Source organism: Solanum lycopersicum, chromosome 2 (assembly GCF_036512215.1).
Source record: "Solanum lycopersicum chromosome 2, SLM_r2.1".
Taxonomy (NCBI): Eukaryota; Viridiplantae; Streptophyta; class Magnoliopsida; order Solanales; family Solanaceae; genus Solanum; species Solanum lycopersicum.
In genome coordinates this window covers 52,817,378-52,889,466 of record NC_090801.1, presented here as the reverse complement: position 1 = coordinate 52,889,466, position 72,089 = coordinate 52,817,378, and the positions used below count along the sequence as shown (strand labels likewise).

The following is a 72,089-nucleotide window of genomic DNA, read 5'->3' as shown; positions in this document are numbered from 1 at the left end:
ATAAATACTATTTGAACAAAAATCCAAAGACTCAATGAAATCATCACTAAAATTCAGAAGCTTAACTATCAAAACTCTAACCATGCTATACGTAAATTGAGACAGAGAAATATCACACGAGAGATATTATTTATCCGATCCACATCCAAAAGAGTAACAAGAGCTTCCCAATATTAGGGTTCTAAGTTGGCTCACTTAATTAATGGACTATTAAGCTTATCAAATACTCGTAAATTTCATTTTATAATATTTGTATATTTATTCTCCTAGAAATTAACAGAATACTATAAAGTAAAGAATCGGGTCTTGGTCTCAATTAATTATTTTTTATATTTTAAGTGGTCCATAAACATTCACGGCTAGTTTGTATTTTATATTTTTAAGGACCAACATTAACTAGCTGCCAAGGCAAATTTGGGTAGAATTCTGACAATAATTGGCGGCCTTTGACTACAGATTGTACACAAAAAGAACACGTATACACTAAAAATAAATAAATAACAAAACATATATTTATTTAAGGGGAAAAAAATAGTGTTCCAACAAAGTTTCTCATATATTTGCTCGAAAAATAATACTACATTATTTCGAAACAAGTATATCATGTATGTAACAATTAACAAGACGAAATTTTCCCATGCTATTATTTATGGGGTCAAATAACCAAGTTCGAAGGTAAAAGTTTATATATGCATTGAATAAATCGTTGTTTTTGTAGTACACTTGGACCGGGCTACTAAAAGTGGGCTTGTGAAGAAAAGTTAAGGGCTTGACTCTAGGTGGTCCATAAAAATTCAGGGCTATATTTATTTATTTGTAATTTAAAACAGAGAACAAGGAGTAAATGCCAATTGGCAAAGGTAAATTTAGGTTAGATTTCTGAGAATTTTATGGCTTTGACTAAAAAAAAAAAATAGACAAGAAACACACGTATATATGGAAAAATAGATAACAAAAACACAAATCCTAGTGGAGGTCCCTGACAAGAGAGAGGACTCCCATGATTCGTCATTGTAAATGTCAGATATTGGAGATGATAGCACGTTTATGAATTCAAATGGGGTCGGAAAGTGTATAGTGTACACAGATTATATCTCTATTTCAGAGATATAGAGTTATTTTCGTGGACGCTCATAAAATATGTGTGGGAAATAAAAATATATTGAATAATAATGTTAACAAGATAAAATGATAATTAAACTATAAGAAACAATAGAATTAAAGTACAAGAAATTACATTAGTCGGATAGCGAGACAATGCACGGTGCAAGTAGCACATTTGAAAGAAAAGGTTACTTAATATGTAATACATATTTTGTAAACTAGATATAGCTCGAATACATTGAATATAAACAAAGAAAGCGGGATTGGATGAATAAAAAAAAAGGGACACGCCGCTGCCGGGGATCGAACCCGGGTCACCCGCGTGACAGGCGGGAATACTTACCACTATACTACAACGACTTGTTGTTTCAATGTTGCAATAACAGATAATTACTTTATATAAAAACAATATACAAAATATTGTAATCTAATTCTTGTAAGTTGGATTGAAGAGAGCTAGTACTTTTCCAGAAAGATGCATTTAAAAAATATCACAAAAAGTAGTTCAGAGTATTTACTTTTACAAGACAGAGGATACATTGTGTATATAATACTCTCTCGACTCGATTTATAAGATAATGCTAAATATATTACTTTTGATGCTAATTAATTTTTTTTTCTAATCAACATATGAATTAGATTCAAAATAATTATACAACATACGATTCACATTACAATTCAACAAAAGTCTTTTAGATAGTATTTACAAACGTTCAAAAGATATTTTTTTAAAAATCGAACTATATATTCGTCGTTTCAATGTCTAAAACTGTACAAGATTTTATAAAATTAATCTACAAAAAATTTGATATTGATAATGAAACTTCCATATATATAGTTGTTTACATCTCATCTTTCATCGTGCTGAATTGAAATCAGCAATTTATTACTTTCAAGCACTAAAACAAATTTAACTAAAGATAGAAAGCTTGTTTTTTTTTTAATTACAATACGTTTTTTGAGGTTACATTAACTAATAATGAAATGACTGTAAAAGATAAGATAAAAGAAGAGAGAAAATTAAGTAATTTTATTTTATATTTATCAATTTTCTCTCTATCTTTTTTTTCTTTTCTTTTTTCAGTTTTATAAAAATTCTACTTCTATGTTGGTGAAATGTTAGACCACTATTATATAGGAGCAATTTTGGTGCCTAAATTGTATAGTTAAATATTTTGTACCTAAGCATTATAATTTAAGCACCCAAAATACTCCTATACAATATTAATTTAATTTTTCACCAATATAGCAATAAAACTTTTGCAAAACAGATTTATAAAAAGGAAAAGAAAAATTGATAAATCACAATTTTGTTTTTTTAATTAGATTTAATTTCTTAAATTTCTCCACTATACAATTTAAGCACCCAAATTACTCCTCTACAATATTAATTTAATCTTTCACCAACATAGCAATGAAAATTTTACAAAACGGAATAAAATTTAAAAAAAGGAAAAGGAAAATTGGTAAATCATAATTTAGTTATTTAATTAGATTTAATTTCTTAAATTTCTCCATTTTTGTTATTTATCTTGCACAAATATCATAACCACTAGTTAATGTTTATCTCCCGTAATCTTAAAAGAATGTAACCAAAAACAACTTATTTATCTCCTCGTTTTAATTCAGCATAACGAAAGATGAAATGTAATTGGTATGTATCAATTTTTTCAATGAGTTCCAAATTTTTAGATTATTTTATAAAAAAAAATTATGTAGTTACAATCATTGTAACAACAAAAATATAGTCCTATATAAAAAGAACCGTTTTGATGTTTGAAAATAATATTTTTGAAAAAATTGTTGAATTTTTAAGTAGATCGATATCGTTAACATTGAAAAATATTGTATCTAAAAATCGATTTTGAATCTTAATATGTATGTTCATCTGTAGTAGTGTTATTTGTTTAATTGTTGTATAATCTTTATATGATGGTATTGTTCATATAACAAAAAAAAAAAAAGTAACGACAAATATAGAATGAATTTTATAAAATATTTTGATTAAAGCATGAAAAGTATTGATAATAAATTAATGGTTATTACATAGTGCATCTAATAGTTTAAATAATATATATATTAGAACGATCTTGTTAAATCAACACATGAACATTATGTAACTAGGTATCTTACACAAATGATTTGGTATTATTTTGGTTAGCTTGTTAATTAGTATTGTTTATTTATTCTGTGGTGCAAAAGTTTGTGTAAATCATATTAGATAATATTAAATTGTAGTGTAGACAAAATTGTGATCACATTAACTATACACACTTAGCTACCATATTCTCAATATTTCCCTATAAAAAATACAAAAATTCCTAATTTTCCAACAAAATCAAACACCAAAATATATAATTGTTCAAGAGCCCCCAAATCACGTTTTCCACTTCAAAATGTACTCCTCCAACTTCTCCCCATATTCATTTCAATTATCACTTTTTTCCCAATTTTAATTTCAAACGACTTTTCTCTACATTCAACCAATGTCACAGCTTTCAGTAGGCAAATTCTTTTTTAAAAATAGGGATGAATACATAAGTAGCTCATCAATCTATGGTTGAAACTTCAATCTCAGAGATATATTTATACTATATTAAGGTACTATTACCCTCTTAACTTATCTTTAAATAATTTCTACCCTTTTAGGCCTACGTGACACTAGTTCGAAAAAAATGTCAACATATGCTGGATCCACAAGATAGTGTCAAGTAGGACGAAAAGGGGTAGAAAATAAATTTAGGGGTAATAGGAATTTAGTATAGTATAAGTGTGTCTTTGTGATTTCGGACATAGATTGATGAGGTACTTGTGCATTATCCCTTAAAAATAAAGAAAATCACCAAGTTTTGCTTTAGATGATGCATGTACTCCTTTTTAGCTTTTGTCTTCTTTGAACTTTGATTTGTTATTGTTAGAGGATCTTGCAATCTTTTAGACCTATTTTCTGTTCAGTTTAAATCTTCATAATCAAACTGGGAAGAATGTGATAACTGAAATGAATTTGCAGAAAATTTTGTATTTTTTTTGAAAATGTATGAAAATATTGAGAATATGATAACTAAGTATGTGTACTCTAGTAATTTTTGTGAAGTAGCTATTAAAATGTTTGAATGGCAATGACAGAAATAAATTTAAAGTATTGGGTTAAGGCAATCGAGGAAAATAAAATAATTATTTTGGCAATTAGAGAAACATATATTAGAGGTTTTTGCATTGAGTGTAATGGAATATTTTGGTAACTTGTAAAGATAATCTTTTCTTATTTATATATTGTAACTTGTAAGCATTGTCCTAAATATTCACAGTTTTTTGACATCTTAGATACATTTGGTTTAAGTGGAGAAAGAAAAAAAAAGTGCAAAAAGAACTAACATGTCTCCTCTTTTTGAGTGTTTGGAGCATATCTTACTCAATAACACTTTCTATAGGCTTAAAATGTGAATTATGATTTGTAGGAATAGGTGACACAGGCCCTGGGCAATCGAATGTGTATAGGAGTAGAAAAAATAGGTAGAGACTTTGAGGGAGATGCCAAATTTTGTACCAACGGATAAATAACAAAAATCTCACCTTTAAGTTCTCTTGTTATCATTATTCCCTATTAGTTTTATATATTTTCAAAATTCCTCATTTTCACGCATCAGATTAGTGTATCAACGCATCAAATTAATGTATCTTGCGCATCAAATTAGTGTATCATGTATAAATTGTACAACATATTTGTGTATCATGTATAAAATGTAATGTATCTTACTTAACGATTTATATGTCTCGCGCATTAGATTAATGTATCAGCACTTATATTATTGTATCAGTTTGAGGGATTTTTGTAATTATAAACTTATAACGAACAAATGATAACTTTGCCATAAAAGTATATGATTTCTGTCCTTTGCCCAATTAAATATTCCTTGTAAATTACATTATGTAATTCAATTTGATACCATAATTACTTAATAAATTACTTAATATATATTCTCGAAAAACAATTAATTATTGTTACAATCAAAACAAAATATGAGTCTAAAAGATAAAATAAAATAACAAATTATTTTGTCACAAACAAATAAAATATGATTTTTTGGCGCATGATGATTTGAACATGTCATCTTGTTATGGCTCGCTCGACGAGCTGTATTGCAAGTAACTTTAGATCTTTTGAATTTAACATCAGCAAATCACTTTCAGGGTTTAAGTCTTCCTACAGTTCTTTTTTAACCAAGCGACATAAACTTAGACTCAGAAACATAACTTGATATATATCATGTACTCTGAGATGTTCAAACATGGATCACATATACATCTTTAAAATTCTTCGAGTTATTAAAAGAGAGCAATATCTGTTTTCTGACGTCTTCCATACCTAAGAACTGTCATTTAATGCCCGCACGGTATTTCACCATTTTGAAATAGCCCAATACTATAATTATTGGTTCTTATACACGTGATATAGCACTTTGATCCATCGACAACAGTAGGAGTGTACAAACCGATTCATTAAGTCAAACCGAACTGATAAATCAAATCAAACCAAAAGAAAATCGATTTGTGGTTTGGTTTGATTGGTTTGATGATTGAAAAAAAACGACCACTCTTGGTTTGGTTTTGTATTAGAAAAAGAAGAATCAAATCGAACTCAACCAAACCAACACATATATATGTGTGTGTATATATATATATATATATTTATATATATTATTTATAGATAAAAAATATTATTTACATGTAATCTACTTTGATGATATATTTTTAGTTAGATATTGATTTTCAATTTTATATATTTTATTTCAAATTTGGATTTGTAAGATTTTGTATATATACATATATATAATTTATTTTATTTATAGCTAAAAAATATTATTTATAATAATATTTTCTCTCTCTCTCTCTCTCTATATATATATATAACTAAAAAATATTATTTATAATCTACTTTGTTAATATATTTTAAGTTAGTTTATAGTTTTCAATGTTTATCTATTTTATTTTAAATTTGAACTTGTAAAAATTGTGAATGTTTTATTTCAGTTTGCATCTAGCTTTTAATCTTATTAGTTTAGCATAATGAGCATTGATATTTCAAAAAAAAAAATTGTAATCATGTGAATTTAACAGTCTTTTCAAAAATTGCTATTTACTTAACATTTTTAAAAGTTTAGTTTATCACACACGTAAGTGAAAATATTTATCCGCTTTTTCAAATGCGGTATAATTGTAAAAAATCGAAAAAACCAATAAATCAAAAAAACTCAAAAGAACCGACTAAAACCGAAATCGAAAAAACCGACTTTATATGGTTTGATTTATTTTTTAGCTTCGATAAACCGACATAATTAGTTTAGATTTTTTAAAATAAAAAGTCAATTCAAACCGATTTATGTACACCCCTTAGACAACAACATGCAAATAAATTGTTGATGATATTATCTAACACACAAAAATAATTGGGTTTAAATGCAAATATTTCTATGTATATATTTTATTTTGTTTTTAAAAGAAATTCCTATATATCTATGAGGAGAAGTACTTGACAAAAAATTCTGAATGAGTCAAATTTTGACTACAAGTAAAATGTGGTTAATACAAGTCAAATCTCCAATTTCATAATTTCCATAAAAGCATATGGAGTCAGTCCATGACTCCCTCTAACTCTAAGCAAGGATCAAAATCTGGTTTGTATCCCTCATCTTTCATGAGCTTAGTTAACTTCCACAACTCGTCGCGTATATGTATGATTTGTGGATGCAACTGATCTCCAACAACAAATACATGAAACTGACTCTTCAGCTCAATCCAGCTACATCCAGGCTCCTTGCTTACCCCGCGGAGATTCATCAACCTTCTCACGCGTTCAACGTCCTCCAATCTTCCTAGAGATGAATAAATATTAGAGAGTAGCACATAAGCAGATGACTCTTGTGAACCTAATTCCATTAACTTCTCTCCAGCGTATGCGCCTAGTTCATAGTTTCTATAGTTCCTGCAAGCACTTAGCAAGATACGCCACAAACACAGACCATGGTCAACATGACTTGCTGCTGACTCGATAAATTCTTTTGCTTTGTAGAGTTCTCCAGCACGACCGAGCATATCTACCATACAGGCGAAATGCTCTAGCCTTGGCTCTATCCCGAACTCATCAGACATCATTCTGAAAATACTCCACCCTCTCTTTACCAAACCCATGTGACTACAAGCTGAAAGAATGTTTACAAAAGTAACATAATCTGGTCTTGTTCCCTCATGAAGCATTTCCTCAAAAAGTTCAAGGGCTTCAGTCCCGCAGCCGTTCTGAGAAAGACCTGACATCATTGAGTTCCATGACACTAAGTCTCTAGCAGGCATTCGCCTAAAGACTAGATTACCGTCATGGAGGCTTCCGGATTTTGCGTACATAGTTGACAGAGCACTTCCAATTGGAACTTCAAGACTAAAACCATGCTTGACTATATGAGCATGAATCTGCTTTCCCTGTTCCAATGCAGCAAGACTCGAACAGGCTTTTAACACGCTCGCCATTGTCAACTCATTGGGCATAACACCCTCCATCAGCATTCTACAATACATACCCTTAGCACTTTCATTATCCCCATTCTTTACATATCCCGCAATCATGGAAGTCCATAAGACTATATCGGGTTCTTTCAAATACTCAAAACCTCTTCTTGCATCACTTATGTTACCACATTTAGCATACATGTCCACTAATGCAGTCAGAATATACATTTGAGGCTCAAATCCTAACTTCACTAGATATCCATGAACCTGTTTTCCTTCTCTAAGCGCATCAAAATCACTACAAGCATTAAGCACCCCAACCAGAGTGTACTCACTGGGAATCATCCCACGGTAATGCATCTCAGAGAACAACTTCAACGCCTTCTCACAATCCCCATTCTGTGCGTAACCAGTAATTAACGCAGACCATGTTATAGAATTCTTTTCAGAAGAGAGCTCGAACGCCCTACACGCATCATCTAATCTCCCACACTTAGCATACATAGTCACAGTCGCATTAGCAACAGAAACAGCCGATAAAAATCCATTCTTCAGAGAAAGACAATGAATTTGCTTTCCAACATAAACAAACTCAGGCAATGCAATAGCACTAAGAACACTAGTAAAGACAAACTCATTCACATCTTCCCCTCTCTTCAATAGCATCACACTAAACACTCCCACAGCCTCCTTAACCATCCTCTGCAACGCATACCCAGATATCATCGTAGTACAAGAAACAGAATTTCTCTCAGGCATTTCATCAAACATGTTGCGGGCATCACCAAGATGATGACCAGCCTTACAATACACATTCAACAAAGAACTACCCACAAATACATCGGAAAGATAACCGAGTTTAAACGCAAGACAATGTGCTTGCTTCCCAGTAAAGGAATCCCCCAAAGTCGAAAGAGAGGTAAAAATGCCAGCAAAGGTGTGAGGATTTGGGAGGGTGTTTTCTTGTCTCATTAGCTTGAAGAGATTGAGGGCAGAAAGAGAAGAATCTCGACGACCCAATTGAGAATAGCCATTGATGAGAGAGTTCCATGAAACAACGTCTTTGGTCTGTATTTCTTGGAAAGCGAGATGGGCGTCCGATAAACGGTGGCACTTGGCGTACAAGTTGACAATGCTGTTGGCTATGTAAATGCAAGAAGATGAAGAACCAGTTTTAATGAGATGAGAATGAAGAGATTGACCTTTTGGAAGGTTTTTGCACCGAGTGTAATGGAGTATTTTGGTGAAAAGGGAAGAAGATGATTCAAGTGCTATAGATATTGAACCATTGCTCATATCTAGAGTGGTAGAGTTCAAAATTTTAAGTATTTGATCTTACATGATTTATGTGATTTTATATGAATGAGATGAGATTTTTAACCTTTTGTTTTTTTAGTTTTACGTCTAATTATAAATAATTAGAGTTTGAAATTGACTTATTTTATAAGAATTGAGTCAGCATTGGCGAAAAGGAGAAGCTTCGTGATCCATGATCGTGTAGGTCAAGTGGCTCGAGATACTGCAATCAACGAAGGAGGGTACCTCTTAACATTTCACCGTTCAAATTATTTTTCTCTATCTTAAAGCGTCTATTAAATGAGTAATGTACTCATTATGTTTATCATAATCGTATGATACATCACTTTTATTTTGAAGAGGCCTATGATAATTTGAAATAAACTGAAATTGAAATCTTTAATTATCTTCATTGAATAATTAAGTTTTTGTATCTTAGTATTCTTTGAATAGTTAGTTTGGGCAGTATAAAAACATTATTTTATCAAAAAAATATGTTATTTCAAGTAGTTGATATAGAAAATTTCATAATACTTATAATTCAATATACAAAATAAATATTATGGAAATTGAACTTCAAAGTCTAGCCGTCTACGGCGATAATTTGAGTATGTCTATTGACTTTATGTTGCAACTCTCAAGTTTAGATAACCAAGAAAAAAGGAAACTAATGTTGAGTATTTGACAAATGAATATTTTACTTGTTTTAAACACAATTCATCTTATGCCCTAGTACCGTCCAAGGCAAATTTTAAGGAATATTACGTTTTTATATAATTTAAGATTAAAAAAATTATAATTTAAATTAATTACAAAAAATCTTCTTTTTCCTTCTTTCTTTTTCTTGTGCAAATAGTATTATTGATATATATCCCCAATCAATATAAATATGGTTTATAGTTATGTAGCTTATATAGTATAACTTATGTATCGTTTGTTATGTATCGAATAAAAATATATTATATTTCCAAATTCTAAAAAATTCAAAATTATTATAATTTGAATAACTTTGTAAATAGCGCCAAAAACTGATTCACCCTTACCGATGTATTGAAGGCCCAAGACCTGTTTTTCCACAAACATTACATATTTCTTGCTTGCAAGGGTCTACTAATTGACCCACCAAAATAATATAATGTTCAATAAATCCTTGGAGCTTGATTAAACTAATTTGTCTCTGTTAAATTTCATCAAGCTTAAATTGCTTCATTTTCCTCCGGTAGATTTGATGCTCACTATTATGTACTCATTATTTCTCATTTGATATTTGAAGTTTATTATATTGAAATTCAGACGAAATTTAAATCGGATACTGCGAGCCAATTTGAAAGTGACGCTCTCAATAGAATTTTTTCTATACCAACAGTTTAAATTTAAAATTTCTATTTAAGGGTGAAATATTTCTACAGATGCACAACAACCAATGTCTCCTCATTTCAATTTCATGCTCACTAATTATTTTATTTATTTATTATTTTCACGTTGCAAGACTCATTTCTTCTCATTAAACAAAATTTCTTGATAGTGAATTATATTTAACGCAAAGGTCCGCTACTTTAAAACTTTCGATCTTCAGAATCCTTCAACAGAGTAGTCGGCTAATATACATTTTTTTGTTGATTAGACAAATACTTTAGTAATATTCTTGAATTCATGACATTTAATCATAGAGAAATTTTAAAAATGACTTATATCATTATCAGATTTTAATTTTCAACAACTGGAATAAATTGATGTCAAATAATATGCTGTGATACCGACTCATAATATTATTATTCGTCTCTTTACTTTATTTTTAATCAATACTTGTTTCTCACTTAATTCTATTTTTAATTGCTTTCTAGTTATCAATGTCTTGATCATTCCATTTTTGTTGTTAATACAACAAAAAAAAAAAGGTGTTTGATTTTATAAATGATCACTTAATTTTCAGTAAACTATCTTTTTAACGAAAAGATAATTTAATTTGGGTAATGCTAAATAGTCAGAAAATTTAATCAAAAATTAAAAAAAATTATAAGATCCTTTTTTAAAAATAAAGGACGTCATTCTTTTTTAAATGGAAGAAGTACAATTTTCCCTTTGTTAAATGAGGCAATTATTATATGAATTATTAACATTATTCTATAAGTTTTAAGTTAGACAAAATTACGTATAATTTTTTTTGGTTTAAAAACACATAAAAAGGTCAATCTAGATCAATTAACTTTATTCAACACACTTTTACTATTAATTTATTTTTTAACAAAGTACTATTGTAACTTAACATAACGTAAAAAAGGATTTAAAAAATAATAATATGAATTTTAGCCGGAAAAAAATGTAACAAGACAAACGACTTTTTCATGATTTCTTCTATTTGATTGAGGTTAAGGAGAATAAATAATGTAGTTTTTTTTTTCTAAAAAAAAAAGATACATTTATCATAAACAACTAATGTTTTCTATAAAAAACTAACACATAATTAATTTTTGGTAAAAAATTGAGCCAGCACTGCCGAAAAGGTGAGGCTTCGTGGTCTATGATCGTGTAAGTCGCAATCGCGAGTTGGGTTATCAATCAACGAAGAAGGGTACCTCGCAGACCTTATAACATTTCGCAAATCAAGATTTTACATTTTGAATTATTTTTCTCTATATAATATCTTAAAACGTCTATTAAAGAAGTAATGTACTCATTGTGTTTATCATAATCATATGATGCATCACTTTTATTTGAAGAGGGGTATGATAATTTAAAATAAACTGAAATTGAAATCTTTAATTAATTTCATTGAATAATTAAGTTTTTGTATCTTAGTATTCTTTGTAATGCTGAATAGTTAGTTTGGGCAGTATAAAAACATTATTTTATCAAGAAAAGTATGCTATTTCAAGTAGTTGTTCATAGATATTTCAAAATATTTATGATTGAATATACAAAATAAATATTATGAAAATTGAACTCCAAAGTCTAACCATCTACAACTAGAGTACGCTGATAGATTGAGTATGTCTATTGACTTTATGTTGAAACTTAAAAGTTTTAGATACCAAGAAAAAAGGAAACTAAGTTGAGTATTTGACAAATGAGATTTGTATTTTAATTGTTTTAAACATAATTCATCTTATGGCCCTAGTACCAAGGTCCAAGGCAAATTTTAAAGAAAATTACGTAATTATATGATTTAAGATAAAAAAAAAATTATAATTTGAATTAATTATAAAAATCTCTTTTTCCTTCTTTCTCTTTCTTAACATACAATTACATCACTATACTTCTATCATATACGATATAACTTAATTTGTGAATAATATATTTTGTGCAGATGTTATTATTGTTATATAACCCCAATTAATATTAACATGGTTTATATGTATTATTTGTTATGTATCGGACAAAAAAATAATATATCCCTAAATTTTTAAAAATTCAAAATTATTATAACTTAAATAACTTTGTAAATAGCGCAAAAAATTGATTCACCCTTATGGATGTATAAAAGGACCAAGACCTGTTTTTCCAAAAACATTATATGTTTCTTGCTTGCAAGGGTCAGGATTACCTCTACTAATTGACCCAACGAAATAATATAATGTTCAATAAATCCTTGGAGCTTGATTAAACTAATATGTCCCTGTTAAATATTACCAAGCTTAAATTGCTTCATTATCCTTCTATCAGTTTAATGCTCACATTTATTTATTCATTTGGTGTTCGACTTCTATATTCGAGCTTTGATTAAATTTGAATCGGATATTGCAAGCCAATTCAAGGGTGACATTCTCAATAGAATTTTCTCTATATTGAAAACTTGAATCCAAAATTTATAATTAAGAGTGAAACACTTCTATCAGTGCACAACGATCAATATCTCCTCATTAAATAAAATTTGTTGATGGTGAATTATATTTGAACGGCAAAAGTCGGTTACTCTAAAACACAATCTCAGAATTCTTCAGCAGAATAGTCGGCTAATATATGTTTTTTAATTGATTAGACAAATACTTTAGTGAAATTTTTGAATTTGTGAAATAAGTTGCTGTCAAATAATATGCTGTGATACCGACTCTTAATATTATTATTCGTCCCTTTACTTAATTTTTAATCAATACTTGTTTCTCACTTAATTCTATTTTTAATTGCTTTATAGATATCAATGTCTTGTTCATTTCATTTTTGTTGTTAATATAACATAAAAAAGATGTTGATTTTATAAATGATCGCTTAATTTTTCAGTAAACTATTTTTTGTAACAAAAAGATAAACTTAATTTAAGTAATACTAAATGGCGAGAGAATTAGGTCAAAAATTTTTTTTTAAAAAATTATAATATCTTTTTTATTTATAAATTAACTAATCCTTTTTTTAATTTTTAATTAAAAGGTAAAAATGTTCGAAAAATTAAAATAACATATTCATTTTACCTGGCTAAATTTTAACCAAATTTTCTGACCAAAAATTTTTTTCCACTTAAATATTATATAAATATCACGAAAATCCTTTAGATATCGTTAAAAGATGAACTAAGCTAGTTGCTACACAATACTAATTAATTTCCTGAAGCTTCCACTAACAAGGCAAATTCTTAATTATTTTTTTTTTACTCCAACTCTTGTGCTAATTAATTTTCCACTTTGTTGGAGGGAATACAAAGAAAAACTAATTATAATAATTAATGGGGACACAAATAGTAAACTAATATTTGGTAGCATCCAAGAGCCATTAATATATTAGAGAAAATTTTTTATTATCTCATTATGTCAATTAAAATAAAAAAAAAACGGACTGGACTCTGCGTCATCCCCCTACCGACCCTTCTCTAATAATCTACATTATTTAATTCTCTTCCCAATTCTATTGCTTTTGTCAAATAATTATGTGTCAACCTCATCCTCTCCATATTTACTCTCTCTATATTAAAATTCGATTAAATTTAAATATACATAGAGAACTCTCAATATTAAAAGTAACATGTTTTATGATAAAATCAATTTTATATGTGATAAAGATTCACTGATTAAAGATAAAGAAATATTTATTACTCGATCGTTGTGATTCTCCAACTCCTTTTTGCATTATCCTAAAGTTGCTGCGTGGCATCATTAATTACTATATATATCTTTTCTATTTATTTTGTTTATATATATTATTATATAGATACATACAAATAAATAATTAATTCCTTTGGACTTGGCTCCTATGGTTGGGGTTGTTAGAGTGTCTCCATTCCACGTTTTTCTTTCTTTAAGCTTTGGGATCAAGCAATGGGATATGCTTGTTGACATAGTAAAGGGTAACTTATGTGCATCGAGGTTTATATCAATTCAATATATGCAAGTTACGTATTTAGATTTACTCAATCAATTAATTTATGTATATTTTACTTTATTAAATTATATAATAATGAATTTTGATATAAATACTCGGTGCGAGTAAGTTTTTTCCATAAAGCAAAAAGGTAAAACATGTATATTTTTTTCTAATAAATAATAATAATATAATATTATATATAATGGCGAGAGGTTAAAGAGAAAAAGGAAGGAAAAGAGAAGGTTAACAAGAGTTTGAGGATAACCAAGGCAGGTCGCAACCAATTTTCAAAAAGGTGATTTTACCTTTCTAATTTATGACACTTCAATGGGTCAAAGGGGTAACCGTCGGACACGAATTCAAAAAGTTTATGATTTTTATATGATAATTTTAATTAATTTTGATATAATATGAGTAAAAATCGTTCAATTCACATAAATTCATAAGGTCATAAATTAAATTGGTGTTATTTAAAATTGTGATAGCGTAACTTGTTGAACATAGTAGAGGCCTAGGTCATATTTCCTCCTCACTTTCTAGTAATATTCAAAACATAATACTTATAGTCAAGTTTTTATGTTAGGAGTATGAGGTATGAAATGTATATTTGAATTCATTATTTATCAAATTATCATTATATCAGAATTGATGTTGAGATATTGAATTTTATTAAGTTGGTCAATATATTCACCTTTTCAAAATCAAGTGTCAGTTGTTTATGTAATTCAATAAACTATTTATAATTTTTATCATATATATCTCAATCAAATTTAATTACTAAGATTTAAGAAGCTATAATTAGAATTGTCAGATGAGATTATTATGTTCAATTTTATTACCATTCCTTTATTTACGTAAACAACAAGGAAAATAATTGACTTCTATGATCAACAAACGGCTAATCGTTCACGTTTCTATAGTAGCTAGAATTTATCTTATAACATGTGTATTACACAGATTATTAAACATTAATTTCATAGTTAGCATTTACTAAGTATTCTATTGTCAGTGTGTAAAAACAAAACAAAATAAATAAACACCCACCACTCAATATTTTTAATATATGTGGCAAAACGTTCGCGTTTCCTTGTAATCAAATTAATTTTATAATCGTTGAGAAAAATAATTAATCATTTACTTTACCATAATTCACTGATAATTCAATGTATATATATCATAATTCATAATTATCAGCATTTAGTATTCTCTATATTCATTATGTAAATGGAAAAGGCACAAAAGATAATTACAAAAAAGAACCCAAAATTATTCGTCCACCTAGGATATATGTGGCGCAAGGTTCAAGTTTAATTTTCCACGTGGTAACTAAATTAATCGTTTACCCTAATTCTCAGTTAATTATCTCGTATTCGGAGTGCAAACATTATGATCTGTTTCTAATTAATTGTCTACTTTTCCTTTTTTAAGTAGTCCCTAATTTACATGTCAATTTTGACAAAAGACAGTTTTTTTTTCTATTATACCCTCAATTAATTATTTTGAAAAAAAAGAAGAAGAATAATTTCTTGAAAATCTTAAGATTTGAATTTATACACATCATAATTAGTAGAGTAAAATGGTAAATTCACTGTGTCAATAACTATTTTCTAATTAAATGTATCAATTCAAAAGTTTTCAAGTAATTAGGAACAAAGTGAGTAACAGAAAAGGCGTGATTATAATTAAACAAACTATAAAATGTAAACAATTTAGTGTAATGTTATCTTCGTTAGTTAAAAAGCACAATGTTTAATAAGCCATCAAATATTAGGTTTGTTTCATTTGATGATGATACATACAAATTAAAGGAGTGTGTAATCAATTTATCTATCTAGTTAGTTTCTAAGAACATACAAAATCTTTTTTTTCTTTTTTAAAATACAAGTTGAAGATCTAATAATAAGAAATTTACTAACAAATTTAAGAGTACATCGATTATTCTTTCATCGCAAAAATGAATCCCTTCATTTTCATTTTAACTTTTAGCAATTTGTCCAACTTGGATATATGTGGCGACACGTTTGTGTTTCCTAGAAATTGGGCCTCATAGTCAAGTCACCACCTACACCCACTGCCATTTCTCTTTCTATATTTTGGCAATGAGATAAAACATATGTGTGCATGTTGACCTAAAACAAAGCAAAAAAGGTCAAGAGGTTAAAGAGGAAAGAAACAGAAGGTTACCAAGAGTTTGACAATATATAACCAAGGAAGGTTGCAACCATTTTCAAAGGTGATTTTGCCTTTCACTTATGGCTCTTCATTGGGCTAAAGGGTACACCCTTAAGTTAAATGTCTTTGAAATATCGAATGATGAATTCGTTATATTAATAATTGTTTTCTTAATAAATGTATTAAATCAAAATTCTGACAAATAAAAACAAATGAAGGGAGTAATTATGATTTATATATGAATAAAAAATCGCTCGATCTACACGTATAACTCACAAATGCACAAACTAAATTTATCTATGTTGAGTTTCTAGTGAAGGTCATATTTCCTCCTCACTTTCTAGTAGTATTCAAAAGATAAAATCCAGTCAAAAATTCGTCCTATTTTAACTTAGGCATAACCTATTTAAAGTTAAAGAGGATGAATTCTGATATTGTTTTATCGAGTTGATGATTGCATTCATTTTTTTTATAGCTGACTTTCAACCTTTTAAAGTGATTCAATAATGAATAATTATACATGATTTTTATAATATATATCTCGATCAAATTCAGTTATTAAGATTTAAGAAACTATAACTAAAATTTTCCTATAAAATCAGGTCGTAATGAACTTAACGATTACTTCGTTACGTTTTATTACCATTTCTTTATTTATATAAAAATAAAAAATAGAAAAGATTAAATTCTACGATCAATAAACGTTTAATCTTCCACCTAGATATATGGGCGAAACGTTCACGTTTGTAGTAGCTAGCAAGAATTTATCTTTTACATGTATTCCACATATAATTCAAACGTTTTCAGTTTTATAATCAGCATTTACTAAGTATTTTTTATTAATTTGTGTAAAAACAAAACATAATTAAATAAATTCAATACCCACCATCAATATTTTACCAATTTGACCACTTAAAAATATAGAGTATGTGGCAAAACGTTCACGTTTACCAGAGTATATGATTCAATGTAAATAAATATGCATTTACTATTTAAACTCCGCCGTTATCGTTCAAGTTGTTGGGTAGTTCAACGCCAATACTTTTACAATATTAGAAGAAGAAAAAAATAACAATTTAAAATTTCAGCCTCCCAAAAAAACAAGTATAATATTAATTGAAAAAATTTTAAACATGGAGTAATACATTTTAATTGAATAAAAATAAATATCCATTGTTTAATCGATATTTTTATTGTTTGCCAGTTGGGATATATGTGGCTACACGTTTGTGTTTCCTAGAAATTGGGCTTTATAGTCAAATCACGACTCCCTCTCTTTGTATTTTGGCTATCTAAACACGTCAGCACAAAACTCTTATCCTATACACCACACACAATGGACTAATTCTTATATTGCTTCCCTCCCTAACCAACACGTGTAAAGCATTATTAATTACTCTCTCCGTTTAAAAGAGTATAATCTAATTTGAATTGGAATATGTTTAAGAAAAAAAAAACTTTTTAATCTTGGGGTTATAAATTAAAATTATATCAAAATGTCCTTTAATCTTGTGGCCTTAAACATGCCACGTGAAAAATTAAAATTAAAATATTGCCAAAAAGAAAATACGTTTTTCTTTTTTAAACAGACTAAAAAAAATAAAATCATTCTTTTTGAAACAAAGAGAGTACTTAGGTTCTCTTTGGGATGATAAATGACCTACTTAACTCAGTGGTTAGAGTACTGCTTTCATACGGCGGGAGTCATTGGTTCAAATCCAATAGTAGGTAAAACGACGAACGTCCAAACAAATTAAAATGTATAAAATACACCATAAATAATCCCCTAACACCCAACCCCAACCCGTGACTAATTTTCTAACCGGACACTTGTACGCTCACTATAGTTACACTTTAAGAATATCTAATATCACATGAACTATTTAAAGAAATTAAAAATTATATTAATTAAATGTACATGAAAAAAATAATTTGTATTTCTTAATTTTGAATTATAATCCCTAAATTTGATCTCTAAAATAAAAACAACATAAAGTGAAGTGATCCTTTATGATGTTGCCTCCTATTGTGGGGATATTCTTTTTCTACTGCGGATATACTCAACTTCTCCCAGTGAAAATTCAAAATTTTCATATTTATATACTAAATTTTGTTTTTACATTATTTTTTGGAGATAATTGTATCAGTATTAGTTTTAATGCTTTTTTAAGGAGATAATCCAAATACTTTCTTTTTTTACAAAAATAAAATAAATATAAATTATTTATTTTAAAAATAATAATTAAATTAATTAAGATAAACATGACAAATAAAATAGATCGGAGTGTGTAATTACCACGTCAGTATTGAAAATATTTAACATAAGAGTTGGCTGTCATTTCGTCACATAGAACGGACCTATAAATAGTTCCATCGCATGGTTTTCTTTTTTCATTATCTTTGAACAATACAAACCCTAACCAAAATCTACCATTTATTTCTCTCTCTTTCGTTATTATCAATGGCGTTCAAAAAAACTCTAGCTCAGCGTCTTTCCAATGTATACAAAACCACCGGTTTTTCCATTTCTGCTTCTCGTATATCTTCATCATCCATGTCACCCAGAAAGCTGGTACCTCCTCATCCTGATGACAAAATCGCTCCGGATCCCGGAAATAATGGAATTATCCGGCGATTCATCCATCGTCGACTCATTGGCACATCGCCGGCCACCTCTCCGGATCTCCGGTCACTACCTACCGGAGAAAGTCTCATCGAGAAAATCCGTGAAATGGATGTTAACAAAAGCAGGATCAAACTCGATGGATTCCTGCCGCCGCTAGAGATGCGGCCTGAACCGGAACCGGAGGTGACGACGGAGGGGAACTTGACGGTGGCGGATGCGAAGAAGCTGTTCAAAGTATCACAATTGGAGATGGTGAAACTGAGGCTAAAGCAAACTGAAAAGAATTGTGTTTCGTACCCGGAATTTGTTCAGATCTGCTCTGGAATTAGTTCGAGTAATGATTCAGGCATCGAATTGGCGAAGATTCTAGATGATTCTGGAACTGTGCTTGTTCTGGGAAACGTTGTGTTCCTCAGGCCTGATCAGGTTGGTTTTCTTTCACTTCTTTTTTCTTTCTTCTTTTATCAATTAATCTATATCTGTTTCTTTTGACAGATACGCATTAAGATAAATTAATATGTGACAATTCGTTGGTAATTAGCACTATTAATATTCAACTTAATTCATAAAACTTGCATTATCGAAAACTGATAGTAGCATTTTCGTGTTTTTTCTCCAGACAGGAAAATGAAACAAAGTCTCTCCCAGATCTCTAAAACGAGATGGTGACTTTTATAATGGAGTGGACCAATTCGGATCATTTTCAAAGACCCAAAATTTCCTTGAGATAGTTCACCAAAATTCTTTGGAGGATGATATTAAATACGAATAAAGTATCAAAAATACCTTTAAACTATGAGTTGAGTTGGGTTAGGACGAGAGGAGTATGAAAAGGGGGGAAAAGAAATAGTTGTTATCTATTCATAGTTTCCCCTTTCAAATTGGGCACTAGTTTTTCTAATGCTTGACGTTAGAGAACTCCTTTAGGAAAATAATGAAATTAGTTTGGTGAGGATTAGTTTGCGTAGTCCTAGAGAAGTCCCATATGTCAATTATAGAGTACAATTTAGGGGGGCGCTATAAAACCATAGCTAGGCCTATCTATAGTTGCAAAAATATTTTTATGGAAACATATGTGAGCTATATGTTTATTCGAAGCAGTGTCAAATGACGAGTATTATCAAGTGGAGTGTTCGTTTTACCCAAACGTTTTGTTTACAGGTAGTGAAAACTCTACAAAGCCTACTGCCAATCCCCGCGACGACGATCCCAAAGGATCCACAAATGATGGAGGAGTTCAACAAGATGGAAGAGGAAAAAACAGCCATTGACAGAAAAGCAGAGTCATTGGTGCGTAGAGAACTATGGGCTGGGCTGGGCTACTTTGTGATTCAAACAGCAGCATTCATGAGATTGACATTTTGGGAACTATCCTGGGATGTCATGGAACCAATTTGCTTCTATGTTACATCATTTTACTGCATGGCTGGTTATACTTTCTTCCTAAGGACTGCGAAAGAGCCTTCTTTCGAAGGATTTTATCAGAGCCGGTTCGTTGCTAAGCAAAAACGACTCATGAAGGTTCGGAATTTTGATCTTGAAAGGTATAACGAGCTCAAAAGAGCTTGTTATCCTCAATCAACGATGGTGCATCCTGTAAAAACTTTAACAATTTGTTAGCTAACAGAATTTATTTTTTTAGGAATACTTTAACAAACTGCCCCCTTTTCTTTAAATTACTTCTTACCAATTCCAATTTTACTTTATTGGTAATCTTTTAACAATTAATTTCTAGTTTTACAATTAATAAAATTGAGATTTTCTTTTTGGGTTTGGGGGGAGGGAGAATGGGGGTTGAACTTGTTATTGTAAATTTTTTTAAGAAAAAATTATAATTAAATAGTTGGAGCGGATAATAAATAATTAAAATAGATATTTTATTATTTTTTACAAAATAGTTTAAAATAAAATTTATTTAAATTGATTGAGTGACTTTATAATTAAAATATAAATAATTGCGTGACTTTTTAAGTTAAACATCAATAGTTTAATGACTTTTGAGTTATGAAATAAAGTTGAATGACTTTCTAAATAAACAACTCAAAGTTGAGTGACCATATAAAATATTAACTCCATATTTTACCCGCTAAATCTTGTTGAGTGACCTTTTGGGTGTTGTGATTTTTTTGTTATAAATAAAATAAAGTTGATTGTATCAAAGATAATTTGGAATAATTGAGTGACCATTTAAGTAATGCATTTCAAAATGCAACGATTTCAAATAAATGCACAATAACTACATGTATTCTTTTAAAACTAAAAATTGTAACCACTAACTACCTTGATTAATAAAGAATCTATTAACATTGTTAAAAAGTTTTACATCAATTGGAGGGCTAGGCAGGGCAGGGCAGGGCGAATGTGCTCATTATAAGTTCAATCAAATTCAATAATTTTAAATTTATGATAAATAAATTCATTAAATATATATAAATTACTAATTTCAAATTCAATGACTTAAAAGTGTTACAATTTTAAATTTTAGCTCCGCTTGTTATCGATAGATATTTTGCTGTATGAGCAGGGGAAGGTGCTTTCTATGCCAGACACGTTCACGTTTCTCATAATTTAAAAAAAAAAAAAAACTTCTTTAATAGGCATTTTGGATAATATTTTAACATAATTAGTTAGCCAAAAATAATATCTAAAATATTTGAAAGTCTACTAATTATGTTTAGATTAATAGTGTATATTATTCGGATTAAATCGAAAATCAAACGTAACGTTTAGGGGCGAAAGTGAAATTTGGCCCTTGTGCGGACCATTACATGCAACTTCAGCTGTTACGACGATTTTGCTGACAAAATCATAATTCAATATTGTACTACCAAAACTATTTTGACCCAAATGATATGGAAAATAGCTGGAAATGACTTCCAATTAATAGCTGTTTTTCTTTAAAAAAAAAAACTGCAATATATATAATACTTTTACTATTTTTATTTATATATCGTCTTAACTACAAATAGACGTTTTTTAATATTTATCATTTTACAAGCTTAATGCATAAATAACACCTTGTGAATTATTCCTTTTGTCCCTATTTAATTATTCACTTTATAAAAGATACATATATTAAGATAACAACAATTAATATAGTAAAGTTGCAATCTTACCCTTATTAAATATGGTTTCAAAAAGAATGAATTAAAACTGTGAAATTTTCAAGAAGTTTAAATTAGGGTATAATAGGGAAAAAAATTGTCCTTTCTTGATTTGTCAAAATGGACAAGTAAATACTTGTTCATGCTTTCTTTTTTTTAGAATCAAACGATAAGAATTTTGACTAACATTTTATAGTATTTTTTTCTCATTTTTTTATATGTAAAATAAGTAGTACTTTTTTGTATAGTTTTTGAATATTTAAATTTTTTGTTTAAAATATCGAATTAATGTAATCTAATTTGACTTTGAAAATCAGTTAAATTGACTTTCGAAAAATGCAATAAAACAAATAAAAGTGGATGGAGTACTTAATAGAATGTATTGAAAAATGTAATATAGAAATAAATATAATTAATTAGTAATAAGGATAAATTAGGAATTAAAGGTAAAATTATTCACTGCTTTCATAAAGTGAACAACTATTATTGGACAGAGGAAATATTAAAGACCGTGATTTTAGTAAGGAAAGGGCATCTGATCTCTCTTTTATGGGCTCTTTCCCTCGTATCTGACCTATCCGAGTTAGCCCTCCCAAGCGGACAAAGAGGTGGATCATCTGATCTTGAAATAGGTCATCTATCCCGATCTTTTATTTGTTCATTTCGTCAGGTATCTGAATCATACGATTCTGAAGATTCTGCTTTTCACATTCATTCTTAGAATCCCGAGGCGGGGAAAATTACATAAAGAAAGGAGACTTATTTCAAAGTGGTTCAGGTAGCTCAGCTGGACTGAAAATCCTTGTGTGGTTCAAAAGATAGAGAGTTGATGAGGAGGCTTTTCTAAGAAAAAAGGCATGATTCTTTCAATTCCGCAGAGGAAATATTAAAGACCATGATTTTAGTAAGGGTGACGTGTTTATTTGTCCATTATTCAAAAATAGTTATCCAAAATACTTGCTTAGATTAGAAAATAAAGAGATAAATTTCAAAAGATAATATAGTAAAAAAACTATTATTTGGTAGAGAGAACATTTATCAATCAACTTACATAATAAATGTCTACGCCTTTCGTTCATCTTTTACTTGTCATATTAGATGACACACTAACAAAGAAAATAATATTAGTACTAATTAATATGACTATTTTTACCACACTATTATACTTATTGATGTTTAATTGAGGTCTTGAAATATAACTAAGAAAATAGGTAATTAATATTAAGGATAAAACATAAAAATAAAATTAGCCTTTTTGATATGTTAAAAGTAACAAATAAAATAATAATAAATAAGTAAAAGCAAATTAAATTAAAATTTACAATAATTATCATTAATATATATATATATATACGCACACTAATTAGTATCAATCTATCCATATCTATAACTTAAAAGTGGGTGAGAAACTAAATAAGAGAATGCAAAATTTTTCAATATTCTTATATCAAATCAATAAAACATAATAATACGTGTAGTTAACTTTTATTTTTATTTAATTAAATTACCTAAATAAAATAAATCAAATATATTTAACAAAAATATTAAGTACAAATAAATATTTATTAAGAGGATAATAATACAGAGGGAAGCAGCAAAGAGGTACAGTTTATGGTCAACGGGTGTTTGGTTACAACAAAATATTTCAGTACGTACATATATAATTTTTCATTCTTACGCGTTTAGTTGACATTTTTATTTGAAAACAATAAAATAATTTCTATCGCTGTATTAGTATTTGTTGTATATCAAATTTAATATTAGGTATCTTGATTTTTTGCTACATGGGAAGGAGTTAGTTACGGTTGCACTTTTTATACATGATTAAAATTATCTTTTGTATATGTGAGATGTTAAATCGAATCCCTTCGACTACTTTATGCATTACTTCTCTGTATTACCGCCTTCATTGATTTTGGGTCTACAAATTTATATATTAAAGACTTAAGCAATCACATTCTTAAAAATTACACCATTATTCCCAGCTTAATTTTATGCTTAGAACGCCATTGAATATCAATTAATTAGAGCCAAGAATCAAGGGATGATGTTTTATTCCAAGGTTATTATTTTTTGTTTCTAATAATACAACATCTTACGTTAATTAAATAACAATTATACTCCCTACAAAATTAATCTTTTATAGCGTCAATGCTTGTTGATCACATTTACACCATTTATGTATAATTAAATAACAACTATACTCCCTAAAAAATAATTAGAGCCAAGAATCAGGGGATGATGTTTTATTCGAAAGTTATTATTTTTTTGTTTCTAATAATACAACAGTCTTACGTTAATTAAATAACAATGTATACTCCGTAGAAATTATTTTTTTATAGCGTCAATGCTTGTTGATCACATTTACATCATTTGTGTATACAATGTATTTGATTATGTATCCATGTTGACATACAATAAATTAGTTTAGAGTACATGCATTATAGAGTTAATCAAATATTTTAAGCACCTTTCATGTGAAGAAGCCCTACTTCTTTGAACATTAATACCTACCACAAGCTTTTGTAGCAAAAACTATATCTAGATTGATTGCTAAAACTAATAGTTTAAATTATTAAATTCTCAAATAGTAATGGTTGTATTTTTGGAGAAAAATTAGGAGTAAAATAATGAACAGTACAAGACAATAAGAGAATAAGAGGTGAAAGAAATGACTCTATTAAGATATTTTATTTTTTATTTTTTATTGATCTCCTGCATAATCGAATAGGATTTATCCCCCATAGCTATAGTTTGATAATTACAATTCATAGCTACATGTCATAGTGATGACAGAGGCGAGCGAGACTAGGAGAGAGAGGAGAGAGGCTAGAGAGAGCAAAAAGTGGAAGAAAGGTGAATTGTATATATATATATATATATATATATTGGTTAGATAATTGTACATTATACATATGTATTTGTATATATGACAAATGAGATTGGGAGAGAGAGTAGAGAGGCGAGCGTTATTGGGAGAGGGAGGAGAGAGGCGAGCGAGAGAGAGCGGAGAGTGGGCAGAGGTGAATTGTATATGTATATTGATTAGATAATTGTATATTATACATATGCTTTTGTATAAAAAGTAAGCGAGATTGGGAGAGGGAGAAGAGAGGCGAGCAAGAGAGGGCAGAGAGTGGGAGAGAAGTCAATTGTATATGTATATTGATTAGATAATTGTATATTATACATATGTATTTGTATATTCCGACGAATTATACATATACAAATGTGGTTAATTATACAAATTCGAAGTCACCCACATAATTAATGTATAATGTTAGCCGTGAGTGGTAGCAAACTATAGGTACAATGAATAATTAAATAGTATAAGTTTGTTCAATCGCATAATTTTCCCAAGAAGAAGAATAACTTACTCGAGTTTACACCTAATTAATGCAATTTTCCTTTAATAAAGTAAAATACATGTTAATTAATTAAGGTTAAGTAAAATAAATTATAAATTTAAACACAGACATGCATGTATTGAATGATATAAACATCTATTGCGGATAAATTTTACCGGATTATATAACTATAAAACATTTTTAATGGGCATCGTAAAGATTCTGCCTCCCCCATTAAATAACTTTTTGGTCTCCATTCCGTTTTAAAAGTATAACAGAAATAATCCATTAAATAAAAATTAATTGAGAAAAATGTGATTTTGGTGTCGATCATTCATATAATTATAATTTTAACTAGAGAACTTAACTGTGCTATGCGTGATCGTAAAAGAATCAATATTTCCTCTCTAATCAATTTTAGTTAAATTAACATATATTTAAATTATATTATGGAGAGTATTTTAAAATGATGAGAGAAAATAACACTTTATAAATTTAATATTTTTAAAATAAGAATAATGTATTCTTTATCAAAATAAATTATATATTTCGTAAAAAAAATATATTTTATTTTACCTTCTTAGTAATAATCGATGTTGAAATCATCCAATAAATAGTTTTACAAAAATTTTAATCCTTTTATCTCCTCCCCGATTAAGTAAGAACACAAAATTTTTTAATTGAAAAATCAGAATATACATGTTAGTAGAATAAAAATTAAAATAAAAAAGGAAAACATTTTAAAAAAAAAAAAATATAAGAAAAAAATTAACTGATCAGTTTTTCTTTTACCTTCTTAACAAATAATGATGTTAGAATCATCAAGTATAATAGTTTAAAATTCATTTTCAAATTTGTCACTTTCTTCCCAGTTAGGTAAGAACATGTTTCCTTATGTATTTCATGTTTTTTTAATTGTGAGTTGTGATCAAATATAAATTTATGATAAGAAAATTTTGTTAAAGTGTAAAAATTATAAGTAAAAATATTATTTGGTATTATAAATTTGAAATGACATTTAAAAGGTATAAATATGTGAATGTCACTATAAGAAATTGGATCGGCTTATATTGTCGTAAAAGACGGGAAAGTCGCCACTAATATAATTAGTAACAACATAAGGACCATAGAGAAATACTTCCATAATTTAAAAGTTATTTATGACCCTCAAGAAATTCCTACGAGAAAATGATATCGTGATAATTAAGAATGATAATTCAAGTATTGAACTTTTGTAATCTGTATCCAAATATTTTCTAAATGGAAATAAAAGTTCCACTGTCCATTGTCAATATTAAGCAAAGTGATAATAAATGTGAAAACTTTTATAAAGTTCATCAATTTTTAGTGAAACAAGTATATTCTTTGACAATGGCACATCTATAACATGAGTTTTGCCAACATATAAGTTTTTAACTTGCTCACAAAGTAAACTTGTCTATAAAAGATCAAAACCACAAAATAAATTTGTAGGTATTGTAATATCAAAAAACTAACAAAATCTACTTTTAAGTAAAACATAAAAAGTATTAATAAACAATCAGCCGGTTTGACTTAAAAAGCTATAAAATTATAATACATCAAACCTAAGGCATTAAGGATTAAAAAAAAAAAGGGAAAGAGCCATTTTTTCTTTGAAATAGATTAAAAAAAATATAAGACAAACAAATTAAAAGAAAACATATAAGTTACTATATAAGGTAAAAATTTGTGGTACAATAAAACAAAACAATAACAAATAAGTGAAATATACAAAAATCTATTGAATATGTCCTCCTTATTTATTGTGTAAACAGATGAATTGTGTCCACTCTAAAAAGTGATAGAACTTCCTGCATCAAATATATTCACAAATAAGTAACAGTTGCACCACCAATAAAATGGAGTCTGGAGCCTGAAGGGTATAAAATATTAACAAAAAATTCAAAACGGTATATGAATTTTTATTTTAACCAAACAGGCAAAATCGCTAGAAAAGCAACGATTTTGCTCACTGGAAAAAGCAAAATCGCGGCAATAGCAGCGATTTGCAAAATTTGATTTTAAATTTTTTTTTAAGAAATAACTGCATTGGCAGCGATTTCCAAAATATTTTTTTTTAATGATTTTTTAATAAATCGCTGCTTAGTTGCAGCGATTTGTCACCAATTTTTATTTAATTTTTTTAAATCAATTTTTTTTTAAAATCTTGATTACTACTTATTTTAAAAAATCATTTAAAAAAAATTATTTTGGAATAAGTAGTAAAAAAATTTAAAAATTAAAATTTCTAAAAAAAATTAAAAATTTTAAAAATATTTTTTTAAAAAAATAATAAAATTTAAAGAAATCGCTGCTTAGGCAACAATTTATTAAAAAATCATTAAAAAGTTTTTATTTTGAGAATCGTTGTCAAGGCAACGATTTCTTTAAAAAAAAAATTTTTTTGGTAAAAAAACAAATTTTGCAAATCGTTGCTATTGCAGTGATTCTACTTTTTTTGGCGAGCGAAATCGCTGTTCTTTCAGCGATTTTGTCCTTTTGGTTAAAATAAAAATTCATATACCGTTTTGAATTTTTTTTTTTAACATTTTATACTCATTAGGCTCCGGACTCCAATAAAATGACCTAATAAAGCATGTACTAAGAACACCTAAAATTTTATCATAATTTGGTGGATGCCTTTACACTTACTTAGATAATATGTTCTATCATCCGTTCATGTTCCTAATTAAACCTCTAATAGGATCATCAAATTCAAAACAGTCATACCTTACAAATTTTTGTAGCAATCTTTTTGAAGCAATTTCCCCACATAATTTAACATCACTTGAATTCAATCCTCTAATAATATATTTGTAATAGTTGGAAAGATATGTGGTGATCATTTGAAATGACCATCTATAGACATATTCAGACGTAGCAATGTAGAAAAATCATGAAATTACAAATCAAAATGAAATTCATACAATGAAAATACATGTAATAAACAATGATATGAACTATATAAATACATATACATAATCCCTTAAAAAAAATTGAAAAGAAAAAAAATACTTATATATAGTACTCCATTCGTTCAGAAATATTTGTCATTTTGCACTTATTAAAAGTCAATTTGATTAATTTTCAAACGTAAATTAGATCACATTAATTCGATATTTTAAATAAAAAAATTAGATATTCTAAAACTATATGAAAAGTAGTATAAATTACAATATTTTCATATTAATATGATAAAAAGATACATCTTAAAATGTTAGTTAAAGTTTTTATAATTTGACTTTAAAAATAATTTCCATGACAAACAATATCGAACGGAGAAATACGTGAAATGCCAACTAGAATTATCAAAATAATTGAAAGATTGTGGAAGCAGCGAAAAGTAAATAGTATAATTAGTGACGATAGGCGTTTTGGAAAAAGAAGAATTTATGGATTCGGTTACAATTTATTTAATAATATAATTTATGTAGAAATAATTAGTAAAAAATAAAAAAAAAAAAGATGAGGAGAAAAGGAAAATTAAAATGCTGGCTTTTTAGATATGCCACATCAGCTGGCCAATGTTTCTCCTTCATATATATATATATATATATTTCATCAATTAGTAGAATTATGAACTTTTGGATCGTGTTGATACGTAAATCAATGGATTTTAGGCTTATGAATCGAAAATCTGTTCAATTGGGTCTATTCACACACCAATCCATTGTACCTCATACAGAAAGCCCATAATTCCCCTACTCCCTATAGGTCCAGTTTATTATATTTACTATACAAAACCACAATTTAAAATAATTACAATGCATAATTATAATTTATATTATAGATAGAATTTCAACACAAATTTCTCTTTGCTCTCTTCTTCTTTCACTCGCCTTTTTCTGCCCTCTTTTGCCCGCTTCTCTCTACACCATTCTATCTCTTCCCTCTCTAGATCGCCTCTCTCATATCGATAAATACACACGACAGAAGATATATACATATATATACCAATGGTATGTTTCAATGATACAAAACGAATGATAAAAATTTCAAGGCAACAAATAATACAAATTTAAATACAAACACACAAGATAACAAATACCCTCTTTGTTCATAATTAATTGTCTATTTTTTCTTTTTTAGTTGTTCCTGATTACTTTTTGATTTTGACAAATCAAGAAAAGACATTTTTCTTACCTATTATACTCTCAATTAATTACTTTGAAAAAAAATATAGAAGTTCTTGAGATTCTCAAGTTTATAATTCATCTACTTCATAATTAATAAAAATAAAATGATAAACTCACTATGTCTGTTTTCTTTATAGATGTGTCAAATCAAAAGTGGATAAGTAACCAGTGATAGAGGGGTGCAAATTAAATGCCAAACACATATGGTAAAACATAAATACAAATACACAAGGCAATACATGAATATATATGTGCAGACTTGTTATGAAATACACAACATATTCAACATGTATTTAACCCCTCCCTCGCTCTCTTCTCTCCATCCTCTCACAATCTCACTCGTTAACTATAGATGTTCGATACATATTTGTATTCGTAATATAATCATATGCATCAATACAATATGTGTACAACCTCTCTTTAGCCCCTTTTTTCTAGCTCTCTCCTCCTTCTACCATGTAGCCGTGAATACTAATTAAACAAGATTATAATCTCTAATAAGGCCAAATTATAATCATTTTTAAAAATTCTTTTGCCATAAGTACTAAATATTTTTCTTTACATAACAAACTAGGTGATATATCAATATGAAATGAGATGTACACATATTTATTAATTTTGAAAAGCATTTTAGACCCAACAATTGTTGCGTTTTAAGTGGACTTGATAATATTATGAGGCCCAAACACAAGAAGAAGCTCAAGTTAGATCCGAAAGCCCCTGGGAGCTTCCTAGGACAGCAATATCCTAAATTTTCTCCGTTGAATCGAAGATTTTGAATTCCAAACTGTGTAGAAAGCCCTAGAATCTTCCATGGGGTCAACTATTTTGTAACATAAATTACCAGAAATCAGCAGAATGATTACAGTTTGAAGTCATCATCATTCCTTCCTCCGCCAAATCTGTAAGTTTTATAATTTTTCACTGTTAATCAATCATTTTTATCTTATTCTTCAATTAATTGGCGTTGATTATATGTGAATTTTGTGTAATTCTTAATTTTTGATATGTATCTTGTTGATCTGATCGGATTTTATGGAAATTGCGAGTATAGGAACATTTGCTTTTTCTCAGTTTATCAGATTGACATAAGATTATAGAAAAAATTTGATAAATCACTATCTATAATTCTTCTTTACATTATGGAACATGGATTATAATTGAAAAATTAAAATTTTAGATTTCATTGCTTGAGGGGGTTTCATCGATTGGGTTTGTGCGCCTATTTCCAATGTTTCTCTCCCTCTTGTACCTATTTCATCCATGATTTACCTTTCATTGTTGTTGTTGTTGTTGTTTTCATTTAGAAAAATCTAAGAATGAATTGCCTAGGCTGTAGACTTTTTGAAAGTGGCATACCAAGGGTGTGGCCTAGTGGTCTGAAGTAGATGAGATTCATGAGGTCTCAGATCACATTTCAAACAAAGATAAAAGCGCTAGGTGATTCTTTCCATCTGTTTTAGCCTGGGTGAGATAGTAATATAGAGTTAGTTATTTGGTACGTGTTGGTGGTGGAAGGTGAGTCGAGATGTGTGAAAGCTAATCTAGACACCAAGGTCCTAAAAAAATAAGTTTTTGAAAGTGAGATAGTGTTTTTTCTTATTTTTGAAAAGGCATGTTATAGTTGTAATACTTCATTTTAATTAAAATAGAAAAAAATATGATATTTCTATGAATCAAATTACTCGAGTGGCAAAAGGTGGAGGATTTATGGCTTAGGTTACAGGTTCAAGCCCCACACCATGCAATGCGAAGTCCAGTATTTAAGTGGAGAAGGGTAGAGGGGCGGGCCCATTATCCGCCGAGTTTAGAAGGTTGTGACTGGTCCAAAGGACGGGCGGGCCACGGGCAAATTTCTCGGTTATCAAAAAAAAGATAAACTCAAGCAAAAGAAAAAGTTCTCATTTGTTTGTTAAATGTTTTTAAAGCGATACATAGCTAGTTTTAATATAATGGAGGTGGCATCACAACTCAATCACAGATAATGGAATCATCAAAGATGTGACCTTTTCGAAATATGTTTATAACTCACTAGAGGCGTGGGTCTGTCCAACAGATTTCTCGAGTGTCCAGGTTTGTTTATGGAATGGAAACAATGTTGGGGTCTAGCTTACTGAAAAACCTATCCTCGCAAAGTTGAATATTTTGAGCAAATGACTTTGGTTCAGCTTTGTAATGTTAATGTGCTATTCGTTCTGTTTATCTGGATCTTGCTATCACATTCCTAGTGCCTTTGGACTAAATTTTGTTTTTAATATGTTGCAATTAACAGGTGAAGTACATTATTTCCGTGTGCTGATAGAGACATTGAGTGAAATATGCAGAACTCAACTTCCACAACCTTTGAGAATTCGTCTTCCTCAGGGAATGGCAGCAATGATGCTGGTGATTTTGAATGCAACATCTGCTTTGAATTGGCACAAGATCCTATTGTGACCCTTTGTGGTCACCTCTACTGTTGGCCATGTCTGTATAGATGGCTAAGGCTTCACTCACAATCCCATGAATGCCCTGTTTGTAAGGCCCTAATACAAGAGCAAAAGCTTGTTCCTCTTTATGGAAGAGGAAGGACTTCAACTGATCCCAGATCAAAACCGGTACCTGGGGTCGAAATTCCTAGAAGGCCAGCAGGGCAAAGACCTGAAACGGCGCCTCCACCAGAATCAAATACTTTTCCTAATCCCGGGTTTGGTCTTATGGGAGGATTGTTTCCAGGAGCAACTGCAAGTTTTGGTAACTTCACAATGTCCGCTGGTTTCGGTGGATTATTCCCATCACTGCTCAGTTTTCAGTTTAATGGATTCCAAGGTCCAGCTGCATTTGGTGCAGCTCCAAATTACGCATTTGGGTATCCTCCTGCATATCATGGGGTGAATGTTCACAATGCCGCTGCGCACCCATCCCAAGGACAAGCAGATAACAATCTGAAGTTTATGTTCTTGCTTGTTGGATTTCTTGTATTCCTATATCTGTTTGGTTACTGAATGAACTTTCTCCTTCCTATGCCCGAATACTGAATTGTTGTAATCATTCTTAATGGTTGTAAATATGTCGAATTTTTGCACTTTAAAGTTGCAACACAAAGATGAACTAATGTGATTAGTGGAGTCTGCGTTGCAACGCCAGAATTGTGATTCTTGATTGTTCATTAAAGTTGGTGTTTCCATCCCAAGTTTGCTGAGAAAATGAGTTAAAATGGTGATTAGTGTGACGAAAATTTTTGCTTGTTCTCTTTTGTGCATCTTTTCTACATTCATGTTGATTGGATGTGATTTGACAATTGTCTTTGAAAGATGAAAAAAGACAAAAAGTAGTTTGTGCTTAATTACCTGTTTCAATTTGCTAGATAGGGAGCATGTCCCCATTACGATTGTTGAGTGTCTAGGACTTTAGTCTGTACTGTTAACAAAACCCCAGCAGAATTCCAGAGTTTATGATGCAAAAATAAATGATATTAGAAGGAAGCTGATATGTGGATGGTGCTAATTTTATTTTCTTCTTATTGCTTTCACTTTTGTTCCTTTGTTGACTTGACTCGAATGAACAACTTAGAATCGTTTGATTTGCAAACAAAGGTATTTGAAAATTATTAATTTCTAATAATTTATGTCATCTCTTAAGCGAATTATACCTTTAGTAGAATGAAATATAACATTAATTCCAATTTTTTTAAAAAATATTTTATTTTTATCTCATAAATAAATCGATCACCACACTATTTGTTAAAAAGCTACTAGTGTAACTTAAAAGCACAAACATGTGAAGGGCACATGCAATTTCAATCATTTGTTCATCATCATTAATTGGCCCTATATATATTTACGCAACTCAAACAAAGGGACTAATAATTTTCACATGTGAATATACCTTTTTTATGATTAAGTAGCTAATAACATGGATCTAACTTACTGGGAAAAAAAAGTGCTTCCATTAATTAATATATGAGAATTTCATCTTTCTTATCAGTCAATCCCTTCAATTAAAATGTGATATTTTCCCTCAAAGTTTGATTTAAATGGTCATTAACAATATATAAAAGTCATATACAAATAAAAGCGGAAAAATATAACGGAGTAGGACATTAAAATTAATCACAATTAATATTTAGATAAGATATCAACCACAACCCTACACTTAGCTAGGATATATTAATATTTATCATTTACTCCCTTGTTCGTATAATATACTATCTAATAATTGAATTCGAGCCGCAAAGAGTTGATGTTCAAAGGTGAAGTCAGAATTTAAAGTTTATGAGTTTGAAGGAACATACATATACAGAGAATATCATATGCCAAAATGTGAGGGAAAAAAAATTAAAATTAAAGAGTATTAAAGACTAAACCTGATGAATCGATCTTTTTATATGAACTTAGACGATTAACGTCTCATAAACTAACTTTTAAATTTAAATTATACTCAAAATCTATCTTTACTGATCGAAACACAAACATGTGGTTAGATATAGTCATACATAGATGTATACAAAAGGATAGCAATATAAAATTTCATTTTTATCAAGGATCTAACATCAAAAAAATCTAGTTCTACATATGGTTGATACGTTAATAGGGGGCAACATTTAATCAAAAGTGTTTTGTCACATGGTATGAAAAAGAGATAATAATACGGCCGACCTTATTAATGACTTACTTTTTTTCATGACTAAATAATTTCTACTTTCTAGTCATCTTTCTATATATGATGAAAAAAAGTTAAATATCATAATAAGAAATTGACCTTTTAACTAGATGTTTGGTTGTGTGGATCCCATTGAGAAATAAATCACAAACTCAGTGAAAAAAATGGTGGAAGTGATGTGTTTTTATTCACCTGCCGTAACAACTATATAACTAATAAAGTCTGATGAAATCTCAATTTCACGTAACGTTAAGCGCGCAGCTTTTTCTTTATACAATTGACATTTATCAAAAATATACTTACAATGATTTATTCAATGCTCGTTACAAAATATTCATCTGAAGGGCAGAAATTGTGATAGAAGTTATAGTGCAGGACCGGCTCTATGCATTAAAAAATAAGGCCTTCGCCTTAGGCTTTCAAATTTCGGAGGCCTCAAATTTTTATCAAGAATAAGTTACGTGTTAAAATATGATAAAAAGTATATTTTATTTTAAAATAAATTATTTTATCCACTTTAACATTTTTTGTACTTTTTAAAAATGAGAATTAACACTGAAAGGTGTTACAAAGTAAAAAAACAAATTCTTTTTGTTTTTTTTTTTAAATTTAAGTTTTAAGCATTACTCTAAGCATATTAAAATGAGATTATACCAAGTCATCAGCTTTTTGAGTCAATTCTATGGTTCTAACTCTTATCTTTATTTAATATTTATCAACTTATTACGTGCTCATTATGTTAGCAATATATATAATAATTGTCTCACTTAAAGATGTTTTTCACTGTTGAGTTTGATAAAATCTTACCTAAAACTAGTAGCTGAAAAAAAATATATTAAGTACTAATAATTTTCATCTTAATAGTGTAATTTTTTTAAAATAAATACGTAAATGAAATATATTTATATTTTCGACCGCGAATTAAAATTTCGCTTTAGACCCCCAATTACATTGAACCGCCACTATTATATCGTCTACATTATTTTGAGAATTCAAAAAAAAAATTATCATAAAATTTCAAATTCAAAATTTATCTACTTTATTTCATATTCTGAATTCGACTTTTGATGTTGTGTCAGCTACCGTGAACGTTGATGTGGTAGCTAAAACAAGATTGATAGGAGTATTTGCTTATCTCTAAAGACAAGTACATGTAAAGGGATCCGCTAGAAATACGTGTCTCCTAATTTTATTTTTTTACTATATAATTTCATTTCTACTCGTGGTTTAACTATATGTTTTAATGTTAAGGATTTAATCGAAAATAATTACAGATTTTAAGGCCTTTAATTTCTCATGTATTTTTTTCAATTTTTTTTTGTCTTAAACCTACAACAAACAAAGCTCATTATTGACTATTAAGTTTTATGTACATAATGCATAATAAATACTTTACTTGATTACATTATTTATAATTTAATTTATACGTAAGTTTCAATGATAAACAATATTAGTCCTATTAAAATGATAGATTGATAAAGAAAATGATAATTGCCAAGTTATCACCGGTTAAAATACATTATCACATCACTGTATTTAATTAACTAATTAAACCATTATTATAGTGTTCCGGTCCTTTTACTTACTTGCGTTTAAGATCTTATCGGTTGTAAACAATAAATTTTTTATGTTAATAGCTACTGATTGGTGTTATATAGGAGTGTATCTTTGACAAAAATTCTATGTTAATGCAATTAGCTAGGATTTTTTAAATTTCGTAGCTGGCGTGAGCTTCTGATATATTTTAGATTTTTCATCTGGTGTTCAGAGTCCGAGTAAATTCAGATTTGAACCGAACTTGTGATATAATACTCCTATATATAAGGAAACTAGTGTGGCATCAATTTTAATTGTATAGCTGCCTCCATAATGCCAAAATTTGAAAGTTTCCATTCCAGGCCCCTCCTTTTAATTTCTCTTTTATGGACGATCTCATTTTCTACACACGATATTGGCGCTATCAACACAAAAAACTTTGATTTCAAAGAAGCCCCAAAATTCTACAATTCCCCAACTTGTCCTTCTCTTCACAACTCCTCCACCGACACAACTATTACAGAAATTTGCTTTCAAAATGCAGTCAATGTAGCCATGACTCTTGATGCTGCTTATCTTCGAGGTTCAATGGCTGCAATTCTTTCTGTTCTTCAACATTCGTCTTGCCCTGAAAATGTTATTTTTCACTTCATCGCTTCGTCTTCTGCTAACATTCATTATTTGAATCTCAAACTAGCTACTTCTTTTCCTTATCTACATTTCACAATCTATCCATTCCGAGATTCACCTGTTGCTGGGTTGATATCTACTTCTATTCGCGCTGCTTTGGATTGTCCTCTAAATTATGCTCGCAATTATCTTGCTGATCTCCTTCCTCGATGTATCCAAAAGGTTCGCTTTCTTTTCTCCAAACTTTGTTTTTACTCTTTTTTTAATTTGAGATTGTCGTAGAAATCATTAAACTTCACATTCAAAATAACGTGGTGATGCAAACACATAGGTTGTGTACCTGGATTCAGATCTTGTTCTTGTAGATGACATTACGAAGCTAGCAGCAACACCGTTAGGTGAAGAAGCAGTTCTAGCAGCACCAGAATATTGCAATGCAAATTTCACAACGTATTTCACCCCTACTTTTTGGTCAAACCCTTCACTTTCGTTGACTTTCGCGAATCGAAAACCTTGTTATTTCAACACAGGTGTTATGGTAATTGATCTGGAAAGATGGAGAAACGGAGATTATACTACAAAGATTGTAGAATGGATGGAGCTTCAAAAAAGAATGAGAATTTATGAATTAGGTTCATTACCACCTTTTTTACTTGTTTTTGCTGGAAATATTGCCCCAGTTGATCATAAATGGAACCAACATGGTCTTGGAGGTGATAATTTTCGAGGACTTTGTAGAGATTTGCACCCTGGTCCGGTTAGTTTACTGCATTGGAGTGGAAAAGGCAAACCATGGGTCCGGCTCGATGCGAGCCGGCCTTGCCCATTAGATGCCCTTTGGGCACCTTATGATCTGTTGCAAACACCTTATGTTCTTGAATCTTGAAAAGGTATTGTGATTTCTCGATTGGTTTAATTATAAATTTAACTTATATATATATATTGATAATATTTTAATTGTATCGTATATTTGTATTTGTAGAAATTGAAGCACAAGAGAGTGTAGAGATCTGTGTACTAAGTTCATAAGGAGATCCTCCTCGATTGTGTTGTGTAACATGTACAGTAAGATTTTGTTTTCATGTATAAGGTAAGGCTGTTTTTTTTTTTTTTGTATATTATTGGAGTATACAGTTCCAACTTTTTACTGTGCACTACTACTTGTTAAAGGATTATTTTGCAAGATATATTAGAGAAAATAATGTATGTATTAGTGGTGGTATTAGTAATACTAAGAAGAATTATTAATAGATGGATAAGTGTGGTTAAAAGACATAACTGTTGTTAATACATGAAATCAAACATAGCTAATACCCTGTTATATTTTCATAAAAATTTGCCCTATTTAGATTTAATTTCTATTAACATGAGTTTATCTGATGAGCACCTTTAATTAATTTGTCTAATCTCTTTTTTTTTTTCAAATAATGAAACTTTTTTTTCTATATACGCTTCAGTCTATCCTAATGAAACCTAAAGTTTCGCTCCCTCGCTTTCTTCTTCTGATAGACAAGCTTGCGCATCTTCTCTTTGACACTCATTCTTGACTTGGAAAGTGCTCTCTCTCTTATGTGTCAGCGAAGTAAGGATAAGAGCAATTGATCAATGTTAAAAAAATTAATTTATCTAAGAAAATTATACACTTATCATCATAAAAATGAAATTGATAATCTAAAAAAGAAAAAGAGATGATTATCCTGACGTGGTTTCATATCATACGCTAAAATTACTCTAGAAGGAGGAACGAAATATTAATATATATTTTAAATTCTAAAATAACAATTTTCATTGTGAATAATATGTGAATTATGAACTTAAATTATTATATATTTAATATACATACGTAATTAAAATTATTAAATTCGATCGAATAAGTAATTCAAACTTAGTGTCGGTAGAGTTTCTTACAACATGGAGAAAACATGTAGCATAGCAAAGACACGCATCTCTCAGTCTCTATTGTAGGAAGACAACAAAAGGAGACCAATTAAGTGGCACTTGGGTCCTACTAATTAATTAAATAAATTTACTCCCACTTTTTCTTAGCCTAAGATTACGTTAATTTGATCGTGATACAATATATATACATTTTTCTACTTAATTATTAATGTAATGAAGTGAATAATGATGATTTTATAACAATATGAATTGATCACGTAATATTTAATACTATTTGGTTAGTTATATGTCATAAGAACTAATTGACACAAACTTTTTTATTTCTCGTAGCGATACTCCATAATTGAGGTAACCATTTTCAAAAGAGGAGAGAAACTTAAGTCTTCTATATTCCCTTTACCTTTTGACTATGAGTGGATTTGTTATCGTCAATGATCCATCATAAATAAAAGTGGAGGTCAAAATAGACTCTATGCAATTTGAATATGAATTAATAAAATTTGAATATTCTGAATATAAAATGATTTTAAAAAGAGAAGCTAGCAATTAAATGGTCCAACTTCTCTTATATGCCACATCTTTGAAAGATATTATTCACTACATTTAAGGTCTTTTTTCATATGTCATATTTGTATATTTATTAAAATATTTAATCAATAAAATAATTATAACGATCGACACCGATACAGAAAAATTATGCAAATGATAAACATCCTCCATACATATTTTATCATGATCAAAATCAAAATGGAAATTAAAAAAAGAAAAACCTCATTTGACTAATTTTTATCCAATGATCTATGTTTACTTTGACACTAATCTTTTTTATGAATAAATAAAAGAATAAACGAGTTTGATCTCAGATTTTTTCATATATTATAATCACTCATCCAACTAACTTAGTCAATCCTTGCAAGTACATATATTGTAAGTCAAATTAATTCGTTGGGTTATTTATTCATGACTATAGAACTTTGCAATTCTTGAAGCCAGTGTATGCATGGTTACCAGCACTTGATATTTTAGAGTATGTATAATACATAAATTATAAATATATGAGTTCATTCATACATGTTTTATCTAATCATGGTTAATTATTGAAACATATGCTCAATTTAATTCGTAACCACCAAGATTAAGGGTGTGCAGTATTTGGGTTAAATCGAAAAATCAAATCAAATCATATCGAATTTTAATTTGGATTTTTTTTTTGTGTGTGTGTGTTTAGAATTAAGTTGGAGTTAACCACTTTTATTCCTGTTTAGTTATTTTCATTATGATGTAGTTTATTTTCTTATGTTTGGACATTTATAATTGATATACTTTTCGTATTGTGTTTTACATTTTTTATTGTGATTTATATTAAAAAGTATATTTAAGAAATTCAATATTATATATAAATATATATATATATATATATAAAATTATTTTTAAATTACAAATATAACTTTGTTATATTTCTAATTATTGACATAATTAATTAACCATCCAAATACAGGTCAAATTGCACTCCATTTATTTCAAAATTGAGAAAAACATCCAAATACAAGAATTTACAATAGCAACTGCTTTAGCTGCAAGAGAAAATACAAGGAAAAACTGGAAACAGTAACTCAAATTTGCAATATATTCTGGAGATCAGATTAGTTATCGTTCATGTGGCTTTTACAATCCAGAATATGTTACAAATTTGAGATGAAGTGACAAAAGTTCTTGAACTATATTTAAGCTCCATCTTTTAACTCAACGTGCTATTACCGGACTAACAATCTGGACAATCTCCTCAGCTTCACCTGAAGTCCAAGACGGTCCATACATTTCAAAAGATGATTGAGCAAGAAAACAGAGGTTGAAGACGATATCTGTCATCTTAGGCCTCTCTGCTGATTGCTCCGATGTGCACGCTGTCGCCAAGGCAGCCAAGTTTAGAGCATCATCAACAGGGTAAAAGCTCAACTTTGGATCCATCCACCTTCTAAACTTCTCCTCTCTGTTATCTTCAACTTCCAAGATTCTACTAATTTCTTTCCACATGATCAGAGTCTCGTCATTATAATCTTTTGATTCCGTTGCTTTCTTCCCCGAAAGCAACTCCAACAGCACAATCCCAAAAGCAAACACATCAACTTTCAGCATCAATGAGTTGGTGGCATGTCTGGCTGTAGAGAAACCCGCAATTTTAGCTTTAAACCTTGAATCAAGAAGTATATTACAGGTTTGGATGTCCCCGTGAACTATACTAGGTTGAGTATGTTCATGCAGGTATTGCAGAGCATTTGCAACATCCAAGGCTATGTGTAATCTTTGTCTCCAATCAAGTGATGTCACTATGACAGAGGCAGCAGAAGATGATGATGATCCGGGAAACAAACATTCATCCAGTGAGCCATTTTCAGCATATTCATAAACTAAGAAGGAATTCCCAAGATCATCTGATGAAACGCCCATCAGTTTCACTAGATTTGCGTGATGTAGTTTTTGAAGTATTGTCAATTCCTCCGAGGCTTGTTTTCTTTTCTTGACAGCTACAACTTGATCGTTCATTGTGGCCTTGTACACTGATCCTCCTATCCTGTATCTCTCACTGAGGTCGACGGTCGCCTCCATGATGATCTTCAGGTCATATATTATTGGCTTTCCAATGTAGCCAGAAACTCCAGGAAGAAGCTTATCTTGAATGTTCTTATGGTCCATAATTTCACCTTCGGAGGCTTTCTTGGTATGAAAGAGATCAGAAGTTTCAAGAGTAGAAGAGTTATGAGCTAAGTTAGACCTCCTCTTCTCTTCTAGATGACGCATGTATACCATCAAGCAAAATGAAAAAACTGCAAGCAACCCCATAATACCTAAAACAGTAATCACTATCCATCCATGCTTGGATTTTCTACTGCTTGCAGAAGAGGGGTAAGATTGCAGAATTATAGGAAGTTTTACTGGTATTAAGACAGGAGAACATATTGCAGCAGTGAAATTTCTGTAATTGTTGGCAGCCAGAATGTCAGCTGCAGATGCTCCAAACATATTGCTTACAGGCAACACGTCATCCCAAGGCTGCCAAACATAAGTGACCAGGTACTGAAGTCCCTTTTCGAGATCAGAATGTGTGGGGCATTTACAAAACAAAGGAAAAACAGCTTCTGCTCCAATTGTCAAGTTGGTTGGATCTAGTGTTGGATTCATATCTTGCACCACATGATAATTAGTAAGGTTCTCAAATGCTCTTATTGAAACTGAATAAAAGCTGTCACCTTTTCTGATCTGATAGGTGACATTGGAGAAATAATGAGAACTATTGCAGTAGCATTTAACAGGTACGAGTAAAAGCTGGTCAGGGAATAGCTCAGTATCCTCTGAGGCTAGACCTGTGGCCGTAGCTACACTTAAACGACTGACTTCAAGAAGATCAGAGATACTTCCGACATCTAAATGATTTGGTGGACGGGCACGATATGAAATAAAAGTATCACAAGAAAAGGAAGAGTTAAACGAACATGAAAAGTCTGTATCTGTGCTAGATGGTTGAGCAGTTACGTTGGAGGACGAAAGTATGAGAAAGAGGAAAAAGTTGTAAAACAAGGACACAAGAGGAACTACCATCGATGCAAAGCTTAGATAACAAGACAACAGCTAGTAAGTTATATCTGTTAGCATGAGCAAGAGTAAATTTAGGAATTTAATGTGAAAGCTACAAAAATTCTAAAAGTTTGGAAGGATAGGAAAAAAAGAATATCTAGGAGGTCTTGTCTGTAGCTTTGTCTGTGAGATACCCTCTTGTTTTCTCTGCCTACTCTAAATAATATAAGCAGCTGTCTCTGTCTTTATGCAACAATGCTTTATAAAATATTCTCAATAAGCAAAAGGAAATCATTTGTATATATAATCCTTACTTTCTCTTGACTATGACATTCCCTTTCAGTTCTTTCCTAGGGAAGCTCCAGCAAATAGATTAATACTAGAACCAAATCTAGACGGCATGGATTCCTTCTTCCTACAAAAATTCATAAAGTAAACAGCAGAGAATAAAAAAGTAGAGATACCGGTGAATTCTCAGAGGTGATTGTCAATGTTATATGTTTAACACATGCAAGCGAGCTTATGTCACTCTCTTATCTTAGGAGAAAGAGACCTAATAAATTAGGAAAAAATAACAATTGTCAGTTTCATAGAGACAATCCTGGCAAACTTGGGCATGCAGAACAACATTTTTCAGGGGATAAATTCCAGAAATAAGTCATCTTCTAGGGTCTGATGACCAGAAAATATTTTCCAAGGAGAACATTTTTCACTTGAGAAGGAAAATGACTACCCTCACCTTCGCAATTATCTCAACTATGAAACTTCATATCATTGATTTAACAAACATTTAAATGTTATTTATCAATCTTCAATGTTCAAAAATATAATCAAAACAATTTCATTATGCTAATATAATTATGAATATTTTATTTTAACAAATCAGAAAATATTTTCCTCTCTCCACCCAACATCAGAAACCTATCCAGGAAAATGAATCTGTCAAACCAAACACACCCTCGGTGTTGCTAGTTTTATTCTCTTTCAAGACCAAGTGAAGTGCTCTCCTTACAACTGAAACAAACAGAGTTGCTTAGTTTTTCCATGATAACAATTTTAAGGATTTCTGAAAACCTATCTTATGTGGAAATTAAGTCAAAGCCTAAGAAAAACCTTGATCACATTGCAAAAACTTTAGTTTTAAGTCTTAAGAGGCAGAAAATTGAACATCCAATCATGTGTGGACATTGGTCCTGGGATGAACAAGCAAAAATCATGAGCAGGTGAACAAGCACCAGTCCCACCCTCCCACAAAACATAAATCATGAGTATATCTTGTTTACAAAGTGCACAGATACCACCACCTCATATCAGTAAAACAGCTGCATTGCTGACAACTACGACATTTACTCCGATGCCAAGTAAAAGTCAGTTACTCATTTGCAATTTTAAGCAACAATATTACAAAGATGAACACTTCCATTTCTGATCAACATAATCAAAATGCTATGGACATGTAACCAGACCTCCTTGATGAGAGTTAAGTTGATGATGTTGACCTGAAATATGGAGGCGGCCATTTGCTAATTTGCAGTAAGTCTCTTTCTCGATATCCTGATCATACACTGTTGGAACTGGAAAAGCATTACACTGTTGGAACGGCCATACACTGTTGGAACTGGAAAAGCATTACAGCTCGATATCCTGATCAGTGACAAAGTCCTTCAACTACAAGTTGACTGGAAATTATTGTAATAAATGTTACAGACTCTTAAAGTTGACGATGTTGACCTGATGTATGGAGGAGGCCGTTTGCAGTAAGTCTCTTTCTCGGATGTATTCTTTATCACACTGTTGGAACTGGAAAAGCATTACAGCTCTATAACCCAATCAATGACATAGTCTTTCAACTACAAGTTGACTGGAAACTATTGGAATAAATGTTACAGATTCTTGAAAGATCAGTAGAGCTCACTGTAAACATATGTCCAGGTGAAGCAAGGGGAAGAGCATCACTTATTTCCTCAGTTCTCTCTTCTACAGAAGCAGCTTCTAGGAGCTTGCCTTCTTTCCAGAGACTCTTGACAAGCAATTGTTTGGTATGAGCATCAGGCAACAACCCAGAGTTCCCCATGTCTTCAAAAACCCTGAGTGCAAGAGCAGCTCTTTCACATTTGCAATAAGCATGTATGAGAACTTTATACATATAAGCATCAGGCTCTATACCGCTCTGCCTGGCCATCCCAAAAAGCCTCTGTACAGTTTTTATATCTCCATGAAGAGCAAAATGGTTCATTAGTCCAGAATATGTTTGTGAATCTGGAACAATTCCTAGTAAACTCATTTCATCAAGAATATCTAAGGCGTCCGAATTCATTTTACATTTTATCAATGTCCTAAGCAGAGATGAGTACAGAAGCAACTGACTGCTTTTAGATACTGGACCACAGATCGTTTTAATGCTTTTGAAAACCCTAAGGGCGGGGTCACCATAACGAGAAACCCCATAAAAATCAATAATTAACCGTATCGTGCTGAATGACAATCGAATGCCCTCTCTTTCAACCTTAGACAAAAGTTGATCAACCAAGTCGACACATCCTTGGCGAGCTAATTTGGTTATCATTCTTGAAATTGTGTATATATCATGAATGAATCCTGGCTGACAAGAAACCCAGTAGAAGAACTGCCAAGCTGTTTCTGCTGACTTGAAGCTCCTGATCATCTTGCACACCAACCTAGTCGTCCAAACTAAATTTGCATCCTCCAGTGCTGTCACCTCCTCAGCACCCCAGTTCTGCAAAGCATTAGCTAAAGAAGCTGGATCCAACCATGGTTTCAGGTGAGGTTGATCCACAGCATTAGTATTGTTACCATCAATCTCTTCATCTTCGTCATCACTGTCGTCTTCACTACTGTCCTTAGAGTAACCAATCATCTTAATCCTCCCATCCGGTAACATGTCCCTTAGCAATTCATTCGTCTCAGCATCATAACCAGCACTCTGCATCTGCTGCAGTGACCAAAGCATAGCTCGTACAGGCAATATTCCATCACTCCTCATCTGATCAAGCAAGACTTTGACAACATCTAGCTGATTGGCAATAGTAAATGCTTCCACTAGTACAGAATACTGCTTTAATGTACGTTTGATCCTAACATGAGGCAACATATGGAAAAGCTCAATGGCTGAATCCAAGTTCCTAGTTTTAACAAGATGCTCAATCATAATAGTGTATGTCCTACAATTAGGAAGTGCCCCTTCTTCAATCATCCTACGGAATAACCTCACAGCATCACTATCCTTACCCACCTGAACGTATAATCCCATTACAATGTTGTAAGACTCAGTACATGGATGCTTTTGAAGGGTTGTCCTCCACTCGTCCCACACACGGACAACATCGTTAAACTCTCTACTAATGGCATACCATCGCATCTGATCCATGTAACTAACACGTGCCGCATTGATGAACTTTCCCGAGTTAATGGCATTGATAAGTGCTTGGAGTTTAGCAGTCTCCCGCGCCTTAGCAAGAATCTTGGCTAACGCATAAAGGGTGTTATGGGTATGCGAGAAATGTGGAATCTTTTTAAGACATTCAATCAAATGGAGAGCTGATTCAGGAGAAGGAGCTGATTGAAGTGCCTTAGTGACTACAAAAGAGTCCAAAGAAGGATTCTCGAGATAGGTGACAAGATTATCTGAAGAATTAGATCGAAGAGCGAGTCTTATTGAATCGATAAGCCTCGCTCTGTGGAAGTACAAAGCTACCTTGTTCACATTTTGGGTTACCAAGAAACGGCGAATATGCAGAGATACATAATAAAATGTGCTGTTTATCTTGTGAAATCGATTTAAGTACATATAAACTTACAGGTAGACAACAACCAACAAGAAGTTAAGGGACTTTAGCAGAGTAGGAGTCAAAACTTCATGTGATAAAAATATCAAATAGTTGGTGTGCAGTCAAAATTTCATGCGAACAAAATATCAAACAGCTGCTGTGCGTGGACAACACTTCAGGAATATGCAGAAATAAATTACTTGCCTAGATCAAGAAAGAGGAAGATAATGGAACTAAGCTCATCATTTAGGGCCAATTTACAAAAATTCAAGGCTTTGTGAACTTGGCTCCACTTCTTTTGAATTATCGAGCTTATGTTGTAGCCTTCAGGGGCTTAATACTTCTTATTTTGTTTTGAGTTTCAACACCCTAAATTTAAAAAGTTAAAAGAAAAAATAATTAAAATAAAAACATGTACAATATATCAAAATGTCTTTAAATTTGTAGTTTTAAAGAAAAAAATTTCAAAATAATCTCTTATTCTTAGTTCACCACGTCACGTACAATAGTACAAACTGAATAATCGACAGGCAAGAGAGAAGATAATGGTGAACAAGAAAGTTTCCAGCTTGCTTCGACTACGTCCTTGCCCTTTGTACATGCCACACATAGTTCTTATCGAATGATTCGACGAAGCGAGAGGAAACTCTAGTGGAGGCCCGCTGCGATACTGACGTACAAACTGTTTGAATAGGCCCCTATTGCAGGTCAGCAAGCGGATAACGTGCATCCCTTCTCGCTCAAATTGACGTTCAGTCATAATCCAACACATGGTAGCTTCACACACTGATTTTTTAATGAAGCTCGAGTGAATCTTAGATACATACGAAACATTGTACCCCTTGGATATAATGTATTTCGGCTATTCGATACATGGACATGCTTGTTGTGGGTGCTTGTAAAGAAAAACTACTTTTTTATTCGCTTGCATGTGCACCTCTACTCATGCGTGTCTGCATAAATTACACCTAATTTGATTCTCATGTATCCGAAATACGTGTATATAAGTGTGTCATATATTTGGTGATAAAATGAATGTGGTACATAAGTTATTTTGAAAATTTAAACAAAGATATATAATTAAACCATAAGTTAGTGAGACTTGTATTAATATATTTTAATACAATGGACAAAATAATATTAGGATATGTAATTTTTTGTACTAAATATACATTCTTATTTCCCCTCGACGCCGAGGACACCCCCGAAGAGAGGGGTATTTTGTTTGATTGATTATCTTGTATTTCTAATAAGTTGTCAAACTGAAATTAGTAATTATTACGTATTAAAAAGATATTAGATTTAAATTATTGTGATTCAATCACTTATATTCAATCTTATTATATATAATTTAACTTAATTACATAATTTACATTAATTTCACATGACCCCATGTTTATGCTTATTTTATGAATATAAACTATACTTGTGACTTATGATTATGAATCTGTGTATGTTTTAAGGAAGTGGTGACTTATGACTAAATGATGTTCTTAACATAAAGTGTTAATGATTTGTGCAAGGTTTTCAAAATCATGCTTTAGATGCTCATGTAGGTAAGTGCCTTAAGAAGTGAAGTTTTGAAATCACGATTTTCAAATGAGCAATTCTAATATAAACTTATGATTGGTTTAGTTGTATTAATTGTTCTTTTTTCAAGACTATGATATGAATATAACTTTGTCTAATCTGTTGAAATTTTACTTAGCATCGAAATGATTTTGAAATAGAAGCCCTACTTCTAGTAGATGTTTGATTTTCAAAAGCGATTCCTTTGTCACTAACTACGTGCCTCATAAAATTGTTTTAAAAATACATAGACAGTGAATCCACCTAAGCTTATATGTATGGTCCTGACCTTGACAAAGTAGGTCATCTCTTTTTGGTATGATAAAAATGTCAAATTTCATATTAAAGAACTATGTTTTCTTTAATGATTTTAATGACTTCCTAAAAGACTATGATCAACGTTTATGTTATGATTTTTAGAATATTCATGTTTTGACCTTAAATTCAATTATTTAAGTTTCAGTATCTATCAATTGCATGTTATACTATTTGGTCGTGTAGAAATCGGTGTGATCAAGCCTAGTATGGTTGTGACCTTCAGCCTGGTTTGACAACTAAAATCAAGTTCATAGAGACGAACTACGGAGCTCTCCAGTGTCATAAGGTCTTGAAGTAGTTTGAGTTTGTCTTATTAAATATTATTTCCACATTATTTAAATTGTTGAATGGTTAATAATAGAATGGGGTTGGGGATGGTAGGTGCCCTCATGACCTAATGCGATTTTGTATCGTGACAAATACAGATTTAATAAAATTTTTAAAGTATTATTTTAGCATAATATAAAATGTGTGTTGTAATTATTCATCCCTGTATGCTTCCTCTCCTTCACCTAAAAATTGATTCTAAAGTTAAAACTGCTTAGAACTTCTTATTTAAATCTTGAATTGACCCTTCACATATTTTGGTTGAATTTTCAATTTTTACACCTTTTGAAATGTCATCTTCCTTGATAAAATTTGTTGAAGCTTCAACTTTCAAGATCACTTTTTTCTCCATCTTTTTTTTTAAAAATTTATTTATTGAGATTTTTTTTTAGAATCAGATTTTATAGAGCAATGTAAGCGTGAGAGTAAATAATCAATACACAAATTAGTTACAATAAATAATAATCACTTATTGATTTTCGCAGGTTGATTAAATATCTATATTTCAAACTAATTAACTATCAAGACTGTAATAGAAATAATATTATAATAATTTAAACATTGATTTTTACGAAACGTTATGATAAAAATGACATATAAAAAACCCCGAAGCAAGTACTAAATTTTTGACATAAATTTGAATCTTGGTTTTGATTGGTTTATGAACGTTGAGTACGTAAGTTGTTCACTTTGGCAAATATGAGGATGCTCTTTGCTCGGAAGAATACTCTAGGGACGTAGTTTAAATTGGGATCATAATTAAAGGGGCTTTTTAGCTAAAAACTCTAATCTTCTTCGCGGCCACTTCCAATTCGTACTGTAACGAAGCCCTAAATTCTGAAGCGCGAAGGTAATAGACTTTCAATGGCAAAGCTCATTATTCATCTCAGTTGAATAAGAAAAGCTTATGAAACCCTAAAAACAAACTTCCAAAAGTTGAACGAATAAAAATTTCGCAGTTTATTCAATCTATTTGAAATCAATTTTTTTTCTTTTGCTTTTTCTATTTTGGAAGTCTACCCTTTCGTCTCCTAGCTTGAAATTCATGTATTTGTTACGTTAAGTTGTTTCCAGTTTAGCGTTTTTAGCATAGGAAGAACTGAAGAAGCAACTGTCAAATTCATCAACTCAGGGTATGTGTATCTTCTTATAAATGATGCATTTAAAGCTGTTATTTTGTGCATTACATAAGTTACACATTTGAAAAAAAACTTTTTTTTTTATAACTGGGGAAGTTTTCATTGAATGTCTATCTCCTCTGTTTTTTAATGTAGATTGAGGGCTTTTGCATTGTCTTTGAATGGCTGGAAGAATGGAAGAAGCAACAATACCAAAGTTCGGGAATAACCTCGTTTACGAGGCTAAACTGAAGGAGCTTCTTCGTAACTTAACCTCCACAGATTTCCAACTCTGTTCCGATGCTTCAAAAGAGTTCATCAAACTTCTCAAGTCCGACTCTGGACATGAATTTCTCAGCTTATACATCCAGAATTCATCCAAGTGTATGGAACTCGAACAAGCTTGGGAGCTTCGAAAAAGCAAAACTGGACTTTACGTTGTTTTAAATTTGATTTCTGGAATTTTCAACCATTCCTATGGGAAAAATAGGGTGGATAAAGATCCAAAAGTTGTTGTAATAGTTAACGCATTAGATAAGTTCGCAAAATTGATTGTGGAAAAGAAAATGAACGATTTGTATAAAGAATTGAATAGTAAAGAAGCAAAGCGTCAACGAGCTGCGCTTTCTCTGTTGGCTTCTATAGCTAGGCGTAGTTCATGGATGGCATGGGAAGTCGCCAAGAGTTTTGATTTCAAAATACCTATATTTGGGAGACTAGCTGAGTGGAAGGCAAAGAAAATTGAAGGGAAAAAGAAGCATTATTCGACGAGGAAGGCTTTTGTGGGTTTTGCTGTATCATTTTTGGAGGTTGGGAATGCCAGGTTGCTGAGAGGCGTGTTGCAGCAGAAGGATATGTATTCTGGGGTGCTTCGTGGGTTGGGAAATGATGATGATGATACCGTGGTTTATGTGTTATCCACTTTGCGTGATAGGGTTCTTGTCCCGGATTCACTGGTGCCCACTGGGCTTAGAAGTGTGCTCTTTGGGAGTGTAACTCTGGAGCAGCTTGCTAGCATTTCGGGACGAGATGGTGGTGGATTGGCTGCAGAATTAGCTCATGAAGTGTTACATATGGTATGTACTGATCCTTCGAATGGATTGATGCCAGATTTGAAGAGGGTATCTAAACCATTGAGAGGAAACCCAAAAAGATTATTGGGCCTTATGAAGAAGTTAAAAGCTGGAGAGATTGAGAATCACAGAAACCTGCTTTTGGCAATTGCTAAGGGGAAGCCATCTTTTGGTTCAGCTTATTTGGATGAGTTCCCATATAGTCTTGAAGACCCTTCATCGCGTAACTGGTTAGATAATATTGCTTATTTGAGTTTATTTTTTGAATATTAGTATCGGTGTTATTATTGTTTGTTTATTGTGACTCAATTATTTGCAGGTTTGCTTCAGTTTCTTTGGCAGCAAATGTGCTCTCCTCTGTTGGTGATGGACTTGTCTTTGGGTTTCTTGATTCTCAAAACCAGGAGCCGCCAACTCTTAACAGCCCAGAGGTGCAAAATATCATGAAGTGCATTGGACCCCGATCCTTCTCTCGACTGGTGATTAATAAAGGTTTACTTCATTTGGATCCTCTAGTGAAACATGGAACTTTGAAGTTTGTGTTGGAGGTTCTGAAACTGTTGGAGTTACTAATTAGTGCTTTAAACAGTGTCATGTCTTCCCAAGGTCAAATGATCCACAAATGGGAGTCCCTCAAGCAAGATATCTGGAATGCAGTTCGGATTTTGCTCCCTGATCCTCAAGTTCTGTTCTCATTGCTCTCTTCACTGAACGAATTTTACAAAGGTCATGAGCAACGCTCAAAAAGACCTGCAGATTCTGAAATAGGAGATAAGCTGAGTATTAGGAAGAAGCTGAAAATTGACGCTGCAAATGAGGATACCGATATCGTTGTAGGGGGGGTTAGTTACTCCCCTGATGCAGCTCTGTCCCTGGATGGTGAATCAATCATAAATGTAGATGACATGGATGATTTGAAAGATGACACTTATTTTGTAAAGCTTATAACAGAACTCTGGAGTTTGCATTCTTCTCCCTTGCCAGATTCTACTATAGAAGACACAGAAGTGCTATTCTATGCCAAGTTGCTTAATGTCTTAACAATATATTATGTGAGTTCCATGTTCTTGGATCCTAGTTGTGCTGACTTATGGAAAAATACTGTGCAGTTGAAGAGGAAGCTTTTGGTTGCATTGAGAAAAAATAAAATTTTGCATCTAAAATCTGATACTTAATTATTATTATTGTTTTTTTGCATATAAAAACATGTTTTGCTTATCTGCAGTATCCCTTTCATTTGACTCTGTATTAACTATGTCTGTATCATTTTAAGGTAGTGCTTACATAAGCCACTACATGCTGTGAGTGATCAAGTTAGTCTACTGCTTTTTGCACAGTTTTGTAACTTGTTCAACAATGTTCATGGGACCTCAAAAGCTCACATTTCATGAAATGTTTAAGTGCGCTGACATTGTGTCAACAAGGTTCATTTATTTACTGTATATGATCCCATTATATTATTTACTCCCCTATGAATTCGTGTTGCATGGGATCAATCAGTGATGTTGGAGCATGTGGTTTGAATTTAAGGATGTCAGTTTCATGAACTTTTAACTTTACGTCACGTCTTGGTAGAACTTCAGATGTACATGTTATTAAAGCCTATTTATATTCGAAATTCTTTTGTTGAATTTTCTTTTCTTCTTCTCGTATGTGTCCTGATGCTGGAGTTCCTCTGCTGTTTAAGATGGTATATATAGTAATCTGATTTATTAGGTTAAATTTGTTTAAGCAAAGTTAATAGTTCCCAATTCAAATAGGAAAAACAAAATGAAGAAATCCTGATATTTAATGCTTACTTTTTGGATATCTTTTGTTTCTTTCTTGCAGAAAACAATGCCTAAGATGTTGGAAGGATTGTTTGATTTCTTCAAAATTCTACCAAACAACCTGCTGGCTTTACCAACTATGTTGCAGCAAACTCTGTTATCTCTGCTCCAAGCACATGTTGGTTGGTCCTCTAAATGCGAAATTGCAACAAGAGTTCACTCTCAAATGTACAAGCATTTGCTTCCATTTCTGGACTTGTTAATGTTTTCACCAAACAGAGACATTAAAGATCAAGCATACATTCTAGCAAAGACATCAATGTATAGTACTGGTGCATTTGACAAAAACCCAAAGGAAATTTGTTCATGGTTCTTCTTTATTCCTGGGTACAGCAAAGACAACATGCTTGGAGGAGCAGTAGGGTGTGATATCTACAGAAAATTGTCGTCACCTGTTCTTCTTTTCTTACGTGATGCTGTAATTGAGTCTGGCGATAAGTTATTCTATTATTCAGATCTTTTAAGGTCTGCTTTGAGTAGTTTACCAGGCATCAAAGGTAATTGATGTTTCATATAGTGTTCTTGGTCTTTGCAACATAGTTTAAGATGGGTGTTACTTTTACTTTATATAGTGTATTTTTTATGTTCAGTTGACACTATTGAATATTTCCTATTTTCTTTTGTCCTTCCTTTATTTATTTTACCTGGGCCTTGACTGTTATTCTACTTATTCACTGGTTAAAACACTTCTATTTTGCTGTTTCGATCTAATACTTCAGTTTCTATGGGATTCACAGTGCATCATGACCATCCTTCAATTGGAAAGTTAACTTTTCCTCCATCATTTACTTGGACCATCTTATTTGTCATGATAACTGGAGTAGTTAACCCAGTGGCTTGTAAATCTCATTGCTGAAACACTGCAAACTTGAAAAGAAGAACTTAGCAGCAGCTGAAAGAGATCACTTGCAATATTCTGACAGTTATTGACACTTCTTGCAGATATATCTCCTGATTTCAGCCCTTTCACAATCTGCATCTTGGATAGGTGCCTAACATTGGCAACTGCTGAAACTGGTGCTTTTTCTGCTTCCGAGAAGTCGATGGTTTCGTCATATGTGTGCAATACCTTAAAGTATCTTCTGGAGACTCAGGTAGCATCTGTCCTTTCATTTAAATGTTTTTTCCATTTGAATTGGCAGCACACTAGCACTTACGGTGCTTTCCCCGCTTGACAGTTTCTATCTTTCCTGAACTTCGTTAGGGGGACCCATTACTTTTGTCTTCAATAATTGATGTGAAGTTGTCTGAGAAACTTGATGCTCCATATGACTTGGATGATTCTCAATGTCCCTGCGAGTGGAGGCCATTCAAGAGATTGCTACATTTGTCACGGAAAATTTTGCAGGGAACTTACAGAATATCTTCCAACATCAAGGGAATTGTGTATTCCGAAAGTTCTTTTACCTGTACTGTCGGTGAAGTCCAAAGATTGCTTAAGAGTGAGTCTGATGGTAGTCTGGTTGGATTGACCATTGGGTTTTGCTTTTCAATTGCTTGCACAACATCAGCTGAGATAATACAGAATTTCCCTTCGATAGTATCTCTCTCGAATAAATTGCTCGGGGTCCCTCTGTCACTGTTGATGCAACTATTTTTTTCAGAACCTAGTCTTCTGAGTGATGCTTCTAAGAGATGGCCAGAAATCTTCTTCACGGGTATGGAAAGGGCCTTGGCTAGATTAAGTGGTGGGAGAACAATGGACTATGAGTCTGATGCATTTTCTGTATTTTTGGAGCGTGCACCTTTTTATGTTCTCTTTCCAGCTGTTCTGTATATTGATGGACTGGATTTTTCGGATCAATCAGGATTGCAAAGCTTGCTTCTGGCAAAGCTTTCCAAGAAGACATCTGATCATCTTCTTTCCTGTTTCCGCTATTTACTCTTTTGGTTGAATCAAACTCAGTTATCTTATAGACATGAGCAATTTGAGGGACTTGAAAAACTTTCCGCAGCTTGCTTCCTTCTCCTAAGCGGCATGTTGAAAAAATTGTTGGTTGAAAAATCCAATTCTCGTGGTGTAGACACCTGTAGTCCTTTCTCAACTTACTTTATTGAAGAGTTGGTTGTAACTATCCTTGATCACCCTGCTGTGGTATCTGTGCTGGAGTACCCGTCCCCTGTTAACAGTGATTTTGCATGTGGAACAATTCAGGATAGTGTAGACCAGTTTGTTGAATCAGTTAAACTGAAAATTTGCAAGACGGATCATCATGTGCTTAATTTGGTAAAAGCTACTTTTGAGTTCTGGTTGTCTTTCTGCTTTGGCCAAAGCTCCTCATCTGAAGTTTATCATGCCAATAAACATGTCGTTACTTCATTCAAAAATGTGGTAAAGAAACTGGTTCTGACATTTAGGCTTAAGATGAACGAATGCATGAAGTCTAAGAACTTAATACCTTTAGTTCCTGTACTATATGCTCTACATAGTTTGATTCATTTCATATCTCCCTTTGAGGTGCTTGAATTGGCCCATTGGATTCTGTCTTTAATTGACCTTGAGGATCGTTCTGTTTGGCTGACTTCAGCTCTCTGTGTTGGATTACACATTGCTGGTTCTGCATTTGATCATCTGGCAGCATACATGTGGCAGCCACAAGAAAAAATCCCCATCTGCTTGTTTTGGGGAATTCAACAGGAACAAAATGATGTCATCCTTTATGAGAAAGTCCTTTTGCAAGTATACGATATTGCCACTAGATTTGAACTTGATGTTGCTGATGCCTGTCTGCTAAAAGCTGTAAAAGTTGTGAAAGTACATAAATCTATGCAGAAGGAAAGCCATCTTTTTCTTAAGGATTCATGTAGAACTGTGGCTAACACTCATGTCAATGTCCTTTCTCATTGCATGCTCAAAATAACCAAAAGAAAAGCTGAAATCTTGTTTCTTGTTGCTGATATAAGCCCTCTACATCTCTCTGTATTTGGGAAGTTATTTTCAGACAGGATGAATAAATATGTGGTAGTGAAGCCTCGTACAGTACCACCAATTTGTGATTTTTCTGATGAAGACGCACTGATGCTTCTTCCCACTGTTATCCTGTACTTAAACTCAATTCCTGCAAAATTTGGGGGCCAGCTTTGCATACTTCATGAGCATATAGCTTCTTTTTATTGGGAAATACTCAAACAAGGTTTCTCTATCTGGACAAGTTATGTTTCCAGGGAGATATTTAAGGTAGAATATTTTGAAAACCTGTCAATGGAAGATTTTCCCAATCTTGTCTCAGGTAGCCTTCTAGCGAATACTGTTATTGTAGTCCAATTGTTCTTTGAAATAAGAGGTGATTTGGTGAAAGTGAAAAAACGCTTGAGTATATTCAATTCTGTTTGCTCAAGTGATTGTAGTGATCTGCTGGAGTTCGATCTCACTCAAGATGGTTCTTATTCAGTCGAAGAGTCTTTGAATGTTGTCAACAGGACTGTTGCAAAAATACGTTTGTGCAGGGCCCTTTTATTCCCCGAGAAGGGTAAGTTTCCGTCTCTGCTGAAGAAAAACGCAGAAGTGGTCGCTTCAGAAGATTGCCCCATTTTAGACTTGGCAAGAATCCGGTTTCTGAACTTGCTGGTTCAATCCTGGCAGCTTATCGTCAAGAGATGCTCTTTGAACGTTGTTGGCTTCAGGCAAATGGAAGTTGGAAGTTGTTCCATATTTAGATATTTGGAAGTATATATTCTAAAAAATGTAACGGAAATAACAAGGGAGATGCAGGGTTGTCTTCTGAATTTGGAATCTCTTCCATTTGTAGAGCAACTTGGTAATTCATCTCTTCTGCATAGGTTTTATGATCCTTTGACACTGGGGATGCTCCGAGCTATTATCTCATCAGTATCCGAGGGGAAGTTCTCTTGCATATCAATTATTCAACGGTTACTTGCACATTCTCAATTTGCTGCTACTATCCATTCTTCTCACATCTCAGCTGGTCATTCTCACTTTGGGATGATATTTACTCCTTTGCCTAGCATCATGAGATCATATGTTCAATTTGCTGATTTAGATGCCTATGATTTAAAAGATAGTTGTAAACTATCTGAGGAATGTGCTCGGCAGTTAGAACTTGTGAAGTTGCTTAGGTTGCTTTTCCAAATCAGTGCCCGACAATGTGATATTAATAATGTAAAAGACATTGGAATAAATTTGAGGGAATTGCTCTTCTTGCTATTATCTTCTTATGGTGCTAGTATGAGTGTGATTGACTTGGAGATATACAGTTTAATGGATGAGATCAGTTCAGCTAATAACTTGGGCGAAGTAAGTATGGCTAAATTAGATTATCTATGGGGTAGTGCTCTGCTGAAAGTCAGAAAAGAAAATGAACAGGAGCAGACTATCTCTTGTAATTTGAGTGAAGCTGAAGCAGTTGATGATTACCGTAGGATCCGTTTCAGAGAAAACATTCCCATAGACCCCAAAGTTTGTGCAACTACCGTGCTTTATTTCCCATATGAAAGAACAGTTGGTCCAAGGATTCTCAAAGAACCTAAAAAAGATTATCCTGACTTTGGATATGAGGTACTCTTACTAATGATAATTCGGTTTTTCGTTTTTTCCATAATCTCTGATGTTCCTTCAATTTTGAGGAAAAGGAATAGGGGATATTTCTGTAGTTTTTCCCAATTCTGTTACATTCAAAACTATGGAATTTTCTGCAGGTACATTATGCAGATGCCGAGAAACTCCATGTGTATGATCCCATTTTTATTTTGCACTTCTCAGTTCACTGTCTTTCTATGGGGTTTGTAGAGCCCTTGGAGTTTGCAAGCTTAGGCTTGCTTGCGATTGCTGTTGTCAGTATATCTTCACCTGATGATGACATGAGGAAACTAGGTTACGAGGTTCTTGGAAGATTCAAGAGTGTGCTGGAGGTATATATTGTTATCAAAACTTTTCTATCTTTAGTTGTGATTTCATTACGTAAAGATTGCATAATTTTCTGTGATTTGACCAAAGATATGCTGCTAGCAATATAAAGGTGGTCGTGCATGATTGGTTTGGCAACTATGGAAGTGGTGGTGGTGCCACTGTTGGACATTTGACCGGAGAAGTGTGTTGGATTTATGTTCACACAAAAACCAAAGAATGTAAAAAAGGAAGTGTGAAATAAAACCGATGTCAGCTAATTTTAAGTCATTTATGCACTTAAAATTGTGTGAAATACGTTCTATGCCATGTACGACTTCTATATTCATGAGATACATTCCTACCTAGTTGAGGTGTCTATCTGGTCACCTAGTAAAATTGAAGTGTCTAACTGACAATTTCTGCCAAGTTTAAGGAGTTGTCTATGTATGTGACCGTAGAGAATAAAAACACAATTCTTTCCGAGAATCATCCAATCTTTAGTATGTGTTTTACATTTACGTTAATAAATTTTGTGAACATTTATTATTATCCTGAATAAACTAGAAAGTAGTTGATTAAAGGCCTAGATAGGCAGTGGACTTATCTTGGCACTTGACAAGAATGTTATGTAAGGGGATTCTAGAAGATCCTTAGCATTAAGGGGTCGTTTGGTAGGGTGTGTGAGGATAGTGCTGAATATGGTGTATTAGTAGTGTTGGTATTAGTTATGCTGAGATTATTTCTTATACAATGTTTAGTTTGGTGTATTAAAAATAGGGAAAATGCACAAAATTCCCCCTTGAATTTGTTTCAAAAAGTTAGTTACATGTTGGTGACCTATCACACCCTTACTATTCAAAAGTGAATTTATTACCTCCCTGAGACGTGTAATACCACTCTCGCATTATGTGGTGTATTAATAACACTCGCTGCCACATCAGTGCTATCTCAGCGTCATGTCATAAATTATAATTTTTTATTTTATTTTCTTTATTAACTATATTTTACTCTAATTATTCCCTAATTAATTATTTTAATTCTTTAATAATTATATCTTCTTCATCACTAAATCCCACCCATTTTAGATAGAAGAATCAAGGGAACAAACAGATTAACCCATATTGTTTTATCAATAAAATTATGTTTCTTCATTTATTTCTGGTTACAATTTATGTTGTCTATCACTGTTGCAAACAAGTATCATCCAATGTTCTCTGATAAAAGATCCCTACATATATAGGAGAAACAGGGTAATCTGTAATGATTGACTTCTAGTCATAATTCCAGGAGAAGATGTTGATGTCTCTCCAGAGCTGCTTTAGTGACTCTTCAGTAGAAGTATCATGTCATGATTTTATAGTGTTCTATTGTTTCCTATTTTCAAAAAAAAAAAGTTCTATTGTTTCCTGTAGAGATGTCAGAAGAGGAAGGATGTGGTGCGACTTCGTCTCCTAATGTCGTACTTGCAAAATGGTATTGAAGAGCCTTGGCAGAAGATTTCATCCGTAACTGCCATATTTGTTGCAGAGGCTTCTTATGTACTGTTGGATCCTTCACATGACCATTATTCAGCAATAAGTAAATATCTGATCCGCTCTCCAAGTGCAAATATGAAGGTATATCTTTAATATGGAAGATTTATTTAAGTTCCATTTGTCCTAATGATCAACTTTCCAGTCATCGTAATCTGACTATAGTCTAACAGCGGTTTTTCTCTCTTTCCCTCTGATTTCTTACAGGGTATTCCATTGTTCCAGACTTTTTTCTGGAGTATCTCAACTAATTATATAACAGAGAGGTTGTGGATGCTACGTCTATTATGCTCAGGATTGAATTTGGACGATGATGCTCAAATATACATCAGAAATGCCATTTTCGAGACCCTTTTCAGTTTTTATGTTTCTCCCATTTCTGATCATGAATCGAAGGAGTTGATTGTTCAGGTAACCAAAGTCCTACTCTTTGTTGTCTTTTTCTCCTCCTTTTGGAGTCTGTGTCTTGCTTACTTTTTGAAGTTTTCATGGTTGCCTTTTGAGGGTTAATGTCTTCCGCATTTTGGTGATTTTTTATTTAACTGAAGAAGTTGATTATTCAGGTAACTGTCACATGTTTTCTTGTGAATTTTGATGTCTTTTGTTCTTCCTATATTTTGTTATTGTTTACTTTGCTGAGTTTTCTGGTGGTCTTTTACTTTTATTTTATGATAATGACTATTTTTAACTGAAACGTGAAACCTAATGCCTAGTTATTTTAAGTTTAGCAGCTAAAGACTACTTAATTTTTTAAAATGGGGAAGTATACTAAAAATCAGAAATTTGGAACTCAGTGAGTGTCAGGGATTACAAAGATAGAAACCTTTTTGTACAAATAAAAAGAAAAGGGTTTGCCCATATAGGATCCTACTCCTGTAGTGTCTATTAAGTCAAGAATGCAAACTTCATCTTTCCTAGCCTGTGCAGCCTCTGTTTTTTCTTCGAAGCATCTTACATTTCTTTCCTTCCATATTACCCAACATACACAAGATGGCACTGTATTCCAGATCGTCCTCACTGACTTGCGTATCCCCCAATGCCCCTTTTTGCTCATTTTGCTGTATTTTAAGCTTTTTAAATTACTCCATAAGTGGACTCTTATAATTTTGCTTGTAGTCAGGGAGACAAACAAATCAAGGGACTATCGAACTGTCATCACAGCCTCAGCACCTTTTTTTTTCCTTTCAAATCACCTCCACCATTGAAGACAGGATTATACAAATAGCATTTTAGCTATGATATTGTGTTGATAATATCTATGCCATAATTGTGCTATTTTCACCTTCATGTTAGTTGCGAGATCCAATAATCAAAACAACAAACAAACTGCTGTCACATGTATTTGTTTAGTTTCTTATTAGCTGGAGTCATTCAAAATTAGAAGTTTAATTGTACTAGAGTATTATTCTTCGGTGGGGATTATTGTTTAGAAGTAAATCTCTTCCTTTTCTCTTCTCTCGCTACTTTATGTTTAGGTGTGTAATATAGTTTCTTTCACTTGCATACATCAAAAATAAACTCAATACAAGTCAAGCTGTTTTCTCAGAAGCATCTTTGGGGAGCCTAAATTAAGCAGCTTATTGAGTTATCCTTTCATGCGGTTAGAAAATAAGTGAGTAAAATTCCAAAATGAGAGTATCTTTATCCTTTTTTTTAGATAATCCTGTATGTAAACTATTAACATTTGTGTACGTCTTGTATATAGGGATTCCCAATTTAGACACAATAAAGAATTAACTTCAAAAACCCTATAAGTGCATGTATTGGCAAGTTTGTTCCTCTTTCAAGTACATTCTTTTTTTTTTGTCAAAAAATTTAAGCACATGAATCTCTTGTTTCACATGGACTGTCAAAAGAATATCGTCTTCAAATTGTTAACTTAATGTGGGACAAAATGTTGTCTTTTAGTTGGTTTAATATGGAATTAAATTTTTTTATTTTTTCCTTGATAGGAACTTGTTTTTACCCTCTCCATCCAAAAGATGTTTTTCCACTTGATAATGTTTCTCTTTTATAAGAGTATGAGCCACTCCTAAGCAAGAGCTGAATTCATTTAGATGGTTAATGTTGCAGATAGTGAGGAAGTCCGTCAGAATACCTAAGATGGCCAGGTACTTGGTTGAACAGTGTGGCTTGATCTCATGGTCATCCTGTGCTGTTTCATCTCTTTCTTGGAGTCAATGCAGAAGAAATTCATTTGTTGAGTTGACTGTTATACTGGAGGTATTTGCTCCCATTATTAAGTATAGTATAAATAATTCTCAAGCTTTTGTGTCCCTTTTATTTTATTTATCTCTAGACTATTTAAGGTGTTGGAGAAAATATATTTTCTTGTTTCTTAAAGACCAGTCGGCTATATTATATGGATGTGAGTGAAGTCTGAGGAGCAAGATATGTCTGCATTAAATGATGGCCTATATGTTAGGATGCATGACAATGTATTCACTGTTAAAGAGTGTTTCTGGGGTATTTTAGATTGATGTCTTGAGTTATCACATATATGAATATTATTTTCTTATTAGGCAGTACAAAGTACAAAATAGCAAGCATCGACCTTGATTCCCCTTGGGTATCTGCCATGTTTTATACCTTTAATCAGATTTAGGTTCTCAGTATACTTATGTTTTATACCATAAGTAGCGCTGTACATTATACTCAATTCTGTTTCAGAAGCGCTGCTCTCAACCCCATCAATCAATTAAACAATGATTCAGCCCTTCCAAAATAATAGATGTTATGGTACTTTTCCCAAATTAACGACATTGCTCTCTAGCAGAATTGTTTACCATTTTGCATTTTGAACTGTTTTATTTCCCTGAAATCTTTTGTGTTTACGGCTAAACAATATTTTCTAAACACAAAATACACATTTCTAATTTTAGGCCCTAAATGAAGTCGTTTTGTCGAGACACACTGTTGAGTGGATGCAGAAATATGCCTTGGAGCAGCTTGTGGAACTCTCTTGCAATCTGTACAAGATGCTAATTGAAGGTGTTGAAAGGCTTAAAGTAAATAGTCAACTTGTTAAACTGATTCTACAAATATTGAGATCAGCATTGAGGATATCCCAAAAGAGGAAAGTTTATCAACCACATTTCACACTCTCCGTTGAGAGTTTACTTCAGTTATGTGAAGTTGTTGATGAATGCTGTGGTGGAAGGCAAAGTCTTGTTGCACAGATTGGACTTGAAGCTGTACTAATGAGCACTCCTCCAGTAGCTATTTTACAAATGGTATTTCCCCATCACTCCTACAAGCTGTTTATCTATTGATAAGAAGCTTTATGTTCTGCTGTAAGCTAAACATGTAGTGCACCTTGAAAACTTTACAAAAATGCATCTGTGCAAGACTAGATCTTTACTGCTTTTGGGGAACTGCATGTTACTGTCTTTATTTTTAATTTTGCAGTTTTGCTATTGTCCTGTGGCATAAGTTGTTCATCCACTTAATGAAAGAAGTAGATTATGTATGAATATGACCAAGAGAATCTTTCCTGTGGGAGCGTGACCGATTGCCCAAGTACCAGTAGAATGTTGAATTCCAGAATAGTTCCTAAATGATCATGTCTAGCTCCTTTAGTTGGCACTGAATGTGGGACTAGAACACTTTTGGTGTCGCTTTGTCAAGTTCACGTCCCAGTTGCAAGTGATGCAAGGCCGTAGTGTTGACTTTTTACTAGTTCAATATGTGACTTCCATCATTTATTGATGATGTAGGATTTCTCCCAGATAATATATCTTGTGACTAGCTATTAATTCATGCCCGGGACTGTGGTGTGTGACACACTTGTTGTCGATGAAATAGCACAAATGTTTCACTCATCGGCATGCAGAACAGATTGGGCCTGTTGTTGTCTTTGTATGCCATATCACAAGCTTTACTGTCTTTCACATTAGAATGACCTCTGATGTTGCACTTGGCTTGACTGGTTTTGGGACTCACACAAATGGTGCTTCTCATTGTTGTTGTTTTAGCTGGTAATGGAGGATTTGTCCCGAGTCTTCTGTATATAGATCCATTCTAGAGTTCTTTTTAAAAATTTAAGATGTTGTTATTTTACACTAAAATTGGGAAGGCAGTGAGTTTGAGGTCAGTGTGACTATCATGATTCCGGTTATAACAATGAAATGCAATGTGTGATTGATGATCATTATTTGATCATGGGTAACACTGATAATCTGAATGACTGCTTTTGGTACATTAAGCTTCATTCAAAATATATTTTAGGTCAACTTGTGCACTCTGCACTAATGACTATGTAAGCGGTAAATCATTTTCATTTTACTTTCTACGCCCCTTTCCTCATTTCTATCCCCTTTCTAGAACTTCCTTTGTTACCTTCACTACGCTGGCAAGCCTTATATCTTCAAATTTAATTCATTAAGTTGATAAAATCCATGGATCGTTCTGGTTCTGTATGCTTTTCCAGGTCCTGGTTCTGCCTTTTAAGCAAGTGAGATTTCTTTTCTTCTTTTCTAGAACGTATGATGTATTTGGATATGGACTTCGTCCATTCCACCAACTTGAGGTTTCTAATTGCTAGTTGATACTAAGTATTCTAATCCTTTCTCTTTTTTTTGGGGGGGTCTTTACTCCGAAAATGTGCCCCCTCTCCAACCCATAAGAAAGAAGACAGAGAAGTAAAAGAAACTGAGCACGCTTAAAATGAGATGGACCCAAAATATTTTTTTTGCTCAGGTGAATGAATCTGTAGTGAAGGCACAATAATGTTGATTGTTGCTGCCATGTGCAGTATGTTGGCCAGTGAAGTAGAGCTTCAGCTTGGCCCAATTCAGATAATGGTGATGGGACATGCTTATAAGAAGTTTTAAAAAGCTCCCAAGCATGATAAATGAGCAACGTTGTATTTCATAAATATTTATTTGGTCATGTTTGAGAATTTTTTTTACACAGTACCATTACCTATTATCTTGGTACATTCGTTCAAATATATTCAGACCACGAGATCCTGACTTGCAATGTAATTAGTCTATCAAAGCTTTATTACTATTACTTTTCTGGAGATCAATTGCTTTGGTGTTTATGTATGATTTTCTATATTCATATCATTTGTAAAACAATTTTTTATTTTTATTTTTCCAGGACAAGGAAAAAGTTTCCAAGTTTGTTAGGTGGGCAACTTTAACTGCTTTGCAGTCAAATATTGAAAAAGTCCATGCGCCGGAAAGTATTGATTGCATTATGAGACTGCAAGCCAATGAAGAATCAGACGATTCTCTGATATCAAAGCTTGTTCGCTGGCTGACTGCATCAGTGATTGTAGGAAAGCATTCCCTCAAATTCAGTAATATGGATATCTCTCATTCTTTCGACAGATCTAAGCTCAATAACCTGCTCTCTCTGATGGAGGGGAATGATCAAAGATGTAGCAGCACCAGCCGGACATTTGCATGTGAAGATACTTTAGCCTCATCAATCTTTTTTCTGCAACAGCTACAACGCAAAAACTATACAGTGCTTCCATCTGTCGTTTCTGCACTCTGTCTTCTTCTTTCTTCTAGTCTTTCTTCCAGAGGTACACTCGTAATATCATCAGTAGCACTTTCTGCGCTGAAGACAACTTCCTGTCTTTCAATCTAATGGCTAACTTTTTTACTATGGTTTTGGCTGCTTGACAGAAACAGACATCTTGGGTGATGATGCAATTCAGTTGGCAATCCTCTTCTCCAAGATTAATTGCCCTGCTGAAGCTTATCCTATCTGGAGATGGTACATATACTACTCTGAACTCTCTGCATTACTTTCTGGCTGATGATATTTTCTTTTCTCCCCGTTTTCCGCCACCTGATAATTAACTGCATCTTTGAATTACTTAAATGGAGTTCGATAATCGTGTTACTCTTGTTGAACAGGTCATTTTACCAGCCATGGAAAGATCAGTCTTCTGAGCTAAGTGATGCAGCAAAATTGGAAGAAAATCAAGCTTGTGAAATGCTTCTTGTTGTAATCTCAAAGTTGTTAGGAAGAAATTCATTATACTCCAACTTCCTTTCCTTTCAGGATGTAGACAAGTTGGGTGTCTTTGATTGGGAAAGACACATCCTTAAACCTCAGTAATTTTTTTGTTTCTTATTAATTAAATTAATTTAAATCCATAATTTTGCTAAAATCAGAGCTTATTTTTGGTTCATCAATATTTACATGGGTTTGTTGTATGGAGGAAACATAAAATATGTATTTTATGTAATGTTATTCAATTTTTTCATATTTGCTTGATCAGAATATTTCTTTAAGAAAACAAGTTTCGTTGAATGTGTAAAATTACTTTTCTAATGAAAACAAAATAAATAAGTTCGCAAATGACATTTTATAATATTATTAAGTAAAATGTTCTAACCTTAGGTTCCCCTATTAGCATTTAGTAGCATTAAAATTTGATTAGATATGAAATACCAGTTTTTTCCACAAATGAACTGAAGTGTCCTATGGGTTTAGTAGTGCAATTGTTTGAATTGCTTATTTTGCCTTCATGATCTCTCTTGATATACATTGTTTACAATAATCTAAAATAAATCTAAGATATAAAACCGAAAGGAAATGATACATTGAATTGTGAGTTAAAATGTCATTATTAAATTTTGTATAACTAACCTAAATTTCATAGTGTGAAACTTAAATAACATTTTATCCCTACTTTTTTTCAATTTACAAAAATTTCTTCAAAATCAGTGCTATCCAGATACATAGAAAATAATTCAGATTCATTAATTTCAATACATTAAAACAAAATCAGTTACACTTTTAAAGGAAAAAAAGAGTCAATTTTGAATTTGAGTTCCACAAATCAAGCTAATCAATTTGCTGTCAGTCTTTCTCAAATGGTAACAACTTCAATTAATTCAAAATTTAAATTTTAATCTCTCAATTCTCTTCCAAATCCTCCTAGCTTCTAACAATTCAACAAATCTTTCCAGAATCAACAAAATCAAAATTCATTTTTTTCTCTCTATTCATCATCTCATGTTCATTCAAATTAGATCCAAATTTGCCCAAGATTTGATAAGATACATAATGAATAGTTGTTGAAAAATAATTTCTTTTGTGAATCTCAAATACAACATTGCAGTGGATCGATGAGATGAGAAAAACATAAAAATTCGATATATAGTAGAAGGAAATCACAACAAAATGTTGATTCCGCTACTTAGCATACTCTTCGTCTTATTTCGATCGTGGCACCACAGTAAAAGATGGTAAAAGAAGTTACTGACCACTTCAATTGCTATTTCAAAATACATTAGTTGATATATCATAAATTTGTTCGTTTCATCCTTTCTAAAAAAATCTCATTTTTAATCAAATTGTATTGATACAACATGAACATGTCCATCTTGTTGAGACATTCTGAAACCTGAGAAAGTGAGATGAGGTATAAATGATACAATAGTGATGAAATTATGGTTGGTCAAAAAATTAATTTGTGAATCTCAAGTCAACCATTGCATTTGATTAAAGATTGATGAGTTGAGGAAAAGCAGGCGATCTGATACATCGTTTGAGGTGAAGAAATAAGAGTTTGAATTAACAATGTATCCGTTATAGATTGATACAACCAACAGACAGGCAGAAGAGATGCATAACTTTGATGAATTATTCATACCTTTTATAATGTTGTGTAATCTTTTTCTGAATTTTGTTTCTGAGATGGATAGATTTATCAATATATTACTATTTATGTATCTCGCTCAAATTGATAAGTGTTGTATTTTTACCAGATACATTAAATAAGTAATTGTTGTCAATAAGATGTAAGGTTCAAGATTGATACATTACTTTGTGGTAGTTGCTAAAATACAATTAGTAGAAATTCAAATTTACGTATCATAAAGAAAATTGTATATTTGTTCATGCAATAATAGAATGTTGTATATCCACTACATTATATCATGTATCAATTATATGATTTAGTAGATGTACTACTGTGTTCCATAAAATTGTGTCTCTAACACACAATTGTGCAGCTGTGTTTGATAAAAAATAAATTGTATTTGATATTAGCAGTTTTTAAAAGACAGAATGTTGTGTACATAATTCATTATGTTGTATATTAAATAAATGATTTAATATATGTATTAATGCGCTCCATTTGTATTGTATCAGATGCATAGCTGCAAGAACTTCATATTTTGCCTCGAACTAATCAAACTTTTTATAATAACATTTGTGTATCACCGTTTATGAAGCTGATATATAATTGTGTGATACTTAATGTATCAATGTATCATTAACTGTGTACATATACATATCCTTCTAAATTTAAATAAGATAGAAGATACATAGCAACACCTAGATACATGATAAATGATACATTTGGTAGAAATTTTATATCAAGTATCAAAGCTAATTAAGTTTATGTATCAAAGATAATATTTCAATGCAATACACTGTGTATGATAAATTATGATGTATTAAAACAAAGACATTATACATTAATTAAGAAACAAAATTGACTAGATACATTAAAAATCTAGTTAATGTATCCCAAACTATAACCGTAAAATAGTTTTAGTAATTTGAACACAATACGTTGTACATAATGAAATTATAATGTAATACAATGTTGAAGCGAAGATACATTAAAAATTGATACATTAAAAATCTGATCTCATATATATGAGAAAAAGATGAACAATAAAAAAGCGAACAAAAAATCAACAATGTGATCTATTTTAACTTTTCCTTCTCAGCTATTACTTTAGAATACAAATATACATCAACTTTTCCTTACAGTTACTTTTGAAAACGAAGGTACATTCTCCTTCTCAACATTCACTCTTGTATCTTTTTTTACTATTAGCATAGACATCACCTATGAATATCGATCCAAAGTCCTTACCAAAACCACCAGTAGATTGACTTTTTGCCTTTTTAAGCGTTTTTTTCACTATCTATTTAGACGACGAAGATGCATCCTTCTTTGACTAGTTGAGTAATACCAACACTAAAAGAATGGTCATGTTCATATGCATCAAGAAATAAAGACTAAAAACAATAAAATTGAAGAAGACGACTTTGAAGGAAACACATTATATCAATTGAGTAGTTTGAATTTGATTGACCGGAGAGAGAATCCTTTTGAAAATAAAATTGATATGAAAATTCTAACAGATTGTAGAGAATCCTTTTGAAAATAATATTGATATGAAAATTGTAACTGATAAAATTATAGAGTAAAATTAGGGAGAGAATAAAGGAGTGAAAAGAAGAAGGAAATTATTGTGGGGATACTTATGTATCTGCTTGGCGGAAAATAAGAAATTTTAAAAATATTTTAAAATGGTAAAGAATAAAGGAAATTATTAAAAATAAAAGATGTATATATAGATAATTTATCCTATTTTTTTTTAGTTGATTCATAATCCATGCTCCATTATGTTAGGGAGTTAAATATAGTAAATTATTAAAGTATGCGAGTTTTGATACCGTCGTGCCTCTTCCTATTTTGACATTCCCTAATATTAGTCCACAGGTACAAATTCTTGTTTTAATATACTTTTTTAACTAAAATAAGTGATATATATATTAATCAGATCACTTTAAGTTAACTGACTTGGTTATCAGATAATTTATAACTATAAAAAATGTATTATATGTATTAAAGTTCACTTAAACTCTATGCGTTAAATATGAATATTCGTCTCAAGTAATTATAATTGTTAATCAACTTTATATTGAGAAGGTAATTGATTCAAGGCTGATTTTCTTTAATTTTCAATCACATTTTGGATGTTGTTGTTAATTATTTGCTTGTCATATATCATCTTATACAATTGAAAACTTTACAAAGTGTTATTATTATTTATAAAAGTAATGATTACATTCATGTTAGCCATATGTCTGCAATATATTACTTTGGATATGATTGTAAAAACTATATTTATTAGTAGGAGTTTGAGTTATTTAATTCAAGTTCTAAAATATTTCAGCTAAAAAGTAATCTAAATAGTTTTCTTTCTTTATATAAATTTTGTAGGTGTCTTAACAATCTTCAATATCTATTTAATTAAAATTAAAAATAAAACTATTCAATCCATAATTAAATTATTTTGAGGCATCAATAGCTCTTCAAATGCTTTACTAGCCTTATTCCTTTCTAAAGAATGTGTGGACTTGATATAATTAATTTAATTATAAATATGTGCTTTTTTCCTTTCTAAAAATAGAAGCTAGTACAAGGAGCTAGATTAGTATTATCTTTTATTTCTTAGGGGGTGGGGTAATGAAACTTTGTGAAAAGAGATGTTGTACTTTCTTACTTGAACTCATAGCTATCTCTATTTTTTATCTTTTAAGAATCTAACAATAGTTTTTCATGAACAACTATTGTTTAGGGTCTGTTTAAAGTCTTTACGAAAACTATGATTTAAAATCAAATTGATATAAAATTGAAATTTTATTTGTATATGAGATTTGAAGTTTTTCTGTTGTACTTTTGTTATCATAAGCATAAAAACTTACTAATTGTAAAAACTATCAAATTTTCTTCAACTCTTACACAATCTTACTAAAAATTAATAAATCATAGTTCATAACTAAATATCATAATATTCTCAGCCCTTATGCACCACATAGATAAATCGTCACATATCCTAATGTTCCTTTTATAAATAAATATTTATAATTATAAACTTTTAAATACACTAATTTTATAATTAAGAATGAACTAATCAATAATAATAGTAACTAGTTATTCTTTAATATAATCTTTTCATGTGTGAACAATCTCTTCACTCCAAACATAACATAAAATGGTGGATTATTTTTCTAACAAAATATTAACTTTTGAGTTTTGACTTAAGTTTTATATTTTAAGAAAAATTCAACTCATGCTTTTTGCTGAATTTTGAATTACTTCAAATCAAAATCATATATCATATATTCAAACACTACGTAATTAACTTGCAATCATGACTTCATATCTCCCCTTAAAACTAATATTATTAACTTTAGACACATCAAACAATATTTGTTTGATGATTGTGTAACACAGCAAATTAAAGTTGGTCATGTTTGACTGAGTCATTGCATGATGACACTAGTTTAATTAAGACACTTCGTGGAAATGATTAGTTCTGCTGAATAAATAGAAATTTGCAAGGTATAAAAAGGCAAGATATGAAACCACAATTATCAAGATTCCAACTTAATTGTATGAATATGATCAAGTATATATTTGACCATTCATCCAAACTTACATAGTATGTTTTTTTTCCCTGGTACTTGCACTGGAGTTCGACTATTACAGATTCGCTCTGCGTAGGACAGTGAAAACACCTTTTATTAGAAATTTTTTCATACCAAGTACTCGAACCCAAAACTTCTACTTAAAGAGAAAAGCAACCTCATCCGTGGCGCTACATATATTATATGATTGATTATAGATCATGGAAGTAAAAAATAGAAGTATAATTAAGTATAGGGCACTTGAGTGGGAATGTGGTCACTGTGTAATAGTAGTAAATTAAAGGTTTTGTTACAGTCACATTGTTCCCAAAAGAGGGAATAAAAATAACGACAGGAAGCATCCAAGAAAGGAAATTAAAGGTATAAATTAATGATGCCCAAAAAAAAAAGAAAAAGAAGAAGATAATAACCACCATCTGTTTATAAATATACATGAATAAATTGAAAATACGATATTTTAATAATTGAACGTAACGTACGTCTATGTTTCTAAATGATAATGACTTTTCAAGATGTGAAGAATTGTGTGGGTGCTCGATTTTTTAAAATTTCTTTTTCTCGCGTTATTGGTAGAAAATAAGGAATTAATAACGGACAGTGGCAGAGTCAGAGTTTTTAATAAAGGGGTTCAAAATTCGTAGAAATAGACACACGGAGTAGTTAAAGGAAATTTGCTATCTGCTATACATATATAAAATATTATTTTAACCATGTATAAATAGTATAATTTTTCGTCGAACAGAGCTCAGATGAACCCCTTGTATCAAGGTGGCTCCGCCCCTGATAACGGATACCATCTTACGGTTTAAATTAAAAAGAATTCATGATAATCTCTTGACGTTGTAAACTAATGATGAATTATATAAAAAAATTATTAGCCGAAAGCAATTTAGCTATGAATTAACTAGACATTAATAGATTTTGTACCATATTTTTTAATTATCTGGATTTTATGATTGTTGATCTTAGTACAAAAATAAAATAATTAAAAAAATGTAACCTCTATGTTTGGTAAATGACTTGTCTTTTCTTGTTTCTTGTGGATTTTGCATTAGGTATTGGGACTGGACGCTTCCTCAGTACAAAAAACATTTGAAGTTCGATTTTGAAATAGATATTCTTTTGGGCATCATATATTAAAAGAAATCCTTCGATTAAACGATCGAAGTGTCTATTCCTATCGTTAAGTAGATAATTTACCTGTTTGTGAGCGCAGTGTCCATTTTGAGATGTATTTTTAGAAAAAGTTCTTTTTAAAATATGATATTTAAGAAGTGTCCGTTTTATGAGGGGCCAAACACTCCTTTCTTTGCAATTTTTTTCGATACATTTCACTGCTTTAATTATGTAGTTGAATTTGATCTATATACGCCCACAAAGTAAATAATTTGGTACTATCTTAGTAGTAATAAAATAATGATTTGCTTTTATATATATATATATATACACACTACTTGTACTATGTTATTGTTTTAAATTTATGTTAGTGATGTAGCATGGACACCAAACCTAAACCTCATGTTTTTAATGGAGGAAAACATAGCAACGCAAAAAAAGGAAACAATATCGATGTAAACAATTTTGAATTTTGAAATTTAAACAAGTGTATTTTTATCTTATTTTTTCATATATCGGTCAAATATTTTGTATTGTCAATCTTTGCGACTTGAAGATTTCGCAAATAAATTTTCGATCAAATTCAAATTTTTTAGTTCTTGAAAAAATTAAATTTATCATATAAACAAAAACAGAAGAAATATATATAAACATCAATTCAGCTTTCAATAATTCACATTCATTATCATTAAAATCTTTCCTTATCGAGAAATTAAATTTATATGTTTTTTTAAAGAAGCCATATAAGAAAGATGAGTATTTTGAAGCCGATTTTCATGGAGCGGATAAATTTCTATTTTTGATTTAACCGTTCATTCGATATTCAAATATATTGATTCAATTAATTTAAATTCACATCGATAAATTTTAATATATTTTATCAAAATATTTGTCAATCAATACTCAATTTAATGTCTCAAACTATTCAGCCCACTACACTTTTGTGGTGCCCAAGAGAACACACTATTATTTTAACTTATGAGTTTAAGATACACTTTCAGGTCATTAAATTTTTATTTTAGAAAGAGGTTTACATGTAAATATTAGAGAAAAAATTGAAATATATCTCAAAGTTTAGGTAGGATTTATTACCTATACTATTTAATAATGTATTTCATAAATATATAAGTGTTCAACTAGACAAATTACTATTTATAATGTCCGAGTGGATACCCATATATCTTTAAAATACAGTATTAAATAATGCATAAATGATAGTTCCTACTCAAAATTTGAGATTTCGATCAAAATTCAAATATATATAGAATCATTTTCTTTCAATATTATTAAACTCATAATAATAATATGAAATTAAAAATTCTTTCATACGAGATCCTAACGATGTATATAACTTATTTTGCGCACATAAAATAAAAATATTTTCAAAGGTGAACTGGTCCTATCGAAAGGGAGTGTTAGCCTGTCAAGCATCAATTTGCTTAGCAGTTAGAGAGTTTTGTTTCCCTTTTTTCTTTTGAGTTTTTAGTGTG

The 72,089-nt window shown here is 31.3% G+C and overlaps 7 protein-coding genes and 1 non-coding gene across 13 annotated transcripts; 4 read left to right on the top strand and 4 right to left on the bottom strand.

The window, feature by feature from the left end:
* Positions 1-1,392: 1,392 nt before the first annotated feature.
* TRNAD-GUC (transfer RNA aspartic acid (anticodon GUC)) lies at positions 1,393-1,464 on the bottom strand. The gene has a single exon. It is a non-coding gene; the product is annotated as a tRNA-Asp (tRNA).
* Positions 1,465-6,551: 5,087 nt separating this feature from the next.
* Positions 6,552-9,174, bottom strand: LOC101257335 (pentatricopeptide repeat-containing protein At2g33680). Its single transcript, XM_004233886.5, has one exon. The coding sequence runs from the start codon at positions 8,899-8,901 to the stop codon at positions 6,736-6,738; it is 2,166 nt and encodes a 721-aa protein (XP_004233934.1). The 5' UTR covers positions 8,902-9,174; the 3' UTR covers positions 6,552-6,735.
* Positions 9,175-18,758: 9,584 nt separating this feature from the next.
* Positions 18,759-20,636, top strand: ACI19 (protein). Its single transcript, NM_001247842.2, has 2 exons — positions 18,759-19,417; positions 20,153-20,636. The coding sequence occupies exons 1-2, from the start codon at positions 18,827-18,829 to the stop codon at positions 20,609-20,611; spliced, it is 1,050 nt and encodes a 349-aa protein (NP_001234771.2). The 5' UTR covers positions 18,759-18,826; the 3' UTR covers positions 20,612-20,636.
* A 9,557-nt stretch (positions 20,637-30,193) lies between these two features.
* On the top strand, positions 30,194-32,771 carry LOC101256837 (uncharacterized). The gene is made up of 2 exons (XM_004233360.5): positions 30,194-30,503; positions 31,872-32,771. The coding sequence occupies exon 2, from the start codon at positions 31,918-31,920 to the stop codon at positions 32,581-32,583; it is 666 nt and encodes a 221-aa protein (XP_004233408.1). The 5' UTR covers positions 30,194-30,503; positions 31,872-31,917; the 3' UTR covers positions 32,584-32,771.
* Positions 32,772-36,044: 3,273 nt separating this feature from the next.
* LOC101257137 (probable galacturonosyltransferase-like 1) lies at positions 36,045-42,185 on the top strand. 2 transcript variants are annotated; one of them, XR_011214628.1, is made up of 4 exons: positions 36,045-36,628; positions 36,738-37,296; positions 37,389-37,496; positions 39,804-42,185. XR_011214628.1 is itself a non-coding variant. In XM_010318839.4 (3 exons), the coding sequence occupies exons 1-2, from the start codon at positions 36,110-36,112 to the stop codon at positions 37,290-37,292; spliced, it is 1,074 nt and encodes a 357-aa protein (XP_010317141.1). In that variant the 5' UTR covers positions 36,046-36,109; the 3' UTR covers positions 37,293-37,296; positions 37,389-37,741. The 2 variants fall into 2 exon arrangements, 1 of the variants encoding a protein (XP_010317141.1); XM_010318839.4 differs by lacking the exon at positions 39,804-42,185 and having other exon boundaries at positions 36,046-36,628; positions 37,389-37,741.
* On the bottom strand, positions 39,799-45,686 carry LOC101257632 (pentatricopeptide repeat-containing protein At5g66631). The gene is made up of 2 exons (XM_004233887.5): positions 43,610-45,686; positions 39,799-43,522 (listed from the first exon to the last, which is right to left on the bottom strand). Exon 1 carries the CDS (start codon positions 45,684-45,686, stop codon positions 43,725-43,727), a length of 1,962 nt encoding a protein of 653 aa, XP_004233935.1. The 3' UTR covers positions 39,799-43,522; positions 43,610-43,724.
* Positions 39,816-42,273, bottom strand: LYK10 (LysM receptor-like kinase 10). The gene has a single exon (NM_001247007.2). The coding sequence runs from the start codon at positions 41,900-41,902 to the stop codon at positions 40,049-40,051; it is 1,854 nt and encodes a 617-aa protein (NP_001233936.1). The 5' UTR covers positions 41,903-42,273; the 3' UTR covers positions 39,816-40,048.
* A 2,921-nt stretch (positions 45,687-48,607) lies between the features above and the next one.
* Positions 48,608-64,504, top strand: LOC101258227 (uncharacterized). 5 transcript variants are annotated; one of them, XM_069293429.1, is made up of 15 exons: positions 48,769-49,013; positions 49,155-50,301; positions 50,391-50,563; positions 50,661-51,123; positions 51,902-52,397; positions 52,843-52,994; positions 53,105-56,416; positions 56,557-56,769; positions 58,159-58,362; positions 58,486-58,689; positions 60,352-60,501; positions 61,161-61,511; positions 63,382-63,814; positions 63,918-64,008; positions 64,152-64,504. In XM_069293429.1, exons 4-15 carry the CDS (start codon positions 50,665-50,667, stop codon positions 64,354-64,356), a joined length of 6,270 nt encoding a protein of 2,089 aa, XP_069149530.1. In that variant the 5' UTR covers positions 48,769-49,013; positions 49,155-50,301; positions 50,391-50,563; positions 50,661-50,664; the 3' UTR covers positions 64,357-64,504. The 5 variants fall into 5 exon arrangements, 4 of the variants coding, with proteins under 4 accessions (XP_010317143.1, XP_010317142.1, XP_010317144.1 ...); XM_010318841.3 differs by having other exon boundaries at positions 48,608-49,013; positions 50,391-51,123; positions 63,924-64,008; XM_010318840.4 differs by having other exon boundaries at positions 48,608-49,013; positions 50,391-51,123.
* The last annotated feature ends 7,585 nt before the right edge of the window (positions 64,505-72,089 follow it).

Excerpts from the sequence above, each read along its gene's own strand:
- LYK10 (NM_001247007.2), bottom strand. The coding sequence starts at position 41,902 with ATGGTAGTTCCTCTTGTGTCCTTGTTTTACAACTTTTTCCTCTTTCTC.
- LOC101256837 (XM_004233360.5), top strand. The coding sequence starts at position 31,918 with ATGCAGAACTCAACTTCCACAACCTTTGAGAATTCGTCTTCCTCAGGG.
- LOC101257632 (XM_004233887.5), bottom strand. The coding sequence starts at position 45,686 with ATGTACTTAAATCGATTTCACAAGATAAACAGCACATTTTATTATGTA.
- LOC101257137 (XM_010318839.4), top strand. The coding sequence starts at position 36,110 with ATGCCAAAATTTGAAAGTTTCCATTCCAGGCCCCTCCTTTTAATTTCT. Across the intron at positions 36,629-36,737 it reads TTCCTCGATGTATCCAAAAG|GTTGTGTACCTGGATTCAGA; the intron begins GTTCGCTTTCTT and ends GCAAACACATAG.
- LOC101258227 (XM_010318840.4), top strand. The coding sequence starts at position 49,181 with ATGGCTGGAAGAATGGAAGAAGCAACAATACCAAAGTTCGGGAATAAC. Across the intron at positions 51,124-51,901 it reads ATGTCTTAACAATATATTAT|AAAACAATGCCTAAGATGTT; the intron begins GTGAGTTCCATG and ends TCTTTCTTGCAG. Across the intron at positions 58,690-60,351 it reads CGAAGGAGTTGATTGTTCAG|ATAGTGAGGAAGTCCGTCAG; the intron begins GTAACCAAAGTC and ends TTAATGTTGCAG.
- ACI19 (NM_001247842.2), top strand. The coding sequence starts at position 18,827 with ATGGCGTTCAAAAAAACTCTAGCTCAGCGTCTTTCCAATGTATACAAA. Across the intron at positions 19,418-20,152 it reads TGTTCCTCAGGCCTGATCAG|GTAGTGAAAACTCTACAAAG; the intron begins GTTGGTTTTCTT and ends TTTTGTTTACAG.
- LOC101257335 (XM_004233886.5), bottom strand. The coding sequence starts at position 8,901 with ATGAGCAATGGTTCAATATCTATAGCACTTGAATCATCTTCTTCCCTT.